This window comes from Platichthys flesus, chromosome 20 (genome assembly GCF_949316205.1).
Source record: "Platichthys flesus chromosome 20, fPlaFle2.1, whole genome shotgun sequence".
Lineage (NCBI taxonomy): Eukaryota > Metazoa > Chordata > Actinopteri > Pleuronectiformes > Pleuronectidae > Platichthys > Platichthys flesus.
In genome coordinates this window covers 17,319,907-17,391,995 of record NC_084964.1, presented here as the reverse complement: position 1 = coordinate 17,391,995, position 72,089 = coordinate 17,319,907, and the positions used below count along the sequence as shown (strand labels likewise).

The 72,089-nt window shown below is 46.1% G+C and overlaps 1 protein-coding gene across 1 annotated transcript; it reads left to right on the top strand.

Annotated features, from left to right (window-relative positions):
- The first annotated feature begins 30,325 nt into the window (after positions 1 to 30,325).
- LOC133931858 (heparan sulfate glucosamine 3-O-sulfotransferase 3A1-like) lies at positions 30,326 to 59,869 on the top strand. The gene is made up of 2 exons (XM_062378803.1): positions 30,326 to 31,143; positions 57,389 to 59,869. Exons 1-2 carry the CDS (start codon positions 30,563 to 30,565, stop codon positions 58,008 to 58,010), a joined length of 1,203 nt encoding a protein of 400 aa, XP_062234787.1. The 5' UTR covers positions 30,326 to 30,562; the 3' UTR covers positions 58,011 to 59,869.
- Positions 59,870 to 72,089: the final 12,220 nt, after the last annotated feature.

The window sequence follows — 72,089 nt, the reverse complement described above, 5'->3', positions numbered from 1 at the left end:
TCCCTCCCACACAGACACTTTGCTTGTACAAAGTGTTATTGGCTTTAGGGAGGAAACTCTGCTTCAAACAATAACACTGAGAAGACCACAGCAGCCGAATGAGGCTTGTGCCAATTAGTTCGGGTTTCCGCAATTTACAGAACATCATCTCTCCGACAGTTTACTCATGTTTTTACGCTCCGTATCAGGAGCTGAACTAAAGTCGACTTTATGCTAGCGAGGGTTAGGCTGAAGACATGATGTCACTTCCTCCTGGCAGGTGGTGTAGTTCCAGCTGGTCGTGCACCTTCCGACTCATCTGTCCTGCTGGGCACGGCCTGTTTATGTTGCAACATGGATTGAGCTGCAGGGCAGGAGTCTATGAAAAGGGCTGTGGTCATCTCTTGAGATTCCCGGATGTTTCTCAGACAGTAAACGTGAGAGAACAGCTTCTGACATTTCTCTCTCCATCTTCTCACGATCCATGCATCGGCCCACGTCTCACATCGATTATGCCCGGCGGACATCACCTGCGTGTTAAACACTCGGCACATCCTCACACTGGTGAGTCTCAAGCACTCGGTTATTCCATCCAGCTCATGAATTACTCAGCCACTCTCTCATGTTTAATTCAGTCCCAGAAAAGCTGTTGACACATGCCGAACGCCAACGACCCATCGCTTTTTATTACACTTTTATCACCACTTAAGGAGAAAATTAAGTTTTTGCTGCATGTTCAAAGTGTGACCGTTAGGAAAGCGCCTCGTCAGCGGCTGGAATCGCTACCTGCTGCTTCTGCAGGGTTATTGCAATCACGCTGTATCAGATCAAATTGGTCTGTGCAGAAGTGGTTTGCCTGTTATTGCAATTCATGCTGTTGTAAATATCACTCCTCCTCCTGTCTCCCCCTTTCCACCGTAAATGTCCCGTGGAAGATGGAGAGTCGTGTGAATCCTACAAAAATGAGTTTTCCAGGCTCCATTCATAAAAAGAAGCATTTTAAGATTAAAAGTCAATGTTAGCATTTGTCTTCATGTGTGCTTGAGTGTGTGCATGTACCGTGTGTGTGTGTGTAAAAGTATGTGTGTGTGTGTGTGTGTTGAGCTGCAGCCATGGAGGCACAGCTAATGTACAGATATTGTTCTGCCTGGGTGGGCTGAAGACCTTGAGGTAATCTCTGTCACGCAGCTGCCACCAGCGGCGAATAAACTAGCGCCGGTTAAACGATGGTTGAACCCCGGCGTGGGGGATTTGTCTGTGACACAGGTGTCATATTTAATACCCTCATATATCAATAATTGCCTGGAAAAAGTGCAGGAAGGAGCCGGTGTGCAGGACGGGCTCAGACAGATCCTCAAAGATAATCTTGTGTACATTTGAAAGCCTGTTTACCATCAATAAAAATAGCCGGCATAGCTTTGCACCACATGGAGCCAGTGAAGTCAACATGAGGGTCAATTATCTGTTTCATTACCGTGTGACCTTTTGCCTAATAAGCAAATGGCAACAATTAAGAACAATGGAAAATAGGATTAGGGTTAGTTATAAATGAAAGTGCAATTCTGGTGAATCCCTGCTCTCATCTTTTCTGACTTTTTGCAGACGCGTTCAGTTACAGATACGAAAAAAAGCGAAAGTGTAAAATAAATAAAACGACTGTAAATCTTTCTGAGCTCTTCGTAAGGTCGACTTCGGAGGAAAGGGAATCGCCTCCTCCTCCTCGTTGTCTTCTGATCTGATAAAACCTGAATTTAGCAGCATGCAACACCAGTAACACCAGTATCTCCCTGAAATGGACCCTGTTTTTGCAATATTCATGGTAATATATGATGGGTTTCTACCGGACTCCGCTTTGCTATCACTCAGAGACTAATTGCGCTTTTGAAACCGACCCCCCCCCCCCTTCTTGTTACTTTTTCTTTTCCTAAACCACACATCCATCTCCTCTCCCACGGGCAGTTTATATGCTCAAGATCACTGACAGATGCACACAGTGTTAAACACGCAGCCTTATTTTCCTTATCTGTCTTCTGAGGCGAACCCGCCGCACCCCCCGAACCATGCTGCAGTCAGATGTCTGGCCGCCTCAGTCCCTAACGCTAATTTAAAGCTACTGTATGGATCCCTCAGTGTCCCCGGGCAGATTTCACTCCTCTCGCTCTCACCAATCAGTCAATCACACTTAATTGCTCAATTAGTCCAGTGAAGAGCTGAGGAAGGAGAGAAGGAGAGGACATTTTGTCAGCTTGGATCGCTTAGTCTCCTCTGGTAAACAGACAGAGGGTGGAATGATAGAGTGTGTCCTCCCAGAGGGCGTCCGGGGATGAGATTCACTAATTAATCCAAACATTAGGCGAGTAGGGGCTTTCCACACGCACCACACTCGCTCCTTCTTTTTACAGCACACTCAAGCACGGCTGTATTTTACAAAGTTATGATGACTTCAAGGCTACGGAGACAATTAAATGAAATTGATGTTATGTTAAAGGGAGATGACTGAACATACAGAGTGTAGTTACTGTGATTTAGTGCCGAGACTTGAGATGAGACGATCGATACTGAATTATGTCTCTACTTTAGGAGATAGGAGCCAGGAGGCAATTAGCTTAGCTTAGCATAAAGACTGTCTGTCACCAGAGTTCAGAAATTACATATTGTATATACGCATTCTGCAAATGAAGCCCCTCAAAAAGCTGTAATAGATTCGATTTATCACTGCCTAGAATTGGATTTTTAACCTTTAAGCCCAGATAAGAAAGCTCGAGGATGATCGTATCATATCTTAAGCTGCTTTCAGATGCTCCTGACATTTTCCTTACATATCCTGCCAGCACCCTGATGTCCAAATGAGCCCAGGAGGAAACAGGAGGAAAATCTGCAGTAGGCAAATAGGTGTGTGGGTGTTGCTTTGACCACGTGATGAACACTAAAGTCAAATAACACACACACAATACATATATCTCTAAGCGTAGAAGACGTAGATGACGTCAAGTTGGAAAAACAACAAGATCTGAGCTGTAAATAAAAAGCACATGCTTATACATATTGCAGTTTATATGTCTTGTTCTGGAGAGTTCTGATCTGGACCATCTCCTGCTGCATTCTTCATGTGAGAAAGGCCAACTCTGCAAAATGAGCCCAATTATCTTGACATTTTCCTGAAGCTCATGTCTGAAAAAAGGCTAAATAGAAACAAGAAAAAGGATCGACTCCCTATTTGAGAAACAGCAGAGCCTCCTCCTCCTCTTCTCCTGGCTCCACTTAACACAAGCTGTCTTCAGGGGGATACAAATATTTTGAAACGGAAACTTGGAAGTGCTGCACTTGAAGTTTGGTGTTTACTCACTCAAACGGTCATCAGATACAAACGCTGTCGAGACCGAATCCAGGAACAGCTGCCGGAGCCGAGCAGCTGCTCCTCCGCCGGGGCTCGGGGCGTCACTGTGGACGTTGGCCCCGGCGTGTCGGGCCGAGTCCTCCCGCGGTTTGATGACCTGGCTCTTGTTCTTGCACATGGCCGCCCCTCGATCTGCCAAGCTGGCACGGGGACGACTGTCCTAATGAGACACCGGCTCTTTGCCTTTATTAATGGCCGCGTCCCCTCCACTCATAAAAGTGGCACTTCCAAGATAAGCACCCCCTGCAGCGGCGAGGTCATTCGACTCATCAGTGACACCGTGTGAGTGTGTGTGTGTGTGTGTTGGCCTGTTTGTCTTGCTGCTCTGTTAAGTGTTATGATGTTCAGCATTGCAGTGCATTACACACGGCTCGGCTTTGCTTGTTTAATCTCTAATTTGCATACAACACCAGCTCATTTGTCATGTTTCCATTAAAATATGAAACATGAGCTTTTCCCAGTAGAACCACCACAGCGAGTAAATCTGAGGGGAAAGCAAATGTCCTTGTCAGTCGCTCTCATCTAGCGACGCCCATATTAATCCGCTGGGTGATATGATTTATCTCCCGTCTGTCCTTCACTCAACAATGAGTGAGAGACACATTGGACTGAGGGGAGAGTTTGAGCTGCCGTTTCCCTCAAACGCCCTTCGCTCCCAGTCCCTCGGCTCGGCGTCTGTCCTCCGGGGCGAAGTCAGAGCCAAGCGAAGAGGAGAGAAGAGACAGTGGGAGGAATGTGAGGGGTTGAAAATGTCAGCTGATGATGAGACAGATGGGGGAAAACATATTAGTGTAGACTACCCTGAAACCTGGTCTACTCAGGACAAGGCACGGGAAACTAAACTATCACGGCCATTGAGTTTAATCAAGCTGCAGCAAATTGCAATCCATGAATCATTTCCCAGATAAATAAGTTTCACGTTAATCAGTCGAGTGGTTTAACGGCCGACAGACTAACGGACAGGGGGTGAAACTATAACCTCCTTGGCCGAGGTAAAAGTAAAACACTTGCCAATAAGCAGAGTGTGATTTTTTTGCCCCTTCAGGAGCTAATTTCGTGTCTTGGCCGCCATCGAGGAGTCTCCCTGCACTCTGCGATTGCAGCTCCGCTAATTGATTTTCAGCCGTGGCAGCCACAACGTCAAGAGACCATTACGCAACAGCGTCGGGGCCAACGAGAGGCCCCGGGGCCTTTGTGGTTGTATGTGAGGAGACCTCCAATTAAATCTTGTTGGGTGCTGCATTTTTTTTTTTTTTCGTTTTTACGACCTTCCTCTCCTCTTCCTCACTTAAAGCTTGTTAAAGAATCACGAGAGGAGGAAGAGCTGCCAGGCCAAGTTAGTGTTTGCTCCTCACGCGTTAGCATTATGAACATATCAGATGTTAGGATGGAAGGGGAGAGAGAGAGGCAAGGAAGGAAGGAAGGAAGGAAGGAGGAGGAGGAGGAGGAGGGAGAGTGAAATTGAGAGGAGGATGAGCTTTGTCTTTCGTCTGGCTGCCATTATCATCATCTGTTCGGGGGTCATTACTGCCCTGGGAGTCTGCTGTCTGGACCGAGCCACTGATGGAAGGCGCCAATGGAGCAGCTGCAGACCGAGCTCATCCCACCTCTGCAAGCTGTCACTTATCAGCAGAATGAGGAAGAGGAGGAGCAGGACGGGAGGAGGAAAGTGAGGAGGTGCAAAATAACAGCGGCGTCAATAAAAGCAGGAGGAGGAGGAAGAGGAGGAAGGTTAAGAGTCAAGAAATAATACGTAAGGACAGAATTTAACGAGGACAATTAAGTGATGGCTCCAGTGTGTCTCATCACAAGCATTTAGTAATGAGCCAGGAGGAGGAGGAGGTGGTGTGGAGGAGGAGGACAAGATGGAAGTGAAAGGAGGACAGTCATGTTTAGCTTAGTGTTCCCGGCTTTTATAAACAGTTGATGACACAAGGACAAGAGAGACACACAGACAAACCACTGGGATCGTTATCTTCCTGTATCTCTGACAGGAAGTCGCCCGATCTGAACAGCGGGGGGGTCGACAACGTGTAAGTTAAACTGGTGCTGCCATAATGACAATGTCCTCATGCTCGGGGGTTTGACAGCAGGGGGTCGAGTACTGTGGGGGGGGGGGGGGGGGGTTTTAAGGTGAAAAGGAAAAAGAGACTGACGTGAGATTTCCTGTCGAGTTAAGCACTCGATGAACAACAGTTTGACAATAGAGGATAAAGGGGGGGAGGAAAGCTGTATCACACGAGGGGCTGAGTTCATGGACTAAAGGCTCAACGTTATTTATGTGTTTATGAAAAAGGAAAATGGTGAGGAGATCTTCTTAGGGAAGAAATTGCAAGTTGTAAAAGTCTGAAGTTGTAAAAGTCGGAGCCTGTAAATGGTTTCCAGTGGGGTGGTGGTGACCAGTCTTCCACGATGAGGGGGGGGGGGGGGGGGGGGGGGTTCCAGGCTCCCTCTGCCACGTTTGAATTCAGCAGGAAGAAGGGGGCGTCCTCCCAAAGTGTTACCACCATGTCCTCGTGTGACTTCTGGGCTGAAAGGTCAGCGGGCGATTGCACGAAGGCTGATGCTAAAACCGAACTATCGCAAAAGGTAACAACTTCAAACTTTCTGCATCATCTCTCAAAGAGTTGAACTCATAACTCATCTGCTTCTAACTAAGGTCACGAGCATTGAGTTAAACCTTGAAGAGCAGATAGAACAGATTTCTAGATCTTCTGGTATCAATTCTTAGTTTTTCCTTCTGAGGTTGCCTGGAAAAGTCAGAGCAGAAAACAATCCTGATTTCATTACCCGCTCTCTTTTCTCTTCTCTTATTGGTCATTTTATGGAAACAGACACAGGCGGTTGTTCAAAGTGCAGAGCCGGGGCCGCTCTGCAGGCGCCACAGCAACTCAACAAGTTCACCGACTTTTATGCATCTCCAAGACACACAGCTCGGAGTTGTTTCCTCGACACGAGCCGGAGGAAAAATCGGAGTCTTGAGTGCTGACGTTGGCAGTGTTCCCGTTGTGGGGTACTCTGTCTCTCTCTCTCTGTCTGCTGCTTCCTCTCCCCCACCAATCTTGTTCAGGGCCTCATATGTTCATGTCTTCCACATTAGCGTTTCCTGTAAGATGTCTGCTTTCCCTGTTGGTCCTCTGGCCAAACACTCAGAGGTGAGTAGCACGATTAATTCCCTCACCTTAGGACAGACGGGAACATTTTCTGTACCGATCATCCGAGGGCTTTTATTCCAAGATGACAGAATAATTTAGCTTCTCCACTTGTCGTGAAATATTATACTTTCCTGCACAGGAACCATTTATCTGTTACTCCGAGCTGTTCGACACAAATTCTGAAAATAGCTGGATCGGAGTTTAGCTCTCGCATGGTTTCCTCCCTCCTGCGCTTCCTCCTGTTTCCCACCGAATCACCGCGTCCCTGTTTGTCTCCATTCACTAGATGGCATCAGCTGGCGTGTTGCATCGAGCCGACAGACACGAACACACTGTCGGTACAACGCTGCGGTCCTCAGGCAGAGCGATGTGGCGGTGGGCCTAATAGAGACATCGCCGAGGCCTATTAGCACAGATGGTTGTCATATGTATGCAAATAGGGAGCAAAGTGAATCACGTAGCACCATCAGCACCACCTGTCTGCCTCACACGGCTACACCAGAAACACACAAACACACACTTATGCACACACTACCTTCCCCTTCAAATCCCTTCAGAGGGACGAGGCTGCTCTCCCCAGTCTACAGCTGTGTATTAATTAGAGTAAAGACATTTATCATCATTTTGTTGTTTTTCAGGAGCTGGCGTGAGGAGGAGGCCCCGGCAGAGCGCGGTGACGGACAGAGACACGCACAGCGGAGAGGACCAGGACACGTCAGTTGTTCTTTGTCTTTGTCGGGGATGTGTCGGGGGTGTGCCGGGTGGGTCGGGGTGTCAAGTGTAGGCTTTGTGGTCGAGGAGCATCGCGCCCCAGGGAGTTGGCATATCGCCCATTTTATCTGTGTGTGGGTGTGTGTTTGTGTGCTATTGGCACATTGAGCTGGACACTTCCATTAGCAGCCAAAGATGGTTAACCTAATATTTGGCAAGTGTCATGTTTAACCATGTGTTCCATCTTAGTTTAGTGTGTTTGCATACAAACACACTAAACTAACTAATCTCTCTCTATATGGTCATTAATCTGAGTATTGGAAAGTTTTGTAGAAAAGTTACAGACTCACCGAAGTCATGAGGATTCGACCTGTGTAGATCGTGACTGAGCAAATACATATTTCACAATCACAGTTTAGAGTTTCCGGGTTATTCCTAATTTCCATCTGCATGTTTTTGGACTTTAGACCAGAGGTCTTCAACAGGGGGTCCGCAGCCCCTGGGGGTCCGCGGAGTGACTGCAGGGGGGTCGCAACATTTTTTGAACCAATTTATTTCAGACAAATTTAAATGTATTTAAATACACATTAACATGCATCCAACATATTGTAGCAAACGCATAAATGGAAGCAGAAGATGTTATCTTTTAGTCAGAAATGCGGACACTGCACATGTTTAAATAAAACCATGAATATATGAACCTGTGTATTATCTGAATAGCTTAGTATTGAATGCACAATAACATAGTAGCTATGTTTATACACGGCACTAGGCCCAGTTTAATATAAATAACAATTTTATACAATATTTCTAGTATGGGGGTCCCAGCTCCATCTCTCCACCAGTTTGGGGGTCCTTGGCCTGAAAAACCCCTGCTTTAGACGAAAGAGGAAGTTTGCTATCCGCAGAAATAACTAACTTTTGTTGGGTGCACAAGGTAACGTGGCTGAAAATAACAACGCAGTGTTCGGTTGAGTAACGTCATCCATCTGGGGAGGATGAGCAAAGACTCGGCAGCACCACGGTTTTGATAACACCACTTTGCTGGCCTTTACGATTAAATGCCAGCGCACCGTCGTCATCCAGCGTCTCAGCAGAACATATGTGGTTTCACATATTCCACTGTCGTCAGGAGAATTCGAGTTGACATTTTGCAGCTTGTTTTTATTTTGGAGCAGCCGGCTCTGTTTTACATTCCTTACATTTCTGATGCTGGTTGTGTGTCGGCTCGGCTGTCAGACCGTGAACAGAGAGAGAAGTCAGAGTGGAGAATAATTACAGGTATCTACAGGAGTGTCTGCTTTCTGAATTTAGACGGTTAAAAAACTCATATCACAGGAATGTATCTTGTGAGAATAAGTTGTGGGAGATCAAACGCAGCCTCCTCCTTGAAACTAACCTCAGCATCTTGACGAGAAAACATCTGGACGAAAATAGCAAAAGAATAACAAAGACTTAAAAGAAAAACATCTAATTTCCGTATCTGTGTATTTATTTGAATTTATTTCACGATGCACCTCTGCATCTTCGCCTCAGTTAGAAGATAAAGAAACAGAAGCGATGTCCAGTGTTGCTTATCACTGTGACTTAAGGCGTAAGTAAACTTTGTAATCTTGTGGGTTTAGTAGCTTCACACTCACGTTAATCCCGTGTTACACTAACAAAGAACTTGTTCTCCTAAACCTCCACAGGCACAAACTAAGCAAGGATTACAGCAGGGAGAAAGAGGCGGATTTAAACACTGCTAATACTGGGCTTAGAATATTTTAAGTTGTGTACTCAGTGCTATCGGCCCCATTTAGGTGCTCAGTGTGAATAAACACTAAATACTTAATGGCACAGATGGATTTCAAACAGGCTTCCATTGACGTTCTGCTGCTGAAGTGCCGTTGATCCCTGGCAGCATCGTTCAATTGGCCCTTTTCTGACGCCTGATGCCCAGAAGCCCCCCCCCCCACGGGTCCTTCGCTTCAACACCCGAGCCACTTTCCAAGGAATCATAGAGAACAAGCATATGGCCCGGAGGAGATTGGGTTAGCCACAACTTTTAAATCTCTTCTTAAAAATGACCGTTTCTCAGCCCATTTCTCTCTCCAACGCTGAGCGCACGCATTAAAACTCAGGAAAGTCTGGTTTAATATTAAGTTAATGTCGTTACAGAGCTATAATGTGTGTGATGAACCCTGGGAAGTCCCCTCACCTCGCCATCTCCACCACATCCAGCCCCTCGAAGACCCCACACAGGGAAGCTCTTTCTTCCCTCGGAGCCCCTGTGGCTCCACATCCGAGTTATTAAACCTCTGCTCTCCCCAAACATTTCATTTCAAACCGTCGTCATTTAAAGTGTCACCAACGGCCCAAACCAAGAAACAACGAGGGCGAGAAGAAGCGGCCACCCGTTGACAAGTCACCACCTCCACACACGGCCTGGAGATCCCATCACCACCCTGCAGGTACAGCTGGAGAGGGCATCAGGCCGCCATGTGTTTTTATTATAACCCAACACTGAAGCGCTGGGACTTATTTATTGCTGCTCATTCTCTTTCTCTCGCATGTGATTCAAGGTTTTTGAGGTTTGTTGTTGATAATTTGTTTTGTTTTTTTCTAATCCTACTCCAGAAGTCGAGAGCTAGAAGATACAGATGAGAGTCAGGGACATTTCATATTTTAAGAATAAAGTTGAAATTTCAAGAGAAGGAGATGAGATGAGATGAGATAAAGTGGAATGTTCAGAATAAACTTTTAAAGGTTTAAAGTTTTATGAAATATCAAACTCCTAATGTTGTCATGTCCCTTGTGTTGAATTGGTGAAGCTGCATTTAAGAAGTGTACACGGCAATAGTTTGATAACTAGTGACTTTGACAAGATTCTCTACTCTAAACATATTAGCTTATTTAATTTCCCTTAATTTAATATTTCCACTTTATTGTTTTTCATTTCCACTTTATTCTCAAAATATATTATCCCCAGCGGCGGTTGTTATCCGCGGTTGCAATGCAACTAATCACAGCGAGTAAAACTTTAAAAAGTCAAGCAGTCATTGTGAGTGGTCTCTCTCTCTCTCTCTCTCTCTCTCTCTCTCTCTCTCTCTCTCTCTCTCTCTCTCTCTCTCTCTCACTCACAGGTGGGATTCCTCTCCACCCAAAGTTTACTTAGGGGAAATACTGTGGACGCCGCAGCTGAGAAAACATATCAAACACATGATAAATTGAGTGTCTTTTGGGCGGTTGACAGCGCTGGATTTGCAAAGCGCACAGAATCCCCTTTGAACGGGTTATCGTGGAGCGCTCAACAGAGTCCAGCTCAGTCCCCGACACTTTCAGAATCAGCCTCCTTTCTGAGGAACATTCGTCATTTTATTAAGTGACCTTGTTTTGACTCGGCGTTCATATCGGTCTCCTGCGCCGGAGACAAAGCGGCACATTGTTGAGATACCTGCGTAATCACGAGAGTCCCCGGCGCCTCTTGCCCTCTGACCCCCGGTGGTATTATCCACTCCGCTCCTCTGTCTTATCCGAGTGTGTCCTGAGGAGGCCTGTCAGCCGAATGTACGGGCACCGCGGTGAACTGAGACCAACGTCATAATGAAACCGTCCAACACCGACCCTGGCAGGGGATTCCTTTCTTACCACGCTAACACCTCCACCGTGCAGCGAGACACATCATATAGCATTTGAGGTCATTTTTTTGAAACCCATGATGCATGGCAGAACACATGTGCTCATTCTATTTCGCTAATTGCCATTCATGATTTCTCCTTCCGCCGTCCAGCCCAAACAAAGCAATAACATAGATACAAAGCAAATCCTGCCCGGGCGCTTTCCAGGGCCGCGTCCTTTAGTTGTCAGAGAGCCGTGGCAGTTGTTTGGCGCTGGGAGCTGGGAGCTGGAGTCCTGTTAGCCTCGTGCCTCCCTCCCCTCTGCAACGCCTCTACGACTTTACAGCAGGAGTTCCACAGACCTATTAAAGGGGCTGGGAGGCTTCATGCAAGGCGGCTATATGGATGTGCGACATCGCGCCCTCAGCATAATGGCGCCTTTGTGAGGCAGCGGCAGCGGTGGTAATACGGAGCCTCATCGCTCTGACGCGTCCGCCGGGGCCAAATTAACTTTGTCATCCAGTCTTTGTAGGGCGCTCGGTGCATTTATCACCGAGCAGCATCGAGCACGTGCGCCAGAAAAACACTGTTTGCATATGGGTGCTTCACTAAAGGGTTTGATTGTGTTTGAGAGAGAGAGAGAGAGAGAGAGAGAGAGAGAGAGAGAGAGAGAGAGAGAGAGAGAGAGAGCAGGGACCACACTCGTTTGTTCAGCTCATCTAAAAACAACAGAGAATCCCCTTGGTGGTTTTTTCTCTGAATGCTCCAATCAGAGCTCAGCGTCGACAGTTAACAGATGAACTCAGCTCTTTACCACAAGACGTTTCATAATGAGTCAGAAGTTCATCAGTGGAAAGTCTCATTTCCTGCTCCTTCACTGTTGCTTTTAAAATCCCTTAAAGTTTAACTTCACACTTAAAGTTTTGGCTGAAGTGTCAAATAGAATTGCCTTTGGAAAGCTGTGCTGGGAGGCGGGGCTAAGACACGCCTACCTAACCACACCCGCCCCACCCCCTGAACAGATATCGTAAACACACACAGATGCGAAACACAGATTAATTTGCCAAAAACAAAGTTATCTAGGTTGTCCAGCTGTGACTCTAGAAGTGGCACAGACACTTTAGCGAGAGAAAGCTTTGGTGCTGCAAGGTGCAAGATGGTTGGAAACACTAGGTGGCGCTATGAGCAGGGATCATCCCATTAATGTATATTTTTTTTTAGACATAACATTTAGTTTTTATTGTGATTTCAATGTGTTTCATCAGAGAACAGTCAAAGCATTTAGTTTACGACTAAGAAAACAAAAAGTGCAGAGTCTCTTATCCTAGAATTGTAATTTGTAGATTAATTTTTCATCTTCCACTCAAATCCCTGCGTGTCACCGCGACCACAGTCACTCACTGAAACGCCATTAACACATATTCCCGCTGTAAAGTCGACAGCCCGTCGTAACCTGTTGTCTTTGTAATGAAGAATGACAGTCGGGCGCGTCCCTTTGATTGATTAGCTCACGTAATTACTGTCTCGGCCACGGAGCTGCATGAGGAACAGCTCCGGCTCCCGCTCGCTCCCGCTCGACGTTTTAATCCAGCGGCAGATTAATGGGACACTAGTGGAGTGGAGAATATTCCACTATTGATTCTTTTCTGATGAATCAAACGCCTCTGTTTTAGTGACAGGTTTACCATCGCTCGGCCAGGGTGTGAGTGTGAGAGAGAGGTGGGGGGGCGAGGGGGGAGGGAGTGTATATATATATATATGTAGAGAGAGAGAGAGAGAGAGAGAGGAGCCACAGTGGGAATGAATGATTGTATGACTGAGTTTTTCAGTTAACGTGTGTGTGTGTCTGTATTTGTGTGTGTGTGTGTATGTGTGTGTTTGTGTGTGTGTGTGTTTCCATGCATGTGTGTGTTGGCATTCCTCACAAAGATAGGACCCCCCCACAGCGGCGTCTGTGCTCTGTAAACAGGCTCATCAGACGCCTCCTGTTCCTACAGCGGGCCGGGGTCCTGCTCACATATTGGTTTGAGGGTCAAGAGGGTCCTACAAGTTTGTCCGAGGTGCCCACTGAGAAGAAGACACAAACACACACACATACACAACAAAAAGAAAAGTAGAGGAACAGAGATGTGTTCCTGGGCAGATTTACTACTCGACTTTAATTGGGTTGTAAAATCAAATCCAGAGTTCAGGAATGCCAAAATGTGATTCCTCGCCTTGTTTACAGGAGGAGGAGCCCGGCAGTCAAGGACACAGGCAGATAGTGGGTGAGACAAAAATAAGATAGCAGGGGAGGAGGAGGAGGAGGAGGAGGAGGAGGCGAAGTGATGGTGGGAAAGCGGGGAAGATAAAGGGCTTGTTAAAAAGAGAGTGAGAGGGCAGAAAGAATGGAGACAGATGGAGAAGAAGGGGAGAGGACGGGAGGGGAGGGGAGTTGGACTAAGTTCGGCCCATCGTCTAAAGACCTGGTCTGCGCTACTTTGCTCTGATTAAGACCGCCTGTGAATTATTCCAAGCATTACGCCATAGCATGGTTCTGATGTGTGTGAGCGGCACGGAGATGAAAACCCAAATGTTTGTGTGCCTTTAACACATCCACAAACACAAACAGTGCATATGTCCCCCCCCCTCGCACAGTGAAAATAAATGACGGTCAGTGAGTCACAGTTTTCCAGCGGCGCTCGGACTCGGAAAAATCGCGTGAACAACTTGGAAAGTCCGAGGAAATGTTGGTTTTAGGAGTTGCCGAGTTGTGAGGCTTCGTATAATACATTTATATATTATAATGTAAATAAAATACATATCACACTTTGTTCACAGTGTCCATGTTTTTTAACACATTCTGACTTTACAGTACGCAAACACACTGAAGCCGGACTTCACATCTCAGCAGACGTCCCTGATTCCCGTTATTGTTCCAGATTGGAGTCTAACTTATGTTAAATATTTATCTCCAGTTAATCCTACAATCATCAAAATGTCATTAGATAGAAACTACAACACTGAAAATCAATAGGAAAGCCATCGTGCATGTGGACTGGGATTTCGCAGAATAAGCACAAACAGACAATTTTCTCTTTCTAATGTTCGTACTGAACTCGTGAACCCTCGGTCTCCGCTTCCACTCGGTCCAAACTATCATTTCTCACTCTGATGATTTACATATGCATCAGAATGTTATTATTTCTATTACGATTATGAGACCCCCGCCTCTCGTCCGTTCGAAAGGAGCCATTAGGGGTAATTAGGTGTAAAGCTTTGCAGGAGAGAGAATAAGCAGTGGAGTGATACCATATGACTCCTCACTGTATTAGCATGGCTTCTCTCTCCGCCCTTCCCCATCACTTGCTGTATCCCTCTCCGTTTCTCCACCGCGTCTTCCCTCGTTATCCCTCCGTCATTAAGGGAGAACAATGTATTTCATGGCGTACGCTCAGTTAACCTGCCTCCAGTGACTCTCCAGGGAGCGATTGAGACAGAAAGACAAAAAAAGAGAGAGAGAAAGTGACAGAGGACAAACATTTCGTCTCTGGGCCTCGGGAAAGACTGGAAATCTACTTAACGCACATTTCTGATGTCTTCTAATCACCCTTTGTAGTTCGATAGAGAAGAGAACAGAACAAAATCTACGGTACAGCACTAATCTGCACACTCAGGGAGAATAGGAGTACACAACTGAAATAAAGCCACAAAGGGCAACAACCTCCCTCGGCTACGAGTGAAAGTAGGCCAGCCGTACGGGGGTCGTCTCTGCCGTTCTGGTAAAGCAAACAGCCGAGGCCCCCCCCGGCACTGACACTGAGGCCCGCTGGCGTGCTACCAAACAGTTTACATTAGAGAACATGGGTGTTTCATTTAGCCAGATAAGCTGAGTTCAGAGGTCTTTGCGTCGGGGCTCAGCCTCCTTCGCTGTCAGTACAAAGCCGAGCTAAGAGGAGCCGTGGAGGAGCTGGGGCAGGGGGGGCGGGTGTGGGGGGGGGAGGCCAAGACAGCCTCTAATTAACTATGCAAATCCCAAGCAGCGCCGGATTGAGTTCTGAAATGAAATTGGTCCTTTGGATCTTCTCAGCGTTTTCTTTTTTTAATCTCATGCCAATGTGACCAGTTAAGCAGTGGGGGGGGGGGGGGCTTGAAATGGTGAGCGCAGAGGATGGAGAGGTTTCTTATTAGAATCTGTCCTTCTGAGTCTGACTACAAGACCCTAGTGTGCAGTTATCCATACGCCTGGTGCACACACACACACAACCCCCCCCCCCGGGCCTTTTTTTACACAACACACGCCTAAACACTGGGCTGTCAGGGAAAGGAGGTTTCATCAGTTTTCTGTCCATTACAGCTCAGTGCTCCCACGGGCCTCCTCACCAGGTCTGAAGCTGTTGCTGCTCGCTCCCTCAAATGAGGAGGTGGAGGTGTGCACGCCGCAGCTCAGCATCATAACCTAAACATACATCATAGAGAGAACACTTTAATATTCTAGATTCTCTATATGCTAATGCTAATCGCAGCTCTGCAGCGGGTTTACTCCTCACGTCGCCAAAAATGCAAAATCCAAAAACCTCAGAAATCGTTCTTGAGCAATTTCAGTTATTCCACAACACAATGCACGACTCCATTATGCAGGCGGCACCTTCACAACTTCAGTTCACAGTCAGAACTCTTCCTGTTCGCCAAGGAATCATTAACCTCAAGCACCATGGTTGAAATCCTAGCAGTGGCTGTGGTGAGTTTTTACTGTCCTCGAGGGCCAACGGGGTTAGAAACCAAAGCACGTAACAAGCGCAAAAAATCTGGCTGGTACGCTAATAAAAAAAAACTGGTCAACTCAATTTTCCACCCTGACGTCTAATCCGTAAGACTTCAGGGTGCTGTCGGAGAGACAAGCCCCATATTGTAATAAAAGAGGGAAAAAAGCTTAAGTCCCGTTGGTTTTGAAAGAACACGTTGTTGCCCTCTCATAAAAGCTCGAATGTAATTGGACCGGTGCGTGTCCTAAACCCGGCAGATCAAGGGTTAGCATAGCAGGTACTCATTTGGCATGTCGGGGGATTAGCTGGCTCGGTGCACTGGTCTGACACGGAATATGTGTTGGGATCAAGGCTCTGTTCTAATACCTGACGCCTGGAGGGGAAGAGGAAGAGGAGTGGAGAGGGAGAGGAAGAGGAGGCCTATCCACTTGACGTTGATGAGTAGGAGCTGTGCATGACACAAGGCAGCCCCGCTGGAGAGCCTTCAGCTTTGTTTAGGGAGAGCTGACATCTTTAGAGGTTGCCATATTGCAGCGTTTGGAGATCCTCCATCTGTCCGCACTGCTGCACACTCATGCAAATAATAAAGATTGATTCAAGTGTAATGTAAACTGTTATAGGGCGCGGGCACAATGTAAACACGGGCTCAAGAGAGAATACACCCCTAGTGTACACAGTGTATCTGAGTCGTAACCCAGAAATGTGCACTAAGACACGTCCTTTGACCTTGAAGATGTTCAACCCCCGGCCCCACGTGACAAGAAACTCCCAACTTCTACTTCTTGTTACACTCTGCGTCAATTCTATTTCCACACGATCGTCAACTGATTTGGACCCGAGTTCGTAAACTGTAAAAACGCCTTGAGAAGCCTTAACATCCACGTTGATGCTTAGCAGGTACAAGGTTTCCCATGTGCACGAATCTTAACTTAGCAGGTTAGCATGCAAGAAGACCAAGCTGAGTCTGAAGGGTTATAATCCAACTTTTGACTTAATTGGTGCTAAGAATACTTCATATTTAGTAGAATCCATCCTCTGAGGACCATGAATGTCTGCTCTGCATGTCATTCCCATCCACCCTGTAGCTGTTGAGATATTTAAGTCTGCACCAAACCTGTAGGCCGACCAAAACCCATAAATCCTGTATGTGTGAATATAGAATATCATGTCTGTACCTAAGTGCTGCAATGTCCAACTGCAAAGTCACAGCGGTTCCACATCTTCGTCTTATCTTCCCCAGCAACGTGGCAAACAACACAAACAACACTCTACTCTCTCACAAGCAAAACACAGCGTTGAGTAATTAAACGTTCCAGAGCAGATACTCAGAGGTGATACACTACCATCCTGAAATGAGAGCCTTACCCTGCCCCTGCCCTGCTCAGTAAGCATACGACTGCCCACGATTTCAAAGGCAAGATGGTAAATCAGTTGTAAAGACCGTGACAGCTGAGGATGTTGTGTGTGTCTGTGTGTGTTTCTGTGTGTGCAATACGCACACTGCATATGTGTGCGTGCATGTGCAAAGGTTCATATGTGCTCATGGGTGTTTGTGCATGTGTCTCCTACCCGGGGGCCCTGGTGCTGGGTGTGGCGTCTGAGGCCTGCAGACGAGACAAGGGATTCATCCTGTCTGACTGCAGCTTATCACCGGACTGGCTGTCACCTAATGAGATATCAGCAACCCGGCATTTAAAAGGTGTAGGACGGGAAAAAAACGTGCATACAAAGCAGAGCGACGGTGGACTAACCGATGGTTTGTCTAGACGAGTCCGTGTCTGAGGTGGAGCTGTCTCACACTGTTTCCTTGTTGATAAGCAGCCTCTAAGTCCTCGTCTACACTTCGGAGGATATCTTTTTTTAACTGATGTATCTAAAATAAAGAATATCCATCCACTCATCCTTAATTTGACAAAATATCTCCACTACAAATGATTCAAACAAGCATCTTGGGCCAGTAGGTGGCAAAGAAACAGAGAAACAGAACTTCTGTACTATGGAAGGAGTTTTAATTTCTGTTTTAAAAAACGTAAAGACAAAAGTGTTATTATATCTGCGTTAGTGAAAGTAAAAACCCATCGACTGGCATTGTTGCCTCTGCACTTCACTGCCTTGTTTACTCTAGCACACTGTATTTTCACATCTCGGCAGTGGACGCATGCAGAAGTTGCCGAGATCCATCGGCGTTCGGGTCATTTCAAAACGGAGGGAAACGGGGCAACAATCGTTTGAGCCGTGTCCTCACACTAATCTTTCTAATGCCGAGAACGCCCAGAACACCGCGACAATGAGCGACAGCCCACATTGAGAGGATCATCCCCATTAGCCCTCACTCCGCCTGCATCCATCTCCACATTCCTTTGTAGGCTGGGTGTCAAGGGGCTCTGCTAAATGTGGTGCATTAGGTGCCAGCGGGTAACCAGAGGCAAAATGTTATTAGTGCCCTCGACATCGGGATCTATCAGGGATCCAAATAAAGAGTAAATGCTGCGGCCTGTGTGTGTCTGTGTGTGTTTGTGTTGCAGTCTTTGCATTACTACATGACGCTGAAGGGCATTCTTTCCAAAGAAGAGGCGACTAAAAGAGGGATGTCGCCAACTGCAGCGAGATCCCACTGGATACAAAAGGCCTAACGGAGTGAAGAGGCCTAATCGCCGTTGCTTAAAGAACGGAAAAAATGCCCGTGTGTGTTTGTGTAGCTGATGTTTTTCCAGCCCATCTGGAGCCGTCATAGTCCCAGCGAGTAGCGGGTGGCCATCTGAAGCCGTGACAGCAGTGACAGCGGGCATTACCGCTGATTGACAGGGTGGCGTGGAGGCCGTGGCATGAAAAAACAAAGTCCTAGACTCTGGATCACACTACCTGGGTCTTTATGAGACGAATACATAAATAGTTCAGTCATTTGTTGGATATTTAACACGAGTCAAACTGTTGTGGAAAGGCGGGGGGGGGGGGGGGGGGTCTTTTGAGAGTAGTGTCAGTCAAATTCAAGCTTTTGCATTATTAATGAACATCGTAGACGAATTCTTTCGGGTCTTTTCTCCTGCTTGATCGCCGGAGCAGTTTGTGCAGGACGGCCGAGAAACGCCTCGTCTAAACAGACCCTGACACAAAGTCCAGGATTTCCCAGGTGTTTGGGAGGCATGACATCACGCCGCCTCCGTCTTCCGAACACAATGAGGACTTTCAGAGGTGCCGGTGAGAACAGTCGGCAAAACAAGCCTGGAGCCGTGCGTCAACAAAAAGGGCCCCCTTCTAAATAATATGGAAAGTGGAGATGAGAGCCAAAGCAGTTTGCAAGCAGCTGAATCCAGTTAACGCCTGGAAAAAATTATAGAAACATTTGGCAGCAAGGGGGGGGGGGGGGGGGGGACGACACACCAATGTCGGACAACCTGGAGGGGTGCGTGTGTGATGACAGCTAATGGGGGGGGTACACCTATTCAGAAACACAATATTGCTTCTCTGTGTAGACACGGACTCCGAGGTTGTGTGTTTTTTTTTCTGGCACCCTGGAAACAACCATGTGTTTGTGTGCCTTCAGCTTTACCTTATTAAAACGTCATCGACTCTTAAACTGCATATTTATGCGGCGCTAACCGGCGCCTGACGGCAGCGCTCGCACACCGCTCCGTCCCGGCTGGCAGGCGGAGTCGGACAGGCTGTGTCACCCGGAGATAAGCTTTATTACACGACGTATGCACAGGGCCCCGTTTGATTGATGCGTCTCCATTATTATTATGTTCTGCCGAAGGTAATGTATTCCCCCGGCTTCCATAAAAAAAGAAGAAGAAGACCAGTTCTAAATTAGTTGTGTCAAATAGTGGCAGCCGAGGTGTTGGCCCTATCTCTCCCTATCTGCACATCGAAATGAGGTTGTGCTGACATTGTGGTTGGGTGGTTGGGTGCGGTTGGGCGGGGAGGGGGGGGGGGGTAGTGCAGCAGCTACAGCAGCAGGACACAGTGTCTGTTCTCAATGTGCTCATTCAATGCATTTCTTCAGGATCGTTAAAATAGCTTTTCTGTAATTTGATTTAATTTTCGTTTCAAGGACCCGGATGTGAGAGGTCTAGCTACTTCTCAACCTGAGGAAAACCTTGCACTCTTTTTTGTGTAATTGGTGCTTTTTACTTCAAGTAGAATTTGGTGACTGCCTCTGCCACTTCTTATCTAGTCTCATCAACACCCTCTTCAAATATAAATCCCTACACACCCTGGGTCACTAATACTTACTTGACCCCCCCCCAACGTCTGTACTCCATCCTGTAACCTATGTTCCTCAGATATGGATCTACTTCACTTTTGAGAAACTCCTCAGACTTTTGATCTTTAGTTTTACGACCTACTATTTGTCCGACTTTGATTTGTTTTAAATTTTTGGTTTAAAACTTTCCTGACTTTGTAATCCTGAATCCTGAAGGTGAGCAACCGCTGCTGATGCACGAAGACCAGATCAGCTGACGACTCCCAGACGCCGCAGCTTCAGATAATAATATCGAAAACATCACACGTCCAAACGGCACCAAATCCGACACTGCTCTTCCTTGGGCCCTGAACAATACACGTGCCAAGTGTGAAGGCGATGAAATGAACGGTGCTCGAGATATTCGAACCACAGACGGAGACATTTCGTGAATTATTAGCTGGATTTAAACAAAAGCTTCTCCAGCCTCTATGTAAAAACGACCTTTTCTCTCCTCTCAGTTTTAGAGTATCGGTTTACTAAAGAGCCGAGTAAACGGTTGGTGCACCGTCTTTATCGGTCTCCCCCCCCCGAGTCCAGGTTGATGTGGTAATGCTAATCTGAACTTGGGGGGGAGAGACATTCTTGGCATCCGTCGAACTCCCCGAGCGACTAAATCATACAAATAATCACTATTTTTCGAGCAATAGGACAGATTCCTCTCATGCATCTGCATTCCCCATCCTCATTACACACGGAGGGGGGGGGGGGGGGGTTGACGCAACCTTGGCCAGACTTTCATTTTATCGCTGTCTCTCATCCCTGGAGTGGTAAAAGTGATATGAAAGGTTGTATTACGACACCATGTTTTATTCTCATTTCCCCTCCTCTGGCAGCTCATCAGAGTGAGAGGGGATCTCTTCTGTGCAGTCGGACGTGAAAGCTTTGTTGGGGGGGGGTGGGGGGGGGGTGAGCGGAATGCAACACGCCGGCCACTTTGAGGATCGGGGGGAATCGAGAAAGCGTTGGCACCTGCAGACTCACACAGGTGCTGCATGTGTAGCCTGTGGTGTGAGGAGGGGAATAAGCTCGAGGTTTCGATGGCAGCACTCCTGGGAGACACACACACACACACACACACACACACACACACACCTACCTAACCGTTAGCCCAGATGTGGCTCTGCCTCGACTGTCACATCTGTCTCAGCTCTGCGATCAGCGTGTGTGGGTGTCTCCAGGAGTATAAATATGTCTCTGTGTGTCCGTTTCCCAGAGTGTGTGGCTGTGTACGTGTGTGTGTTTGTGTGTGTGTGTGTGTGTGCACTGTTTGTCTGCATCCTCACAGGCGCTGATGGATCTGAGTTAATGTTCTGCAGCACTGGGACTCTCATCTCTTAATAGCTTTAGCAGTTTCACCCAGTGACGGGTCCACCTGACTGCAGCGGGGCCCGGTGGTAGTTACAATTGAGCAACGTTTACAGCTTTGATGGCTTTTACTCACTCTGCAGTGATTAACTTTAAGTGACTTTGCTGTAAAGATAGATGTTTAAGAGCCGGGCTCACAGTTGAAGGCTGTGACAACCCGACTCAAAGTGGGAAAAACAGAGGTTCAGACCAAAGAACTTTGTGTTTAGGTTTCTCGTCCAATCGCACATGATGTTTTAAATCCCTTAAAACAGAGATTTGAACAAGCACCTTCCGGCGTTATCTTTTCATTACAGCATTTCTTTAACTTTTATTAATATTGAACGTATCATGTGGCCAAAAACACCTGAAATTCATCTCTGCACTTCCTCAGGCCCTTAATAATACACATGACAAGTGAGAAGCCGATATGAGAAACGCTTTTTCGAGATATGACAAAATGAAACGTGCATTGCAAGGCCACCTTGTGGGTCTGTGCTACGTGCACGTATCTGAAAAACACACGAGGGACACACTCTGCAGTCAGATCACACAGTAACATCAGAGCCCATGATAGCTTCTCTCCCACGGGACACTGGGAACCTGTGAGAACTCCCTGGGGACCTCAAATCATCCTCCTCAACATGTGTACACAACCTTTGTTCAGAATTTGGGTGAAAATTGAAATAACAAAGTTGTCAAGCAACAGATAAGATCCTTGGGTTTTATGTGTACAATCATTTCATCAATCAAATTGGTCTCATAAGGCTCAACCCCTTTAATTACATCGTCAACAGCTCAATTAAAAATATTTCTTCTGGGGGGAGGGTTGGCAGTTACATATAATAATGCAAATATATAATTTATCGTGAATTATGAAAACCACACACAGACCTGGAGGAATGTGAGCTCCCTGAGTGTCGTGCTCCGACACGCAGCTGAAGTCTGAAGGCAGCTAATTGACACCACACAGAAAATACAGCATCAAACCTTTGGGCTCAAACCTGTTTTTAGGTGAATCAGCGGTTGTGATGCGATGCTGAAATTCCATCTGCTTTGAAAGAAGGGAGCAATTAAAGGGTTTTCACACCCGACATAACTGAGGGTCTGAGCTGTTTGAAGTTCAACGAGCTGCGATACGTTATTAATATTCTGACAGGCGATAATTTTCAATTCCTGAACAATCGTTTTTTGAAAGCGGCAGAGAGGTGAGGAAAGGAGGCAAGGTGCTAGCCACGGACTTTTGATTATGCACCGCGGCTAACAAGGTATCATTCACGCTTCGGCTGCTGTTATGAGTCAGAAATTTAAATTAGAATTCAGTAAAAGGAAACAAAAAGGAGTCAACAAACTGTCGTGGACTCTGGTTATTTAAAGAAGCACCCACAAGGTCACACGGCCGACGTTAACAAATTGGCTCCACTACGTATTTCCCATCTGATCACAGAGCCAGATCTCCTCTGATGTAAACGTCCCCGGCGCAGGGTGAGAGGTGAAATCCTCTGCTACGCACGCCGCATGAGGAAAAGCTGCTTCACCGGCAGTGAGAGATGAGAAGTTTATTTTCCCACTGACAGAGAAAAATCACCTCAGAATATTATTTCCTTCTCTGCAGCAGTGATCGCTGATATTCCAACGAGAAACCTGGTTATGTTTTAATGATTGTCGGTTTGTTTGTTTGTTTGTTTGTTTGTAAACAGGATTACGTTAAAAGCTATTGGATGGAATTTCACAAATCGTGGTGGAAGGGTTCAGGAATGTTCCCATTACATTCAGGATCCATGAATTTCTTTTCTTCTTCTTTAATCTTGTGAGATACAGTTTTTTTTCAACATGTTAATTTCTCACACACTAATTTATGGATTTTAATAAAGAAATTTGTATATTGACATATTTAGGGGAGTAATATTTACCAGAGTGTGTAATTTGGTGCCACTCAATTGAATTTAGGGTGACTTTTGGACCTTGGTGGAGGATTGTGCTCTACTCAGTGCTCTTCCAGTTGTTTTAATCAAAACCATGAACATTTCAAACAGACCTTAACTCAGGGAAACACACTGTTACCTGTTGCTTCCAGTTATTAGCGCTGCTGACAAATCGCTCGGTGGATGAATGTGCCTCGCGACATCAGCTGTGATCCGTTAACACATCATCTCAACCAGACACGTTCTCCTCATTACCAGTCCTCCCAGTTCTCACGACCCCTCTGGCTCGGAGGGGCTGCTGGGTTTGTGGTGTCCGGCCTCAATGCATCTGAGAACAAAATAAAAAATACATTTTCAACCAACAGCCATAAAGAGGTTTGAATTAATACCAGGGCACACCTCATAGAGTAGATGCTGCAGGAAGAGGTGGAATGTCTGTGAGCTGAATGTGAGGAGATCAATCTTTTCCCAGTCACTTCAACCGTCCATTTGTCATTAGCAATGGAGCCCTCTCCAGAGGTAAAGCAATATCCGCCATATCCAGCACCACGCTCTTATATATCGCTGCATCTCTGCTCATATACCCTTCAGGGAGGTCATTAATGGGGTGGGGTGGGGGGTGGGGGGGGGGCTGCGATCTCCAAAAACAGTCTGGATCCATACATCACGCCGTGCGCCGTCAGATTTCCTGACTCTGACAGCGGCTGCTACCCCGCCCTCCTCGGCTTTGCTTTGACTGAGAATTATTCTAACTTCCACAATAATCACAGGCACTGAGGCCGGTGTTTGTCTTGGACGGCGTTCAGACCCTCGCACGTCCATCACCGTAGGAGTCGGGGGGGTTTTGACGACCGCACAGAGCCGGGGTTTGGTTTATAGGCAGAGGTCTGAGGTGTCGGGGGCCTGGGGTTTATATATCGCTTTCTAAGAAAATAGGTGAGAGGCGACGAGAGCGGGTCACAGCAGAGCGCCGCCGGTGCAACGTCCCGCTCTGGAGAAGTGGCTTTAAATGAGTCTGATGGCCGTGATGTCATCAAAGAAGTGAGTTTACACCCAGCTGTGGTTTGTGCCTTAAAAACCACAACATCACAGATTCAGCGCTAAAGCCAATAGATATCTCCATATGGTCTGTGATACTGTCGGGCTTTTTTATTGACATGAAACACGGTCCTTTGCCAAAACAAAGATTGTTGCTGCTCTGAAGGTGCCGTGCTACATCAGGCAAAGACTATTCAGCAGAACACAAGCACGAGAGGAACAGAGTCTTCATACCGTCTCTGCAGCCGGGCAGAAAAACACCTGATTCAACAAATCATCGCTTTTAATCGATTCTGCTTCATCTGTGTCTTCACATTACGACAGAGGGGAGAATGGGGGGGTCCTGGCCGGGTGTCAGGCCCTTAACCCTCCATCCCACACAATTTCAGGCACAGTTAATAGCGTAGTTAATTCAAACTCACAGCTGGGAGATCCAGGCTTTATGATTACGCGGCCCGGTGGCGGCTCAAACAACCTGCTGCCTAGCTGCTGTGTTTGGATGTATGAACTGATACTTATCTGCAGGAAATGGCAGATCAGACCTCCACATATTGCTTCTCAATGAGCATGTCGCTGTCCGGACGGAGTCTGATAGGCTCACGTATCAATTCCTTATCATCTCAGGCACCATCTCCACGTTCTGGCCTGGTCACAGAGCGTGACGCAGGGTCAGAAGGTGACATGGTTAGAGGACACTGACCCTGACAAGCACAAAAGAGGTCTGTAATGATACATTCTGAATATAAATGTTGAATAAAACAAGTTTTAAGGTTTTAAAACATTATTTTCTCAGTAGTTTCCTTCAAAGAATGTATTTTTGTCTATTGTTTTCTCACTGGTTTCAAGCAGACATCATTAAAGACTGTAAATCAAGATGGATGACGCATCTCCACTTCCTGTCACTCTCTAATAATGAAGCCAAATGCTGCCATTTTGCCAGAGTCTGAGCGGCAGTTATCAGGGGATGGAGCCACATTGTCGGCGTCCCACTGATACATGCTGTCAACTAATTGTGAGTAAGTCTCTGTTGTCAATATCAATATTTCATGTTTTTTAAAGCCAAAAATTGATAAATAAAACCAAACTTCCACCAAACTTCCCCCAAAAAAGGGAATTTGAACAAACAACACTCTGATAAGAACTAGTTCGGTCTTGGTTTGGTCAGTGTCCAGTCCACTAACATGGAGGAGGAGGGTTCAACGTTTATGGAGCTGTAATGTCGTGACAGTCTTTGGACATCACACAGTTGTAAATGATCTTCTGGCACTGATCAATGTTTAGTTATATCAGACTCAAATTCATTTGACAGTCCTCTGGGCTGTTTGCTTCACTCCTGATGCAACATAATACTTCTCTGGTCTTTAACTGTGATTGTTACGTATTCGGTCATTTATATTTAAGGTCGTGGAGAAATACTTTGACATTTCAGGGGCTTTAAATAAATATCTAATTTTAAAACAATCCAGATTCCTTCAGCTCCTGAGTGAAATTTCCCCTGTGCAGCATTAAAAGCTTGAGTTTCACACGTTGGCTTGACTCGGAGTCACCATCACGTTATTTTCCTAGTGGAGATTAATTTTGACAATCGCTCTCCTGTTTGCGATAGAACACAGAAAGCCATATGTGCCATTAACCTGGTGCCCACAGCAGCTTGTGTAGGAACCTGATTAACTGGCCTGCAGTGATGGATACACAGACACACACACAGCTCCTTCCTCCCCTTCGCTCCTCCTGCTGCCTGGATCCTGATCAGCGGCATCCTGCTGCCTCTCGCAGGAAGGAATGTGACACAAGCTGTAACACACAACACGCAGGCCACAGTGAAAGTGGCATCACACAGACTGTAAATACATGTTCTTTAATCCTCTCTGAATTCATACGCCTCCTCGAATCATCCATGAATTCACTCCTGTCCGTTTGTTGATGGGTTTGTTTGTGAACAGAGTTACACAAAAAACAGCTGGACAGATCTCAATGGAACTTGGAGGAAGGATGAGTTGTGGGTCTGGAAAGAACCCATTAGATGATGGTGTGGATCCAGCAACAGTTCTATAACCAGGCAAGTTCGACTGGTTTTCTTTGACATTTTCACTGATTTGCAAGGAAATTAATTCATGAAAAAATGGATTATTTGTAATGTGCTAATTAAAACACACTTAATTGCAACTGAATCCCATTAGAAATGATAGAAAGCCTCCATCTTGTCCCCCCCCCCCCCTTAGTAAAAAATGGAGATAAAGCGTTATCGGAGCGTAACTCCATGTGTGCTTTTGCTCAAATTGGTTTGTGTGTGGACATTTCGAGTCTATTTGGAGAAACGGCTCCACTTCAGATGAGCATTAATCTGATTAAGAGCAGGATTTATTTGTGTTTCCGTGCTCAATAGAATCGCTTCCTGTTCAGCGCGCCGCCTGCCAATGAGGCTGAAGAGCCACGGCCTGGATGAACGGCCAACAGCTGTGTATATACAGTGAAGACATTTCCTCTCGCCATGACAAAAAAACAGCACCCTGTCCCGGCTCACACATCGTCTACTTATGGACAAGTACAGTAAATATACAGTCTGTTTGAAGGAATATGGGTGGTAGGTATTGTTTTGTGTATTCTTATTTTCTTAAGTTTAGCTTTTAAAAGGGCAGATCCAGTAAGGAGGAGATGGATAGGAGACAAACGCCTGGAGCCAGAGAGATCGGGTCTGTGTGGACATTTGTGATGTGGGAGATAGTTCGAGGAGGGAACATGTCATAAAGTAAAAACATACAACTACCACGTGTAAATCTGTTTCTTTTTTTACAAGCTTCATCTGTTTCTAACCATGTTTGTCGCCCCACGGAGCCTTGTAGGTTTTTCTTAACGTTTCAATATCCTGTGTCCAGTTCAGTTTTGAATTTCATTCGCCGTTAAAACCATGCGAGTTGTCCAAAAATGAGAGGATGAATATATTCCCAGAAAAAAAAGAGAAAAAGGTAGGATTTTATCGCCACAGAATTCAGGTCGAGAAACGTAAAGCCATAATATTGGCAGTAAAGATGTCTCCTCCAAACTGACAGCTCCCAAACCTCAGTTCATAAACCTGTCTGGAGATTATGTGCATGGCTGAGACGCGCCGTCTAAATACTTGGCCAGCGGCTCAGCAGTGGAAACAGTTTGTGCACGACTCTATTCACACAGTTGACGGTGCATCGGAGAGAGAGCTCAATGCACCCGGTCCACGTCGGGTCCATATAGGTTTCCGTGAAGTGCAACAAACCAGACTCAGCTAATTCCTCTGCTCCTTATTTGGCCGCGTCCTGGCTCACGCTCCCTTTCCCATGGCATGCCCCGGAGAATTTATTCAATATGTAAAGTGAATGCAACATTGTGTTCAAACAATAATAAACGGTTTGTGTTCGCGCTCCCTTTAAACTTAAAAACCCTCAACTCCCGCATCCAAGATTCCAAAACGGCTGCGTCAGTGTAACCATAGCGCTGCAATTTGGATAAATAGTGAAGATGAAAGCCGAATTACGTTTTCTACATGCCTCGGAGACTGCTTGCACATTTTTCTTAAAGCACCGATGTCTGGGTGTGTAATTACACACTAAATGCTGTTTTTTCTTCTTTTTTTTTAGGGAAGTATGTGTCGCTGCACAAACATTAAAACCCCGAGTGAAAATGGGCACATTGCACAAACACACGCCCCAGATTGAGAGTCGCTCAGACGCCACAGAGCACAACAGTGCTATTAAACTAATCAATGGTCTTTATCAGCAGTTCCTTAGTTTCTTTTTTTTTTTTTTGGGGGGGGGGGGGGGGCTGACAGTTTGAGTACATTCCCCTGAAAATGAAGCCGTGTCTGACCCTTTCCTCCAGCCCCATATAAATGTGATATATCTATGACTTGTGGGCAGTTGAGCCACAGTGATTTTTTACTTTCTCCCGAAATAAATTTGTTAGGCATTAAAGAGCAAGAGTCAGAAGTGGAAGGTAACTTAATACATTTACTTTAGTTTAGTTTTGACAGACTTGTATTTCACTCAATCGTTTTAGTTTTGTGCTATTTATACATGTCTGAGGTGAATATATTATTATTAGATATCAGTGGGCTGGCTCAGAGGGTAGAGCGGGTTGTCCACCTACGCACTGCTTATACAATAATGGTAATAATAATTGTATATAACTTGTATATAATAAATATAATAACAGTATAACTCACATAAGGGGACTTTTTGCATTATTCTCATATTTCTAGCAGGACTGATAACATATGGAAGTATTGCCAGTTTTACTTTGGGTAATGGATCTCAGTACTTCCTCCACGACCGTGTACATGTTAATGCATCAAATACTCAAAAAAATATATTTATACATAGACAGAGATATTAATAGTTTTACTACAATAAATATTCTGAGTGCTTCTGCCCCTGTCTGTAAAGACATCCATAAAGATTTCACTAAAACATAAAAGCCTGGAGGAGAAAGTAGTTTGAGTGGAGGGAAAGTGTTTTTCACAATCTAATGTTGATCTCCTCAGATTTCTCTTCTAAGGGGCTTCACACCAACAGGTTAGGAACCATTACTTTCACCCTTTCATAGTCGTGTTAATATATAATTTTCAACATTTCAGTTTGCCATTAAAGCATCGCTATGTAGCCGTATCTGAGCTGGAGTGTGAAGCCATCCGACCTTTGTGGGGGGAATCAGTGGGTGTCATCGCGGATGTTTGAGGGGGTTGAGCATCTCTCCAGTGTCGGGGGGGGGGGGGGGCGTGGGGGCAGAGAAAAGACACGGGGAGCGATGTGTTAAATGCAGGACACCCCCTTCCCTCCCTCGTATTGTTTCGACAACATGGGGGACATCTGGCAGCGGCAATACAACCCAGTGTTGAGGTCTCCATCCTCTTTCTAAAGCAGTGAGCTGTGCAGCATTGAAGCACTGCCGGCATATTCTCATGCTAATGCCCACAAGGCTGCAGCAGATGTGAAACATTCGGTTCTGTTCTTGTTCACTTGTAAAGAAATGATGTGGCCCGTTATCTTTCTGTCGCTCTTTTTTTTTGTGTTGTTGTTCTTCTTCGTGTTGTAAAGATGAGTTCATGGCGGAGGCCATCGTCCTTGGTGGCCCCGACTTAAAGCCGCTCGCTTGTGGATTCTCTGGGCGATAGAAAAAAAAATGGTCACGCTCATGTTTTAAAGATCTGATGAATAATTCGTGGAAACATGCAGCTACAGTGGAAAGTTGTGGGGACGGTGCGCAGAACAAACATCTCTAAACTAACTCACCCCTGTGACCACAACAGCAGCTTCTACATGCTGGTCTGCATAGTTTGTGTGTGGGTCATTCTTCGAGTGTAACACTTTTATGCCCTATTGTGTGTCATAATGTGAAAGTCAGCTGTTTAGCATTGCTTATAATTAAAATGTGCATTCCTATGCTCTGGTAATGGTCGACAAAGAGATGTAAATTATGTCTTGTGCCAGTTTTTACTTTATTTAAGTGTATTTATTAACACTTATAATTAATAGTTACATTCCTGAGCACATGGAAATAAGATGTAAGCGATGTCAAATAAAACAAATGAATTAAAATGTGAGTATTCAACTTTTATTTTTCATACTTGGCAATATGTAAGTGTCACTTTATTTGTGCATGTTCAAGTTTGTGTGTTAGTTAGTTTTAAATAAAGTGTATTTGTTGGTGCTTATAATTAATGTGTCTAATCCTTTGCACAGGAAAAATACCCTGAATTGAAATAGATGCATTGAAATGTGAATACTTTATAATACTGAATACTGAATAACGTGAAGACTGTTTTTTGCATACTCACATCAAATTTGTCTGAGTATCACTGGCTCATGTGTGCGTTGTGTGAGTTGTATACTTTTATTAGCTGTGACGTGTGATATTGTGTGTTTTTGTGTATTTCTGTGCCCTGGCTTAAAGAGATGTCGATGAAATGTGGAGATTTTTGCAGGACTGCACATTTCAGCCTCAGTCGTTTTTCATTCTACATTATTTAATCACAACTTTATTTATTGCACGAAGATTCGATCTTAATTTGGCCGGGATGCTCCACGTGACCCCGCCTACCTGGCTCACCATTGGCTCCCGTGTTCCTCTCTCCCTCGTCCCATTGGCCGGGGACCTGTCCGTCCAGCATCCTGACATGTGAGACAAGTTTACAACTGTGCACACGTGCAGCTCGTGCATCAGGCTGACGGTGGTGTGATCAGGGAGGAGGAAGAGGAGACGTATGCACCGAGTCCACACAAGCACCTGTGCGCTCTTATTCTGAAGGTTTGCCCCCCCTCACCTGTGCGCAGCAGGTACCACAGAGCTTCACTTTTATTCTGGAGCCTGAGGAGACAGACGTGGGTTCCATCCCCCGCTCAGCCGTGGATCGAGTCTCCCTCCTCGGTGTCTTCATGGAGAGGAGGCTGAGCAATGCGCGCCCAGCATGGCTGTGGCTCCAGCAGCGACCACCCAGGGACCGGTATGGCTTTTAGCCGCATCCGAAAACTGGACGCCCCGTCCCGCGGCATCTTCCGGAGAGCGGCGGTCATGCTCGGCTCGCTCCTCGCCTCCCTCTTCCTCCTGCACTGCCTCACCGACCGCTGCTGCACCATCACCCCCGCGGCCGCCTCCGCCTCCCCGGGCCAAGCCTCCTCCTCCGGGCGGCTCTTCGAGGACCTGAGGTCGCTGAGGACCAAGCGGCTGGTGTACGAATGGACCCCCGGGTCCGCGCGCTCCTCGCCGTGGCTCGCGGACCCGCCGGCCGGGGAGTCGCTCCTCCTGCCGCCTCCGGATCTAGTCGCCTCCAGGAAAGTGTCTCCGAGGTTCGCAGGTAAACTCAGCCCGCTCGGGGAGGGGAGCAAGAAGCTGCCGCAGGCTCTCATCATCGGGGTGAAGAAAGGAGGCACCCGGGCTCTGCTGGAGTTTCTCCGGGTTCATCCGGACATCAGGGCCGTGGGAGCGGAGCCGCACTTCTTCGACCGCAACTATGAGAACGGGCTGGAGTGGTACAGGTGAGGGAACACGTGGAAACACATGAAAACATATGAAACACATGGAAACACATAAAAACACGGAGAGGAAAACACATGAATCATTATTTCCATGAACTTAAATCCACATGTTCAAATTGAGGCTGTGCACGGAATTAATTACATCTATTTTATAATCTTGATCATGATGATAAATTATGTTTTTCCAAATTTCCACGACTGCATCACTGATAAAGGTTCGTCCACAGAAACCAGCAAATCTTTATTTAACGTCTCACTCGCTGCTGGTCTGATGATTTATTAAGTTTCATCCACTGTGCTTTCTTTAGATGATATCAGGCTGCGGGGCTTTTTGAAAAAGAGGAAACAGCCTGAGTCATCTGAGGAATAAAATATAAAGCAGAGTATTTGAATAATATCCATGCATTGTAATTTCGAAGAATTAATGACTCATTAGTTAATCTGCTTGTGAAACTTCTGAAAACTATTTTTAAATGTAACCTAATTTCCTGTCTTGCACTTTGTCTGTTCCTCAGTAAACATACATATCACTTCATAACTTTAGTGTTAGAAGATTTGAATGAAATTTGCTGTTAATAATTAATAATTAGTTTACTAACAGATATTTTAACACATTTATCCTTTACATTAAATCATAATTATTTTAATTATCTAATTAATAAACAGTAAAACTGACTTTTTATATATTTTCTGACATGTCAAACTTAAAAGTTTTAGATTTCACTATTTAGAAAGTAAAAAACAATAAATAACAACAAGTTGAAAGAGGAATAATAATTACACCAGAGTAGATTTAAAATAAAGTTTATTATATAAAAAAGTGAATTGTGCAAAGTTCATCAAAACTTTGTATTGTTTTTTTTAATTAATTTTGTTCACAGCCTTAAATATTCAAAAGTGTCGGGGATTTGTTTTCATGTTTTTCGCGACAGAAGAGAAACTTTTGAGAAACTTTGGTCCTCGTGGAGGAGTGGGTTCAGTCCCCCCCCATCCAAGTTGAATTTGTGATTGATTTCATGTGTCACTGTGTGTGTGTGTGAGTGTGTGTGTGTTCACATTTCCACAGGCCGGTGGGGACTAAGCTCCCCGTCTCCGAGGCTTCTCTGTCTAATGGGGCATCGCCAACATGCAGCTCTGTTATTAAGACGGATTAGAGCCGTGATGAAAGGTTACCTGAGTGTCTCAGGAGGTGTAATTCACCTTCTGATTGAGTTAACACAGCACACAGCACCCACTCAAAGCCCACGGACAAAACTTTTACTCTCGCTCACCGACAACCCCCCCCCGGGGCAGCCTCGACTAACTCACCCCCTCTCCTCCCTCGCCCCCTTAAACCACTCTGGCTCTCTCCCATCTCCCACTCACACACCTCCCTCTTTGTGCCTCTCTGAGAGTGAACACTCTCTTTTCGCCATCACTCTTTCACACCCCTCTGTTTACCTATTCATCCATTGTGGGGGGTTTATATCCATGAGGATCCCATCTATCCCGAGGAGTTGCCAAGATTCCCTGGAATTTGGACCGTGCCTCCGAGGACGGGCCCCAGTGCCGCTTTCCCCCCGTAACGCTGTCCATTTAAAACAGAGGCCGCTCTGAATTTGCGAGGAAGAGGAATAAATAAGTGTTAGAACCGGAGAGCGGCTCCCTCTGCAGGAGTCCATCTTGTCAGCTCTCCTCCCCGACGTCTCAGAGTCCTGCCGCTCGTAGCCTCTGTGTGTGTGTTTGGTGGAGAAGCTATTGATTGTTGGCCTGCGTGGAGACATTCGTCAAAACCAGGAGGAGGTCGGTCTGATTGCACCGCAGAGAACCTGACGGGCTCTTCGTCAAACTCGTCACTTGGGTTTCAAGGCTGTGACAGCTTCAAGGCTGCGAGGACGTGAGACATGTTGAGAAACAATCACCAAGTCCTGCAGCCACGTTTAATTCTCCTTCAAACTAAAATGAAATATAAAGAACAACCTGTCGGTGTTTGTGCAAAACAAGGATTCCTGTGTCTAATCGCTGTGTCCAATTCCCCTGAATTATGCCCTTCCCTCCATTAGCAACAGTGAATAAAACGTGGAAGCTTCCGTCTCGGGAGACTCTTTGTTTATTGTCGTTTGGGGGGGGGGGGGTGATATGTGTGTCCTCAGCGTGAATCACTCGTCTCCGTCCCCGATGGGAATGTGCGGAACATACTTTTAACACCTCTAAGCTCCTAAATGTGACGTGGCAACATCTAGGACTCGTCTTTTTCCAGCTTTCCCAGGAATTATACTTGTCTGGCTCGCTGTGGGAATTTTCCATCAAGTCAGTCACACACCCGAGCCGGTGATGAAGAAAGAAATCTGTAATTTATAGAGACGTGGCTGACAGAGCAAGAAACACTCTGAAGGTTTTAAATGTTTCACTTCACTTGTAATTTGCCCAAATCTGCATTTATTTACTTATAAATAGGACCTTTATTTATCTAATGTTAGTAAATCTGCTCATGTGAGATGTGATTAGTTTTGCTGAATGCCAAAAAGGTTATGTTGTCACCCCTGTTCCTATTGTTTGTAAGATAACACAAAATCCACAGCACAGATTTCCATGAAACTTGGTGGAAGGATGTGGGAGGGGTCAGGGAAGAAGCTATTAAAGTTAAGTGTGGATCCGGATCATAGGTCAAGCTCAGGAATTATTTTACCATCTTCAACATTGCGCGATAGGACGTTTTTCAAATTTGTAAGAATTTTAATTTATAGACTTATTTAGAAGACACATTTTTATAGGCTAAGTGTGTTTGTGCTCTACTGAGTGACACTCTAGATTACTTAATTAATATATTGTCCATTTTCCAGAAGTCCCAGTTGTGTACTCTTGGTAAAAATCCGGCCTTTTGTCGAACGTGCCCGGTTCCGCCTGCTCAGCTCAGCCAGTGTTCCGTTTCACTACACATTTCTCAGTTGTGTATCCTTACAACCACACACAACCTGTTGGGCTTTTGTAGGGGAAATGGACACTCGGAGTGAACAAGGAGGTCAAGCACAAACAGTGTAAACCGAAGGGGAGGTCCAGGCTTTGGAGTAGTGGCGATTATGTTTAAGGTCTACTTGGGTTACTGAACGCCCAGTTTCTACTTGTCTAGACCCGGCCAGCCCAGTCCCTGTTTGATGTCTGCAGCCCGGTTGGATCAGGCTTCAGCAGATAGATCCCTTAATGGGTTAATTATCCTTCAAAAAACACGTGTGACCCATTAGAGACGAGGACAAGGTGTCTCCAGATCGGCCACACGTATATTTAACTAGGTACAAACAAACATTCAATACACACTCATTAAAAACCAAGATTCTCACACACACCTCTCTGAACTTGGTAAGGAAATAAACAGGATATCAGCAAAAACCTCTTTGTAAAGTTGATCAGAGTTGTTGTTTCCCTCGTCTGCTTCTATTCTAAAGTCTCCCTCATGTGTTTCACTTGTTTGAAACCATGAGAAACCCAAATGAAAAGATCATGCCCGGCTAGAAACTCTGAAAAAGTCACGTTGAATTAGGGGTTCCCCTGTTCATAAAGCTGGCCTCGTTTGAAAGGATGCTCTGTAATGGTAATAAAAACAAAAAGGGTCTTAATCATACAGTCAAAGCAGTGGTCCAGTGTGTAGCCGGGTGTGTGTGTTTGTGTGGACTGGGAGGCACGGCAGCTTCAGATGAGGATGCACACGGAAGAAATAAAAGACTTCAGGCCAGTTTGTCCGAATACAAATCGAGGCAAAATCCACAAATGTAAAGATTCGTATTTATTTATTCATTTGTGATTCGAATTTTTCCTTTTATTGTACAACAGATTTGTCAAGTTGTGTTGAATGTGTAAAGAAATGAGGCCGGTGTCCAAGTTTTTTTCATAAATGCTGGCTTGGTTTTACAGTGGGTGTCAGTTAATTGGGTGGCAGAGTTTAAACTGTGGCCTTGTTCGCTGCTGCCTGACGCTCTCATGGTGACGTGCGGGGGGGGGGGGGACCAGTGGAAACCATGACACAACTCTAACTGGGAGAGGCTCGATGTTAACGGTCAAAAAGGAGAAAAGTGTTACTGACGACTTCTTCAGCTGGTGGACTTACAGGATAATGAAGTTGTTGTGTAGCAGTCACTTTGTAACAGCGGGGCCTATAAACGTCCAAACCGAGAATCGTACGACACACGACACAAGTTCTGAAGTCTGTGCACATGTTTATTGTGTATCTGCACCAGGTGGTCATAACAAAACCACACAGCCGCTGAAACACAAGGCCAAATTTAACTGTGTGTGTGTCTGTGTGTGTGTACTATAATTCCATATTTATGTCAGCACACAAACTGCAAGCACCTCCTGTTGCCCTTGGTTGTAATCTGGCTAAGGAAACAGGAATGACATGTTCCTCAAAGTGTCAAATAGAGCAAGTGGGTTCAAAATAGTTTTCACCCACTCTATAACCTGACTCTAACATCTCTCTCTCACCTATCTGGATTTATGTAACAGTATGAGCCAGAATCATAAGAAACATCCTGGAATGTATTTTTTTCTGGTGTTATTTATCTGAGAGTGCAGAACCCTTAAAAAGCTGCATCTCCACGGCCTCTTTAGAAGAGACTTTGAAGGGAGATATTTGTTTTAGAATTTCTCCACCGCACAGTCGAGATTTTAAAAACAGATTTAACTCATTTCCCCCTGATTCACCCCCCGTTTGATTTATCCTGTTTTTGCCTCTACGTTGGAAAATACCAGGCTGTAATGGAATATACTTAGAGATCCCTCAAACTGGTTATGGGTTGGTAATGGTTTTTAATTTAATTCAACATGTTCGAGCATGAAACAGGATGTTGGAATTAGACTTAGTTTTAGAAGGGAGAGTGTTTTTTTTAAATATTGGGACATTAAATCCGGCAGGTTTACCTTCAAGTCCTTTTCAAAATAAAGCGTTCAACTCTCTGTACTTAGAAAACTTAATAAACGTTTACCAAAATGCTGTTTTCTTGATGATAATAAGAGGAGCACAACTCCATGTGCTGACACAAGGGCAGGTCTGTGGATGGCAGGTGGAGCAGGGGAGGCCTGGTGGAGGTGGGGGGGGGGGTCAGGGTGTGGGTTGCAGAGGGCGCGCACACAGCGGACGTAACGTGATCACCAGAGACCTCCTGAACATTAGCTCCGAGCTGCCTTTGGATCGGGAAAGTGATTATCGTGGGGTATAATTGTAAAACCGAGAAGGCCACCCCCCTTGCTGAAGGAACGCAACCCCGCTAACGACTGCAGTCCCCCCCCCACACACACACACACCCACACTCACTCGCCAACTCCTTGACCTCCGCCACCCTTTCCGACATCTTCGCGTGCCCTTAGCAGCTGACCCCAGGAGGCCCCATGCAGGGGGGAGGTAGATAGAAGCCAGGGAGACTATCCACAGAAGTGCCTGTCAGCAGCTGCCCTCTGGCATCCGGGGAATCTGCCCCCCTGATGGTTGGGTGAGGACAGGCAGCAGGTGCAGGGTCCTCCGCCGACACCACCTGGATCTCCACCAGATGCTAACACCTGATGAGTTCACCTGACACACCTAAAATAAGTTAGTTGGAAAGTTTAAGGCGGTTGGTGCGGTGCAAATATCTCAGGTGTCAGGGATCAGGAACTCCGGGGGGCTTTGATGAGCACGTGAAGAAATGGAGTGTGATTGATGGCGGTCAGCAGGGGTCGTGTCGAGGCCCGCCGCAGAACGTGCCACCCTCGCAGTTCACAATGCCAACAGATGGTTCCGCAACATTGAGATCAGGTTGCGATGTTTCTAGGTTTCGAGTTGTTTATTCACTTTTGGGTTTGTGTGTACACACTCGTCAGAAACCTGTTTGACCCCGTCGGGTTTCCGAGGCCCCCGCTCAGCTTAGCAGCTGTCGGCCCTTTTATGAGGCATTAGCCCCCAAACATTATGAAGCATTTATTCTGGGATTCATATTTCAAATGCAGCACGGGGGGTCACTTTTTATTGTGCTTTGGAAAATGGAAATACGTTGCTCTGGAAAGCTGAAATACACAGTAATCATTTCAGTCGTATCGAATTTGATCAACTGTGACGTTAACGTTTTCTGAAGCTGAGAGTTTTGACCTTTTTCCAGACGTTGAGTTTCACGTGCTCAGTTTTCTGCTTTCGGCCGTGATACCTGAAGAGCTCTACTAGTTTAGCGTTTTTCAAGCAATGCCCACGAACCTCAGTGATTTATTTCCCTGAACTTCATGGAAACCTGCCAGGTAATGTTTTCTAATATCACAGCAGTTTGTGCCCCTCAGGCTCTTTATACAAGCAGCACGACTGAAATAGGAGAAAAAGGAAGAATCATGTTAGCAATTTTCTTCCTGTTCTAGATTTCTGTTCCTCTTGTGTTTCATTCTTTTCCTTCTTGGCAGTCCGAGGTTGATGGAAGTTAAGTGTTATCCTTCCACAAACAAAGAGAGACTGTAACCCTATCATTTGACACCGGGCGAGTCAGGGGGCTTCATACCGAGCGGCTGCAGCTCTCCTCGCAGCAGCGAACTAAACAAAACCGCAGAAAACAAACCACCAGAATTCAAGCACATCAAGACTTTCAGAGGATTTGCCAGAGTGCTTTAGGATTTTCAGAATTAAGCAGCCAAACCCATGTTATTTGGGCACAGAGGGGCTTTGGTAAATGATGCATGGACGGAGCATATACGTGTTACAGCCCTCAGTGGTGCGGATTGGCAGGGGCAGACCAACGCCTCAGCGTGATGGATCTCTCTTTCCCATCTCACAGGCAACAGCTTTATCACAGGACAGGGAGCCCCTCCGTATTTTCCACCAGAGACAGAGACAGACCCGGCGTGAGGGAGAAGCCGAGCTGTGGAAAGCCTGGGAACCAATAAAAAGAAGGAAGCCCTCTCTCCTCCTGGGTCCTCCATTTTCCGTTCCAACTGTAGTGTTTTCTTTACCACATTTTTTTTTCCCCTCTGGCACACATCTCATTCCTATATTTCAAGTCCCCCCGTAAAAATTAAAAAACATTCAAGTGTTTACTACTCGAGGAAGCTCGTCTTTCCAGCCCCTTGACTTCCATTCACTTAGCAGGGAAGTCTTTTACCCCTTTCAAGGGTCTTTTAAAGGTTTACTGACCAAACATGGAATTGTTTTCCTTTAATGCTTGTGTGCTCAAAGGCACAAGGGCTGCGACACGCTTGCCATGTGTGCTATCTGCAGCTGCCTGTGTGGCGATAGGATGGCACCGAGCATCCTGTTTTCTGTGGCTCCAGCAGGGCAGGGCCGGTGCCAGTCGCCTTGGCAGAGTCCAGCCCTGCAGACATGGACAGAGGCAATGCCAGACAGCACCTCAGGCACAACCTCTATGTGACTGCCCAACCTCTGTCTCCATGCAAAACACGGAATTATACCGGAGCCAAGACCGAGACATTTGTGTGTGTGTGGCTCTATCGAAAATTAGGGATTGGCATTGGCCGACAAAGAGGCCAACGCGTTATTTCCTCAGATGTTATTTTCAAGCTTTCAGCACCAGTGCTCTGATGTGTTCTGTATATTCCTGCTAGATGGGGAAACAAAGAGTCGCGTGGTGGCGATGACTGAAATAAAACATGCTGCAGATTAGGGTTTGGCAGCGCCGCACGCCACCATCCAGAAATCCTGCACAATTTTTTGAAACAGCTCATAAGGGAGGTGGTGAATGGAGTGGGAATGACAGAGTGGCATTAAATCTGCCCTGAGAGATGTTTCATTCAAACACGAGTGCTGCGGATCCTCCACCTGGTTCCTCGAGTTGAAATCCAGCTGTTCAAACAAACACTCAAAAGTCTATTGTGTTTCGAATGAAGCGAGATTGTGTTGCACAAAAGAGACGTGCACGGCGCCATGCAGCCTGTTTTCTCTTTACACAGCATCGATTAAAACGTATTAGAGATATTTTTTGAACTCACTCAGAGCAGTTTCTCTCTTTCATCGAGTCATTACAACTCCAGCTGCTCTATTTTTAATTTCCACCTCCGTTTTTATGAAAAGAAGGTGTACGGCTTTTTTCTAACTACCCCCCCCCCCAAGTGTCAGGCTGCTTGATTAAGGAGAGGAATGTGTTAGAAAATGAGTTTGCCAACCCCAGACCCGTTTATTGATAGATGGAGTGCAACAGCACAGTCTGCGTCTTTCTGCATAAAGATGGAGGAGGGTGATAAAGGGTGTGTGTGGCGCGGAGGCCGTGATTGATATGCCCACAGAGGAGGGCAGGGAAGCCACCCAGTAATTCAATTAATCTTAACCTGCACACCAGTAATTGCTACTGTAACTAGCTCCGACTGTACATTAGACAGGAGGGAAATTGCTGTCGAAAGGAACGCGTCCGGCTAATAGAAGCAGGAAGCTCTGGAGTTGCACAAAGGGGCTTCTTCTTCTTTACTGTTATCCTTTTTCCCAGAGATTAGTATTTGCATGTTAATGAGAGGAGCAAGGGAAGGGGGGGGGGGGAGTTGAGGTTGAACTATGCCAGAAAAACTCTGGGGCCAAACAATTCACTGTCTTCTCAGCAGCAACATTCAAAGAAATAGTTCAACATGAACACAGACCAAATCTAGAGTAGTCTTACATTTGTTGAAATATTCTTTATTTTCTTTCTTGCTAGTGCTTAAGATGCAAGAAGCTTCTCCACTTCCTCCCAACTATCCCGAATTTGAAATTTCTCAGATAAGAACGCTGCCATCTTGTGTCAGTTGGAGCCAGAGTCTGTGCAGCAGCCATCAGGGACAAACTGGAAAGACAGCATGGGCACATTTTGCACAAAGGGGCTTCTCCTTCTTTACTATTATCCTCTCTATCCAGAGATGAGTTTTAGCATGTTAATGAGGGGGGGAGGGGGAGTACGAGAAAAGTTGGAGATGAACTATGACAGAAAAACTGTGGGGCCAAACTATTCACTGTCTTCTCAGCAGCAACGTTCAAAGAAACAGTTCAACATGAATAAAAAACAAATCTAGAGTAGACTTACTTTTGTTGAAATATGCTTATTTTCTTTCTTGCTAGTTCTTAGCTCGCGTCATTTGGAGCCAGAGTCTGTGCAGCAGCGATCAGGGAACTGTTGATACATCGGGCAAACTGGAAAGACACAATGGGCACATTTTGTAATCCTAAACTTCCTGAAGGGAAATTGAAATGCAGGCTTGAAACATTCTCTATCGGCTCCACTGATCCCACCGGGTCTTTGTTTCTCTGCTCCTTTGTGTCCAGCTCATGTTGAACTCACGTAACAAAAAGCCGACGTATTGTCAGAAATCCTTTGAACACACCCTTGGGAAATTGATCCTGTTGTTTTCCTGCAGGGGCAAGGCGGCGGTTTGAAGGTGTTGACCTGTAGAGAAAAGAAGACACGACTTCTTTATGAGCTGATTTTATGCATTCTCTGGAAACTGGACACCTCGAGAACAGCGCTTAAATCAAGTTTACAGTAAAAATCTATTTTCCTTTGTTTCTTTGTCGTCAAACTCCGTCTCGGCCGCCCTCTGAGAAGTGTGAGTTCCCGTGCGTTCAAGCTCCCGATCCACTGCCAAACATTTGTAGAAACCTGACCCAGTTATATCAATGCCTTATGTTTCATTTCTGCATTATTTCAGTGCGGTGTATTTATGCAGCTGGCTGGTTCTGGGTCAGCCTCGGTCAGCTTGCAGGGTGCAGGGTGCATCAACACTGTGGAGAACTTGACGTGAGCCCGAGTCATTTTAAGCGTTAAACATGTGGTGTGGCTGCGGCTCATTATGTCATTATGTTGTCAGAGCGATTGTTAATTCTGACATCTTTGATTCAAGCAGTCACATCCTCCTCTGCGGTCACATCGGGAGGAGGAGGAGGAGGAGGAGGAGGAGGAGGAGGAGGAGGAGGAGGAGGAAGCTGGTTATTAAGAGCCAATCACCAGCATGGACAGATGTGCGAGATAGGAGCTGGAGAGTCTTCACTGTGAAGTCGGTTTCGTGTGCAGCCGCCTCCTCTGACACACCCCCACATCAATTATTAATCCAGCCAATTAGCAGGGCTGCATTATTCACCAGGAAGCTGTGATCACATCCATTAACAGCGCCGCCTCGCCTCACTGTGGCGCTTCCCATGAAGCCCTCCCACAGTCTCCCCCCCCCACCCGGTGGAAGTATTTGACCACCGAATTCTGTTTCCAGCATTTTCATTCATTCATTCCTCCATCACCACTGTGCCAGCTCTGGCTCCAAATTATGTCAAAATGTCCAGAAGGCAGAAACGTGTATACAGATTATTTTGGCTTTGTTTTTACACAACAGGAAGAAGTGGAAACTCTTTTTCTATTTTCACACCACAGCACCTGTTACTGTGTGAAATGTAAACATTAAAGACAACAGGAGCAAAATCTGAATTTCACTAAACTGGTTTTCATTATTTATTGGTTCAACTAAATGAATAGAACTTCCATCCATCTTCATCTGATCTAACATGATTAGCACTGTAGCCTGTCGCTGTTTACAAACGAGAACGTTGTTATTGTTCCATCTTTAGCTCTGAGGAGGAAGAGGAAGTCATATTCTTTTCTCCGGCTGTTTCCCACAGAGCTGTGATTGCTTGTCACTGGGATTCATGGCCCCACAAATCGCTGAAAAGAATCACTTCCTGTTATTCCTTGTGTTTACCGGAACACACAGGCCGGTAAACACACGAACCGCGCATTGGATAAATAGTGATTTATTCTCATTTGCTTATCTGCTTAATTGATGTCCCCCAGGTCCCCCCCCCCCCCCGACAGCCATGATTTCATTACACAAACAATTTAGAGAAGTTTGATTAACACAAATGAGAGTTCAGGGCCCCCACTTGTTTACATGATGCTCCTACACGTTGACTCCGGCTCCACCCTTGTTCCACAGTCATTAATAAGCACTCAATAGACAGTAGCAAAACATTTTTTTTTAATTATTACTCAATTAATCACAATGAACGCTGTTCTGCTCTTTTGCTTTGATTAGATTTGTTTTGTTTTGTTGTGATCACCTCGCTGTGATTCAACATGCGTCTCCCACCTTGCTGAGCTCCAGTCCACTGGGACGAGCAGATATGAAGCTGGTTTTAAAATCCTCACGCTCAACCTGATTCTCATTGTGGCCGTGGAGATGCCATCATATTGATTTTGTAGTTTCAGATTCACAGCGAGCACTTGATTCACGGCCCCTCTGAGACAACTGAGTGTAATTAGGCTCATATGGTCGAGGGTTCACGCCACCGTCACCTCGGCTGTGGTTCTGTGCTTTGTTCCTCCCACCCAATGTAGTGTGAGCACTTAAACACACGTGCACATGCACTGGAGAGCACACATGCATGCACACGCAAGTCTCACACACACACACACACAGACACACACACAGACTCTGTGGCTGTCGCGGGCAGGTCTGTTTCTGACATACCATTTATTACATCATGTTATTTTCCACTCAGCCCAGCAGCAGCAGCAGCAGCAGTGAATATTCCCTTTCACCGCGCGGCTCCTGCTCTTATGTTTCATTTCTCTTTCTCGTATCCAACTGGCTTTTAAAGCAGGGGTCGGTCCTGGCAAGGCGTAAATCCAGCACGAGGGATTCACCCCCCCCCCATCTCCCACAAAGCTTTCTACTCCTGGCAATCGAGTGCCAGGGAGCGTTTCTAGCTCTCGGTCTCTCTGATGAACTCTTGGATGCACATGACAACAGAATTGCACTTTAGAGGAGCGTGTTTGAACAAATGGGTGAATGTACGAACACGCACACGCAGACACGTACAGGGACACGCACCGTCACACAACCATAGTGTGTTTGCACTCACACATATCACAACATTTTGCAGCGGGAGATTCTGTAAATTAAATGATGTATTATGATATATATATATATATATATATATATATATATATATATATATATATATATATTTGTTTACAGCACATCGACGTCTGTCCTTATCATCAAAAGGCTCTTTAATCTTCTTATTCTCTTTTTCATCCTGAGATATTAGGTTTTTCAGTTTCCTCCAACTCCTGCTCTATTCTCACATTGTCTCACTCGGCTCATTTATCCAGAGTTTTTATTCGGAGGCTGGCCCGAGAGATTCTGCAGACCATCCACAGCATCTGACTCGGAACATTCACGTTCTCACATGCAGCTCCTCCAGATAGTGTCAGGGGATCACCCGGAGTTCAGTGTTTGAGAGCAGCTACACAAATATAGATGCTGCAGCAGTTGTTTGCGACACTTTCACTTTTGCGTCACCCCCATTTATCCTGCAGGTTTTTCTATTGCATTACAGCCCCATAATGTAAATGCAAATGTGATTGAAAGTGGTTCATAATAGCCTCCATTCCACTGTCATGAATATGAATGGAATTAATATGCATTTCGTTTTGCTTAGCTTCTCTTCTCCGCCGCTGTGTGTTCTGGTGAAGGATGGTGCACACCCGGCCCCTCCTCGCCATTGTCTTTGCACTCTATTCATTTGTTTTCTAATTGTGATTTGGATGGACCACATTTATTCACGCCGCGGCCTCCCTCTGCATGTGCGGCACATCCGTCATTCAAGCCTGGCGGAGTTTGACTCAATAACAGCGCAAATATCCAGCCATTATCTCTCCGTGGAGTACTCCCTCAATGTTAATGTGTTCTTAGGACGATTAGATCAGTGTGAAATAGTGAAAGAGAACCCCCTGATTGATAACACGTGTCCCCTCCCCCTTGAACACCTCATTTACCAGATCCACGGCGGAGAAGCCGGGGAGCCCGGGTACATGAATCCACCGGCTCACATGAGATTGGGTTACAGCTCCGGCTCGGTAATCAGACAGGCCTCGGTGAGAATTAGAACATTCGTTATTGGAACGATACGGGAAGAGAGCTACGTGGGCCTCGCCACTGTAATGGCGTAGATAAATACACCGCAGACCTGCTCACAGAGGAATGAAGTGCAACATCCCTCAAGGAGATAACTGTTAATCTATAGCCTGTTCAAGTGTAAGAGCCAGTCAGTCTTCTGGCTCAGCTCCAAGGCTTAACCACACGAGCACTGGAGGTAAAGTCTTAAAGTGAAGTGTACGTTCTGCAGAAGAACCCGATCATCTGGATCCCGTGGCAGCAGGCTTAGAACTGTTCCTGTGCATTACGGCGCCGCTCTCTTTTGCTCTGTCACTCACGATTAGCACTGAGCGATACGCTTGGAATCCCAGTCATGGTCTTAGTAAGGATATTTCTCATATGAATACGAGTACAGCGTTCCCAGTATGATTGTTGTTGGGAAAGAATACTTGGTGATAAAGTTGTTTGACCAGAAACAGGTAATTAATCGATGAATCACATTATTTTTTCAATCAGGGAATACAGTGCTTCCTCGTTACAGCATCTTACTTTGAAAGGTTTAATATAAAGAGACAAACCACTTAGAAACAGGCACCTCGAGCAACGACCTGTTTTCTTCCGTGATACAAGTAAAAGTAGATTTTGACAGAATGCACTTTGGCTGTTTGCTTGGATTGTGACGAATCCATCGTACAAATTCGGGAGCGGAACATGAAAGTGAAATAACAGATTCCTTGGACATGGCATCCAAACCGAAACTGATCAGATTTTTCATCACTTGCCTTCCCAGTTTTGTGTCATTCTTTTTTTCTTCTCAATGTCCAGATCCAGCAGAACGTCCTTTTAAACTGGGAGAAACCATCACTCTACCACGTGCATGGTCCTAATCCCAACAACTGTTATATTCCATTTCTAAAACCATCCATCTCAGCTCACAGAGAGCTGACAGACTCAAACATTAGCACGTTGTCAGCAGCTCGTCACTTCTCCATCGCGCTTGGTATTATCTTGCCCCCTCAGTCGGACTTCCCCGGATGGAGTTACCTCTCGACGGTCTCTGGAGGAAGAGTAGGTGTTTTCCTGTTGTGTGACCAGTTTAGCTCGACCGCGATGGGGCCTCCTGGTCTCTCACCGGGGGTCTGTTGAATTCTGGGTCACAGCCCCGGGCGACGGCTGGCCCCCACGTTAGCTTCTTTTATGTCGTCTCAGCCTCTCTGACATTCCACAGTAGGTATTTCTTTACTTTTCCGATAATGCTGCGACCTCGCACACCTCGACATCCCCTGCTCGTTATGCACGGCCCTGCTGCCTCAACAGAAACGAGCTGCACGAAACCTCCATTTTCCCCGGGCTATTTATTTAATGGATAATGCAAGGGACGCAAAAATGGAAATCATGCATTCGACCATGTCTTTAACCCCAGCTCCGCCCCCTGGCTGCCTTCCACTGCTGCACACATTCTCATCTCCGGCGAGCATAAATCACTTCGGTAACTTGTTATTACCAAACTCATTATTTATTCTCCAGGAGGGTTTAAGGTGACGCAAAGAAAAATCCCTATCAAATATTTAAAAGCTCCGAGAAGTGAGTAAGAGAACATCATCTTCATCGGCCTCTGTCTGTTCCAACGAGCTGCTACGAGCTAGGAAATAAAAAGCCGGAGAGATTTTGCCGAGCCGGTTTGTAATGAGTTTATGTCAAAAGGAAGCGATAAGAGGGAGCATCCATATATTCTAATCTCTGCCTCCTCTGTGGTGGTGGGTCGGTGCAGAGGGTGCAAGCTCGCCGGGGCGCTCTGGCACCGAGGGGGGGGAGATGTGACGGTGCCAGGCGCTTTGTATTCCCAGCCTTGGGTTGTAGAAGGATGCAAGGAGGAAAGCAGGAGGAGGGAGAAATAAGAAATGAAACGGGGGCTGAGGAGGAGGAGACAGTGAGGAAGAGAGCTCGGAGACAGTGTAATCACTTCTACTCTACCGCCCCCCCCCCCCCCCCCACCCCGATACTGCTGTCTGCCTGATGCTTGACTCTTATCCCCGTGCATTCTCCACGCTGCCCTCACCCAGTGTCTAACAATGTCTCTTCTTCACTCTCTCTCTCTCTCTCTCTCTCTCTCCCTCTCTCTCTCTCTCTCTCTCTCTCGCTCTCGGCTCAAACAGAAACTAGAGCCTGCAGGTTTGTATATGTGAAGCTGCATCATCTTGTTAACTTTATTCGTTAAGCTAGGTAAGCTTAGACTCTTGATTCCGCGTGCACCTAAAAAACTGTTTAAAAAGTTAACTGTCAAATATGTTTGGCTTTCATTGCGTTACAGCTCTCGGGTTTCGGGGTTGGGAACTACGTGTTACCGACTCCTGCCCTCTGCCGCCTGCAGGTCCCCGAGACAGAGTGAAAAAAAAAAACTGAAACACCATTCGGCACGACGGCAGTTTTAAACCGACACCAGCGTGGACTCGCTGCTGGGAGGCGGGGCTTGCTGCTGGGAGGCGGTCCGCGGCGCCCTGAGAGCTAAACAGAAAAGATGGTCTGAGTTCACAGCGAGACGATCTGCCAGCCCCCGTCTCCTCCAGCTCCGTTGGCTGAGATACTACCTGACTAATTTTGGCTTCTCTATACGCACAGAACAATGACTCCTTTTCAGAAGTTGTTCTATTTTAGAAAATCCCAGGCGGTTTACAGTCAGAGCTCTCAGAAGTACGCCAACAAGACTCCGGCTCGGGCTTTCAACCTGTCAAGTTCTTATTTGAATTGTGTGTGTGTGTGTGTGTGTGTGTGGTACAGTATGATTTGGAAAGCAGCTGTATTATTATTAGTGCATTGATATACTCACCTGTCTGGTGGCTATGAGATAGAAATACAGTTTGAGATTAAAGCACACGTTCTGAATGAGATTCTGGTTTTGAGGACACACATGACACCGTCGCTACGCGCTCTTCATCTTGTATAAATATGCATCTGTGTGGTTAAAGTGACAAACATCTTCTGATTTACAGTGTAGTAACAATGACACACTCACTCACACACACACACATTGCTCTGAGCTTTTCTTTTCTCAATTTATTGATAAATCCTTAAAATCTTTTGTCAGATTTTTACAGATTGACCTCTGTAAAGCTAGAACTAATTCCCTCTTTTTCTATTCATGAAAAGCAACAATAAGTTGATCATATTAATACATATTTTGTATTCTCTATTTAAATCTATTAAAATACACATTTAGTGACATGTTACTCCATTAAAATGAAAGCAGGGAATGTAGTTTATCCTTGATGTGCAGTCCGATCTGAACCTACCAGAGAGAACTAGCTGAGTTCGATCCGAACCCGACTCAAGTTCCCATGTTTTCCATGTTCTCCATGATGTGCAGTGTAAGAAATCAAAGAGATCCCGGCCATCATGACCGAGCTCAACCTGAATCCCAGCTCCACCGAGCAGCTCCCTCTACCACCTCAGGCTTTTTAACTTTGCAGAACTTTTTACATTTACGAGAAAACTGAAACATCATACATCTCCTTTAAGATGTTCCTCCTCTAGGAACCAGTCACAGATGGGTCAGCGATCCCTCACTGCACTTTTTGGTTTTAAAATGGGATTTGAATATTCGATATTGGCAGCTTCGTCTTTTACTGTAAACGCTCCATAACAATGAAACCTTCTCAAAGCCTCCTCCCTGAATCTTAACCATGACCCTACGTCACTGGTCTTTACAGGAGCTCCCCACTGGATGTTAATCAACTGTTCTGGTGAAACACAAACCGAAGCGAGTCCCGCCTCTACAGTGAAATGAAAAACAGATGAGAGTGAAAGCAGCTCAGGGTGAAAGAGGAGCTGAGCAGTGCATCATCGTTCCCTCGGTCTCAGGGTGTTTACAGCAGGTTAGTGGAGGAATGCTTGATAAGGATAAACGCCACATTGCTAATAAGAATATAATCTCTTTTAAGTGATTCACACGTTGCAGATGAATTTTTAGCTGAGGTCATATTTTGAAGAGATACCAACGGTTTAAGCACATTCAGACGACCATCAGATGTTCTCCAGTTCGTCAGCGTTTCTTCGCCCTGATCATGATAATGAAACTATTGTCCGGGATTAAATAAAAATGTGTTTATATCATAAAAACCTGCAGCACGTTCTCTCCCTCAAGTCTTTAATGGAAAACAGAGACACTCCAGTTGAGCACCAGGTGAAAACCACTGAACATCTGCTGAGTTCTAACCCCGATAAAAAGAGCCAATGTCAAATGGCTGAAGTGTTTGTTGGTGAAATCAATAACGTTGCACTGAAGAGGAGGATTTCTTTTTTTCGTGCACGCTTGTCTACAAAGAAAGAAGAGGGAACTGGAGGAAGGGGGGGGTTGGGGGGGGGGGGGGATTGTTGTTGGGTTTTTTTCGCCAGCCCATCATTTTACAGCTCTGCTCGCAGAATGATCTGAAACCGGGCTTACGTTATCAGACTTCAGCCTTTTAGCCACATTCTTGAATCACGAGCTAAAGCTTTCATGTCTTCCCTTCTCAACGAGGCCAGTAGCAGCAGCAGCAGCAGCAGTAGCAGTGGTGGCGTGAGGAGGAGGAGGAGGAGGAGGAGGAGGAGGAGGAGCTGCACACACAAGCGAGGCTCGTAGCGGATATCTTTTTAGTGACAGTCTGTGCGGCGTATTGAAATGTTTATATTGAATGTTTCAGCAGCTTGAAAATCACCATGGTAATGGTCCCAAAGACAAAAGCCCTAGCCTTTTGTCACGGGTAATTATTGCCGAGCGGTTCCCCTCAAAGCCGTCCATTTGGCTCTGAACAATTTCACATTTCATTTTGCTCTCGTGCATTTGACACAGAGATTTTTTTCTTAATTTTTTTGTATTCAAATCAGCCTTGAATGTAGAATTTAAATACCCATTGAAATGGTTTTTCCGATTGAGGCGAGTGGTCTTCTGTGATTTGTCTCCGCCCGCCTCAGATTATTCCATTGGAAGAAACTATGGGATGAAGAGGGACCACTTGAAACTCCCCGATGAAGCCACCTTCACTGTGGAGCTGAACATTCAAGAGACACAATACCTTTTAAAAATGAGCTTCCGGTATTAAGCCCGAGTTTAGGAGTCTTATTTCCCCCCCGAGCTGATGAGACCTCAAAGACTGACTTGGCAGAAAGCGAAATGGAAGTGAGCCGCTGCCAAAGCTGATCCCCGCTGAAGAGTCGTCTCACACGCCGTGTAACTCCGAGCAAGTGGGTCAGGGAAATATGAAAAAGTAATGTGAGCTCCGCGTCTGAGAAGGAGACACGTACACGCCGTGTGATGACATGAGATACAATACAGAGCTCGTCCTTGGGTTATATTCGGTGGTATAGCTCTTTATAGTCATTTGTTTCAAAGGGACATAAATCGCTAATATCAAAATTATATGGCTCCTCCGGCTGCTCTCAAACTCTCCAGGCCTTTTCAAGTGGTCACACGTACCTTGCACCTGAGCATCTGGAGATCCGAGGAATGCAGGTACCGACTAGCAACAACTGTGAACGGATTCAAAATCAAGTGTTCAAAAGCACCGGGGGGGGCGTACGTTCATAATTCACCAGAATCAGTGCATCGCTAACAATGTCTCAGATGTTTTGAGACTTGAGCTGAGCAGCGCTGAGTGAAAATAAACAGCTCCAGGCTACAGGAGAAGAAAATAATAAATATACAAACTGGGAACATCTACAATATTTGAGCAGTAGCCTACATAGCACCAGCAGCTTCACCATTAACCAGCACTGGCTTTGGATAGTGATTTGACTCCAGTGCTTTGTTCCAGGCTCAAATGTGTTGCCTTGAAAGAAAGCACAGAGAGAACAGTGGGTCGTGGTCTCCAGAGGATGAACCCCTTTGGTGGCACTGTGACTTTTTCCTCTGAGACCATCATGAAGTTATCGACATCATCACTGCATTGAAGATACTGATACATAAGCCAATATATATATATGAAAATGGGAATTATTCCTAAAATAACAAACCTGTATGAATAGAAATATAATTAAGGCCCTGATAATTTACAGTTTAAACAAAAACGTAATCATTAATAACTATGAATAATAAGAAAACACAGATACAACATTATTCCTCACACATAATAACAAACTTATATGATAATTTGTTAAGGACAAACTATATAAAGACATGATTTAAAACATCCAAAGGTTTTTTCTGTATTGTTTAATCTGCAGACCTAGAGTCAGATAACGATACTACACTGGAATACAATTATGAAGGAGGTTATAAATGGGGTATTTCTATCCTCTTCTGTTTTCTGTCTCATTTCTATATTTGCTCACTGCTCCTCATCCATCTGACCCCCCCCCCCACCCTCACCTCTGATCCTCTCCTCCCTCCTGATACGCAGCCGGAGCGTAGACGGGAGCTCACCTTGCTCCTCGGCCTCTTAAAAAGCTTCCAATGGCTTCAACCTGCTTCCCCATTTTACTGCCCTCACTCACTCTTCCTCCCTCCACTGTTCGAGAGGGTGAATTATTCACAAGCTAGTTGCCGTAAAGATAAAGCATATTTTTCCCTCCCTTACGCAATCAGCTGGGGACTTGCACTCGGGCACAGAGGAAGAGAGAAAAAAATAAGGATTCTGTTCAAAACACTTCTGATAAATTTATAAGAACATCCTGCAAAGCTAACTCTATAAATGTTTTACCGAATCGCATATAGGAAAAGAAAAGAGCACGAGAGGTTCAGTGGTGTCCAGCAGGGAGATTTATTTACACGAGATTTTTATGTAAAAGATGTTTTCACCACAGTGGATGATACACTATTATTCTTGTACTCCATTTATAATGAAGTTCAACCAGTCACAAATCACAAAGGTCTGATTATTTTTTTCTGTCCAGACATTATTTATGAGGGTCGCTAATATTTGAGTGCGTATAAAAAATAGAAATGTTCCGAGTGGAGCCAGACGTTCGACTCAGATAAATTCTAATGGCAACAAGCCAGCGCCGTCTGAGGCTGCGAGGAGTGTGTGTCTGAATGTTGTTACCAGCCGCTTATCTTACGACAAATGAATACACAACACAACTTTGTGAGGGTTCGTACATTTACCAAGTCGACTGTCTCCAGTGTGCCGTCGTGTTATTGACTCGTTCTCCTGTGTTGTTCTTCCTCTCCGTCTCGGCCTGCAAGGGGAGGACAGGCGGCTTCATCCTCCTCTTCTCCGTCCCTGGGAAGTTTTTTAACAAAGTCGTTTATATTAATGACGCCAACGTTTAACTTTTAGAACCATCATCCTCCATCTTCAATCTTAATTTGCAGCTCTCCTCCCTCACGAACATGTGTCATCGTCAATCTGACAATTCATTTTCCGTTTAAATAAAAACACAGACGCTTTTTTTTCCGAAACGTTTTTCATCCGCGGTGACGTTGTTATCTTGTTTGTCCCCGGTGTCATGCAGGGTTTCCTTCTTACTCTTTATCACGAGCTTGTCATTTCCCCCGAGGAAAACAGTGGACCCTGTCCTCCCATGGCGCTTTCCAAGAATAGACGCCTCTTATCTAGTAATTGTATGACTCTCAAAATTGCTTCCTACCCCCTACAGTTCCCATGTACCGCTCCAGTTTCCCTCCGTGTTTCCAGGAGCCCACCCTGGATTCTTTCTTCTCAACTCAAAGAGCAAATTTCCCGTTTTGATTCACGAATAAGATAATTCGGTTCTGTATTCTTAACCAAGCATGACTCCCATTTTTTTATTTCTAGCTAATTCCCTCGTATTCTTCAAACCGAATGATTCTGGTTGGGGTAAATCAACGGGAAACACAAACAGGGGCCAAGGTTGTATGAAAACCATGTGAGAAACCCACTGTGTTTTTTTTAGCAATAGCGACTGGTTGGAAAACAAGCTGCTTTTAAGTTTAATTCGTTGTAAGTGTCCTCTGAAGCAATTAGCCACACATGAACCGAGTTGTGCAAAATGTCAGAACCGAGTCACAATCGATCAGTGTGATGAGAAACAATTTCCAAAAAGAAAGGCAGAATTCAGTTTGAGGTTTTTCTTTAGAAGGGGAAACAGCGAGCACGCAAACTTTCATCAGAATCCAATTCAACAACAATGTTACTGACTCACACAGAAATTGTTTCATAGCTGACATTTCATGGGAAAAATATCACGACATATTCGAAAATCTGATAAAAAAAAAAAACATCTTTGAAGTGTTGAAACTTTGCGTTCGAAAGCCTGAAATATCGAATTAAATAAGTTTTGGTGTTATTTGAACCGAGTTTTGAAGTCCTTGCAAAAACTGTTTTGAAAAGAAATCAAAATTTGAATCTCTGCCGAACATTATTTTGGTAGGAAAAGCACAGAAACAGGAAATGTGCATTTGTATTTACATTTTTCTTTTAAATTATTGATATTGGCATCTGTCCCCAAAGATCCAGTTTGGCTCAAGAAGCATCCAACTGTTTTTCATTGAGTTGAGCTGGTTCCAGTCTATTCACCCTCTCAGGCTCACTGGTAACGGCCCGCTTGATTGATCTTGTTTAGGAAGCTGTGTGATTTAGACAACTGTAATCCTGTGTAGTCTTGTCAGATGATTTAAAGCTGTACGGTTCAGGTGTGCAGGCGAAGGGGACATGAGGCTTATAAATCCTGTGGAGGGAGAGGAGGGTCAGGTGAGCTGATCCTGGAGGACTGGGACTGTCCGGGTCACGGAATGGACGATTATCCTGATCTGGGAAGCTCACATCTGTAATCCTGGAATTATAAATAGTTGGACCTCTCGCTGTCCAACCAGCACATTGCTCCACTCCCTGCCCCTAAACATGTGATTGTTCCTGAGGGAGGTGAATTAGAGTTTATGGCAATCGTGTCATTTTGTCATTCATTAGCGTTTCTATGGGGAGTCATGCGCTGCCGGCGATTACAGGTGAGGATCCGGGCTGTTGCACAACGTTGACGGAGCAGTAAAGCTCCCAGTTCATCAGCCACTGCTCTAAATCACCCCCTCCCAAACACTCCTCCTCCTCCTCCTCCTCCTCCTCCTCCTCCTCCTCCTCCTCCTCCTCCTCCTGTCTCTGTGACCTCCGCCAGCAGCCGCTGACCTGGAAAACATCCGGTAAGTCGGAGCCCTCGCCGGCCCTTCTCTTCGCCTGAAAGCAGCAGAAATATTGAGCCAATTACAAGATGATTATCTGGCGGCCGGGGCGAGGGAACACTGTGGGTGTGTATTTATGCCGGCCAGGCCTCCCCTGCTGGAGGAGGACGAATGAATCAAAGCCTTTGCGTGGGGGGGGGGGGGGGACAGAACTCATGCCCACTTGCCTCTACGTCTTTACAACTCCCGTCAATCGACAGACGTTGGCCCGGATCCAAGGCGACTCCTGAAAGGTCCGGAGGAAACGGGCCCCCCTGTTTTCAGAACCGAGCGCTTGTTAGCTTCCTGCTCCTCCCTAATTCACGTGTCATGCTGTCATCTCGTGTGTGTGCACCCGATTCACAGTAAATTAGACCTTATGGCGCGTTCATACTTTTTTTTGGGGGGGGGGGGGCATTTATATAACAGGCAGACATGAGTCACAGCCGGTATATGAGGGCAGAGTTGCGAGTCGAATCTGTTCCGCGGGGGGAAACGAAAGCAGCCGTTGCATCGGGCCCTTTTTATTCCGACGTGGTTTCTTTATAGACGAGTCTACAAAGGAGGTATTGAGTGATGTGCTGCACTTCACTGTGTACATTGGCTTTTTATTATTAGGGAATAGAGCTGCCTGCACAAGTCCTGGCATCTCTCTCCAAGCTAGTTAGTTCCATATGAGCAGAATGACGTACAATTACAGCGTGTGCTATGTTTTGTCATGTACACAAGCTGTTTGTGATGTTCTTAGTCATCCTGAATGTATATTTGATTCAAAGGTCAGGCCGGGGTCCATGTGTGATGTTTCTTATTTGGTGCTCGGGCCTGTGTCTTGTTTCGGGAGTGGATCCCGCTGCCTGTGTTTCATGCTCGGTTGAGTTCAGGGACTCGTATTTTAGCAGCACGATGAAGACATCAAAGCGGAATCTGGAGCCGCAGTAAATCTCAAAGCACTTGGACGGTTTGTCATCTGTTACATCACCTACCCCACCAATAAAGTTTCATTAGAAAGCAGCCGTATGCTTTTTGCTGTAGAATGGAAAGAAATAGCTTTAGTGTAGTTCACTGACTTTGAAACCCAGCGGCTCTGGTTCCAAACTGAAACTCAAGAGCTGAGAATGTGTGTTCCTCTCTCGTATAACACTGGTGTGTGTCAGTGACTTATATGTGACTCAAGGAAAATGAATTAGAGCTGAGACTGCAACTAATGTTTATGTTCATTCATCAGTTTATTGTTTTTTTGATTAATCACTTAGTCCAGAAAAAGTTTCAAATAACTTTCAAACAGGGTGACGTGTGCAAAAAGTCTGGTCCAGTCAAAAAGCACCAGGGAACTTTAAATGTAAATATTTCACAAATCCTGAAGACAATGGATTTGAAAACTTAAAAAATAAATAGGTGTGGAGCTGTTGTCAGTCCAGTTGCATTCTGGGTCATGTAGTAGCCAGATAGAGACACTGGGGGACATTTGTAAAAAAAAGGGGGAAATCCGTGGTACTAAACCAAAACACTTAATCAAGGATAAAAAGTAAAGTATGTGGGGGGGGGAGTGCAGCCAGCATCTTTTTCATATGACTGCACAGACGCACCTGAAACCATTCTTCCAATAACTATAAAATGTACATCAACCTGAATATGTGAGTCCTTCCCAACATGCCCGTCCTCGTGTTGCACACCGTACAACACACGTTGACCCTGAAACCCGCTGCCCCCCCCCAACGAGTGCCCTCACCCCGCCACCGCTGTGAGTGCATCGACCGCAGAACAAGCTCCACACACGCCATCAAATATGGATGCGTTCCTTTGCTACGGGCTCATTTCTTTTTCATAACACAATAATGTTCCCCTTTGCATCGTAAAGTTGTTGCACTGCAGAGGCCGTTTCAGACGTCTGGTGGTTTCCCCAATCAGCACGATGCCACTCTGCTCAGGAAGTCGTACAGGAAGTCTACCTGCATGCCTGACTCAGAGATCCCCGTCTATCAATAATTAGTCTCCGACGAGTTCTGTTATCGACTGAGCCGAGTGGCTATTGTCTTCCCTGATGACATTGGGTTTGTTTTGAAGAACCGCTACACAGTGCAGCTCCACCCGGGACTCCTGGGGCGGTGAGGCTGATGTGGTGTTGTCCATGACTGTCGGAAAGGTCACAGAAACCGAGAGGACTTTAGTGTGTGTGTGTGTGGGGGGGGGGGGGGGGGGGGGGGGGACGTAGAGACATTGGTGGACTCGTGTTGCTGCTGTTGCTCTTATCGACCACTTCCTGCATGTCTCTACCCCCCCCCCCCCCCCACCCCCCCCCTTGTGCTGACCCTGTCATCTGTTCCTCTCAGAGAAAAAATCCACTCAGGCTTCTCAACCACATAAACTGGATGTGTTTTGACACTGGCCCTGAGGTATCGACTTATGGCTTTTAGATCTGTTTCATCTCTTCGTGCTGAGCTCGACCGGAAGCTGCTTCAAATCCGGCTGCACACACTCACTGTGTGCTGTAGCCTCAGTGAATAGTTCTATACCTTTCCTGGAACTGGTGTCGTCCAATTGTTTTGTACATAAACCTGAATCCAGTCTTTGTAAAAAACAAAAACTCAACATTCTGTAGGGAAAGTAACCGTGCTCACTTTAATTATGACTCATATCTATTGAGAGAAAAGGCGGAAAGATGTGTGAAGTGGTTAAAGAGCGACAAAATGCACAGAAGGACGAGGTCAGGAGGTTTGATGGGTCAAGAAGTTATTGGACTTTGGCACAAGAGATGATTGTTTGATGTTGTTTTCTATGAACCTTCACCCTAGACCCAAGTAATGTCTATGCCTAAACCTTACCCAACCTAAATCAGAGCTGTGTCGGATCAGGGAACACTTGAATTTATCCAAAAGGTTGTTTATCTGATGTATGAATGTTGTGTTTTGCTGTTTGGTTGTCTCGGATCATGCCGGAGAAACCAGTTATCACAAAGATCACGACACCTGAAGTCATTTCCAACATGCACTCTGTTTGTAAAGCTCGGCCTCAGCTCACATCCTGGTGCCCTCTGTCTCATTTCGTTCTGCGTATGTTAAACGGAGCATGATTGTTTACCAGCCTCTCACATCAGAGGCAGAAGCTGCAGGTTGATTGTATTCGCGGGCGCTCGACACCGAACAACATGAACAGCAGATAGAAGTCTGGAGCAGCCTCCAGTTCCCGAAGTCAGGACATGTCAGACGACCTCCCGCCTTCAGGGTCTCGGTAGTTCTGTCACGGGCAGCGAAACTGCCCTGGGACCAGCCCGGGCCACTTTGTCAGCGCCGGTACTCGATTTAAACAGCAGCAGCCCGGCAGATGAATTATTGACGCCTGCATTCTGTACTTTGGTGAATTTTAAAGCTGTATTCTGTAGAGGCTCTAAATGGCACGGGGAGGGCGCGTTAAACATTCATGAGCTGCTTTTACCCGCTTTGCTTAGATTCACTGTCCCGAAGAAGAAGGGTGGACGGAGGGGAGGTGGAGAAAGAGGGGCGGGGGGGCACGGACGAATGGATCCGCTTGTTACCCATCTTGTTTGTGAGTTCACGACGAAGAAAGACCCGGTCAGAGAAGAAGCTAAATAAAAATCAACCCACAAATGTTGTGACCTCTGGGTTCAACACTAATATTTAATTTCATGAGGTGGATGAAAAAGGATTTATTGAGTATCAATGATTATAACAGAGAAACACAATTTTAAACCACAACTACTGGAAAGCCGCAGTATCGAAGTAGCTTCTGGATGATTGTGGAAATCCCGGAAAGACAGGAAGGTGATCAATTATGCTGAGAGGGGTCCTTTTGGCTCAAGTATCAATATTTCATAGCCGGCACTACCATAGCATGGGTATAGAGATTGATATTCTTCCTGCTGAGCCATACGAGTATGAAGAATACCTCCTTTCAAATGCACCCAGGGGAGTCCCATGCTTGATTCCATGAACCCTCCTGGTACATTAAGGATCTTACTCGAGGCAGCATCTGCATACCATCACCGCAAGAATGTCTTTATATCGAGGGGCGAGCACGAGTCTGGTGCTGAGCCAAAGCTGCAAATCAACATTCGGTCACACCTGATAGAGATCAAATAAATACACTGCTGCACTCGCGCTGTGAGCCGTGTTATTCTGGGTTGATTGGATTCAGAGTATTTGATGACTTAGCCCGGGTTCATCCAGTTGTAATGTTTATTGTAGTAGCAGAGGTTGTACAAGTGGGTCAGTGGGTTGGTGCGCTTCAGCCAAGAGGTTCAGTTCCCCAAAGAAATTTCTCACTTTCCTTTTTTCTTCTTTGGTGTTTCTCCAGGGAGCTGATGCCCAAGACCCTGGAGGGCCAGATCACCATGGAGAAGACCCCCAGCTACTTTGTGACTAGAGAGGTCCCCGCCCGGATCGCCGCCATGTCCCGGGACACCAAGCTGATCGTGGTGGTGAGGGACCCGGTCACCAGGGCTATCTCCGACTACACACAGACACTGTCCAAGAAGCCCGACATTCCCTCCTTCGAGAGCCTCACCTTCAAAAACAGGACTACGGGGCTCATCGACACCTCGTGGAGCGCCGTCCAGATCGGCATCTACGCCAAGCACCTGGACAACTGGCTGCAGTACTTCCCCATGGGCCAGATCCTGTTCGTGAGCGGCGAGCGGCTGATCAGCGACCCGGCCGGAGAGCTGGGCCGCGTGCAGGACTTCCTGGGCCTCAAGCGCATCATCACGGACAAACACTTTTACTTCAACCAGACCAAGGGCTTCCCGTGCCTCAAGAAGGCCGAGGGCAGCAGCAAGCCCCACTGCCTGGGGAAAACCAAAGGGAGGACCCACCCGAACATTGACCCCGAGGTGGTGCAGAGGCTGCGGGACTTCTACCGGCCCTTCAACATGAAGTTCTACCAGATGACGGGACGCTTCTTCGGCTGGGAGGACTGAGTGGGACACTGAGGACTGTCTGGAAATACCACGATGGACGAGTGAGGACCACTTTCAAAGGGAAAACACTTTTGGGTACAAATTCGTGACATTTCAAGGAATAGCACAGATATTATTTCTAAAAGTTTTAGTTTTAGTACATTTTGTAAATATCGGGAAAATAGAAGCAAAGCTAAACCTTGGAGATTTAATCTGATATAACTGATCAAATTCTATTATTTGGATTTATTCTCGAAAATAAGAATCAATCTCAAAATACTTTCTCATAGATTTATATTTAATTTAATACTCATGTTAACATGGAGGCTTTACTTTTGTGCATTTATTCTTTGAATTTTTATTATTATTTAAAAACAAATATATATATATATATGATTCATATAATAAAATCATAATCATATATTGAAATTATTTATTCCTACAAATTATGAATGTAGTAATTGTAAAAGAAAACAAGATCTTATATAACAGCCAATGGAAATTATAGGACTTTTTTCCAGAAATATTTGTTTTTTTCCTAACACCATTATTTTTGTAATATTATAAACTTTTCTCAAACTTTTGGACTTTGCTCTGTGAACTTCCAGAGATGTCTCGACTTGGTTGTCAAAACGTTTGCTCCCCCGACGGTGTCCTCGCCGCTCACCCTAAGCAATATGTGGCTGTTCCAGGAGAGAGGAGGGTCCCCCCTCTCCTCGGCGGCAGCCCTGATATGCAATCTTTCACCGTTACATCATTCATCATCAGCGCTGCCTCTAATCCACAATCATGGAGATGTTTTCATCCGAGAAAAAGACGATTGAGCTGTTGAGGGATTTTCGTCACGTCTCCCTGCACTATCTGAAGAAACTCCTCTTTCTTTGACTTTTTTATTTTTGAACTCCGAAGTCCTCGCCTGCGAGAGGGAGACTGTGATCTGCAGTGCTTCTTTAAGAAGATGTGTTCAGGGGCTTTTGATAAAAGCTCTTGCTGAGTGATTCAATGCCATATTTTAAACATACATAGCTGCTTTCAAAAAATTTCTAGCAAAAAGAATATAAAGAAAAAGATAAAAATATATATGTATTTTTGAAATGTATTTATTCAAGAGGTACACACGCAGTATGTTTGTATTTTGAATAACTCCTCAGTGATTATTTGCTCTTGTATTATTACGCTCCCCATGCCTTTTAGAGTATTGTTTGTTTTATACTGAACGCTTAAAAAAAACGTGTGTTAATTTCAGGTCATCCGTTCTAACATGTATCTGCCGCACAGTGCGTGGACACGTGTGGTCTGAGCCTCCGGCTTCAGAGCTGTGTTATTTCAGGGGTTTGTTCCCCCACCTTCAGTTAATGAAGTTAAAGGCAAAGATAGCACTCGCGATTATTCAAGCACCGGCGACTGCGGTGGAGGTGAGGGACCTCCGCCTCGCCTGCCCCGACCGCGACTCCAGTTTCCTCAACATGCCTCCTTGTGAATTGAATACACTTGATGTCACTGGCCTTCCTTGCCTCGAGGCTATGTGTGTATGTGTGTGAATACAAGTGTGTGTGTGTGTGTGTGTGAGCGAATGTGTGGAAGTCTTCTCAAACCCAGGGGTGCATGAGAACAATGGCTGAGTTGTGTTCCTAATTTCTCTCTACTTGTATTGTGAGCCACTTTCTGAAAGCAGATGTTCTTCAAAGGCACAAAAATCAACAGTGTGTTTTTTTTGGGGGGGGGGCGGGGAGCATCAGAAAACAACCTAATATACATTCTGTCTTTTGGGCGATTATATTACCAATCTAACTGTGCTGACTGTTGTTTACTCCGAGTTGTAGGGATTTTTAAGGCACTCATTGAATAAAAGATGTTATATGTAAACGTTTTAATTATAACCCGTCTCTCTGTTGTGTTTTTCCCACCTCTCAAATGTATGCATGAGTGAGTGCAACAGGAGAGTGAAGCCACAGAGCTGTGGAGAAACATTAAAGTCATCACAGTGCTGATCACGCATCTGATAAACTCGGCTTCCTGCAGAATCATAAAAGCACTGCATTGCTCCTTCTCCATCTTTACACCTTCACTCTTCTCCTTCGCTGATCTCCAGCCAGCCTTCGGGGCAGGTACTCAAAAGATGCATTGAGATTTTAACAGACACTTAGGAATCTGAAAGCCTCATTCAGGATGTCCTGACGGCTCCGGTACTTGGGGGACAATGTCAAGGAGGTCGGAGAACAACGAGAACTGGTTATTCTGGCTTCTAAACCTCAGCCCCTGCTCATATTTGTATTTAGACGATGTAAAGCTAATTTTGGGAAACAGACACTGTTATTGAATCAGACTTCACGTCTTAATCACATGTCCATGGCCAAAATATAAGACTAATGCTCAAACTATGGCCTTGATGTAGGTGTTTAGCACAGAACTCCTACAGAGTGTTGTGAAAAATGTTGTGTTCAACAATAGCCATGATCAGATAAGTGATCATTTGGGCTTAATCACGAACTTTGATCACATCAAACTAAATGTCAAATGAAATCGAGTTTGTTTTTTAGTGCCAATAATACAGTAATCTCCTGAGTATCAGTCAAAAAGCCTCAAAAGGAATGCAGTGGTGAAAGTGGTGATATTTATCATAGAAATCACCTAATTTTAGGCCTGTGAATTTATTTTCCTAATTAATGCAACTAGTAATCATACTTTTCCTCCTCACCACTGCTTACTCACAGTAATAAACAGAGCCAGTTCTCATCCTCCCACTGGATTCTCTGAAGGGCAGCTGACTATGAAAGGGGGGGGGGTGCCTCTGCTGTCAGGGAGCGTCGGCTCGGGGTCGGTGGCACGGACCCGGGGAAAACCTCCAGTCCATCGATTTGAAAAACAGCTTCCAGCGTGTGGTAGGTTGTGTTTTTTTTAGGGGGGGGGGGGGGGGGAGCCGCTGGAGAACGACAAGCATTCCTGGTCGCCTTGGCAATCTCTCTGATGTGCTTTTTCCCTTTCTTCTTAAATTCTTCTGCTCATTCCATCAATGTGGCATCACTCAGCCTCACACACACACACACAGAGAGAGAGAGAGAGAGAGAGAGAGAGAGACGCTGGAGCACCTGTGGTAAGCCACATGAACACAATTAGCTGGCCTGCACCCGCCTTAACACTAACTAAGCTCCCAAAACCTGCTCTCATGCACACCCCCCATCTCCAGACACGCAACTCTGTTTTTCTGCACACGTGGACGTTACAGAGGGGCAGCGAAGGATGGGTGGGCTGCACGATAACCGCCTTTAGAAAAACACAGTTCTGAGGGTGTGTGTGTGTGTGTGTCTGTGTGTGTGAGTGCACGTCTGCTTGCATGTGAGGTGCCACAGGCTTCATAAAGGCCATGTAAAGTGATGAAGTCAAGGGATCAGGGACATCGCTTTGAAGAGGCAGGCGGCAGCGAGAGCAGAATCGTTTGCACATCTCTTCCTGAAGTGCACGCCATCACACATACACTTGCTTAGTATCTGTCATTTAATGCAAGTGCAAACACATACACACACACACACACACACACACACACGTGCTGACTTGCTGGTTTCCACACACAAACACGGCCGCCACCCACTCCCGCCCTGCGCAGGGACACGGAGGAGATCAGACCTGTGTTTTCTCTGGATCCCAGAAGAGAAGCCCTTAATCCCCGGCCTAGTCTGGGCAAATATCACCGGCAGGCACACTCCACACACAACCTCAATCAAAACAGCCAGGGGGGGGGGGACTGAGTCGCACTTTCAATTTCAACTTTGCTTCATCCACCGTGTTCTCGTGCATCTTAGCGAGAGATCTTCAAACTTCAAAGCGGCATTTCAAGTCTTATCTGGAGCACTACGTCCAGATGGAGCCCAGATACCTGTGTTTTATTCTCCTGGCTCCAGGCAGGAAAACACATATGCATTGAACACACCCACAGCAGAAGGCAGCAGCACATTCATTCTGTCATTACACTGATTCAAATGAGGATTGAAAGCCTTATTATTCTCTGCAGAGGCTTCGTGTCCTGGGTGTTTTCTCTTTTCAAACCACAGAGCAGATTCTTTTCTCATTGTGACAGAGCGGAGAGAGCAGAGGACCCTGTGGCCGGCCGAAAGCATGAAGAGAGAAATGTTCTGCTGCGATGCGGCAATTGTTGGTTTTAAGTTTTAAAAGACGTTCCCATGAAAGTGACCAATTATTCCTTCGTAATGACAAGACGTTTCACCATAGGATCGCCTGCAGGGAATAAAAAAAAAACGCCGGACATGCTCTTTGAACTGTCGCTTCTGTGCCCGGCGCTCGGCAGACAACACACAAAATTAGCAATTAACATCGTCTGGGAGCCGGACTCTTTCCAGACATGTGTGTTTTGACTTTTCGGAGTTTTCACGCATCTTTCCCCTCCCCAACAAAAAGTTCTTCAAAGGAGCTGCTGCTTCTCAAAGGGCCGATAATTGATCCTGACACGTGATGAAAGATGTGTTCATGTTAAGCTCAGATTTTCCTTCCCCTGGATGAAAAGCAGGGTGACAGAAATCTAAACAAGACGGCCAAGAGTCCAAATCCGTCCTGGAGGGAGGAGGACGTTTGTCCCGTGAGTGGACGTCTCTGGAAGCTCTGCCACTCGGAGCTGGAACCTTTTAGTCACAGAAAAAAATCCCTGAGTACGGATCAGGTTTTCGGAGAATTGTGTAAATGTGCACGTAAACACAACGGCCATTATTCTGGTTATGTGAAACCATGTCGGGGAAGATTCTTTCTAAATGAATTAAGATACGATGGCATTTAAAAAAGAGGAAATAACCAGATTCTGAGTCGACTCAGAGACAAAAGCAAAAATGTGTAGTATTCTGCAGTTATAGCTTCTCCGATTTAGAAACTAGATTTTTTTAAATGAAAAATCCACCTGCCAACATGTCTGAACCACAATCATTTAAAGTGTGGTTGTCTATTTGCCTTCTTAGCGCTCATACAAAGATTTAGACCGGAGCATTGATACCACTCTCATGCCGTGTATGAAGCCGGAGCTTGGAGGTCATTAAACTTGTCCTCCCATGAAGGCTGCATTAAGTTAGCAGGAAACACTCTGGCTGTCTAAAGTCTAAAGAGAAAAGGCCACTGACCAGCAGCTCGTGTTAGTTTAATCACACATAATCTGCTGTTTGTTAAGAAATAGTGACAGAACACAGACCCCCCCCCCCCCCCCCGTGAAACCACAAACCGTCATCTTCACTGTAATTTGTGGTTTCGGGGAGAACGAGCTTGTAATGTTGCATTTGCCAAAATGTCTATTCACTTAATATTTCCCTCTTTTTGCGCTGTGGTAGATTGTGGATTTTTTTTGCACTTTCTTCCCCCTCATGTAGTTAATGTGTTATTTAGCAGCAGATGAGTGGGAGAGGACAAACTGCTCTGTTTATTGTTTGCACTTAGTAGAGGAGGAGTAGAGGAGGAGTAGAGGAGGAGTTCAGGAAAAGAGAGCGAGCGGCAGAGCTGGATTAAAGCTGCGTCTCAATTCATCGTCTCGTCCTCCAACTGCTGCTTTAGCCCCGAAAAAGTTTGGTTGGCTCACTTTTTGTCTGATTACTTGAAAACCAGTTTGTCACCAAAGCGCAATGAATCATGGGATATTAAGGATCCACCCGTTGGAGCCTCCGCTGCTCTGGTGTGGAAGGACACGTTTTGTCGGAGCCTTCGAATTGGGACGCTCTAGTCGGTCACTTCAAATCCGACCTGAGGCACAGCTCAAGAGTAGAGGTTGTTTTGGAGGGAAATTAGCCTGCGTGGCCTGAAACAAATAGCTGTAAATAAATCATCGCACACCTATTCCCATTCACTGCACAGTGTCTGTTTGCCTCATGAATGATTGAGGAGTCGCCCCTGTTTACCTCCTCCTCATTACAGACATCGGCCCGTCACACTCAGAGGTCCAAGACACACAAACTGCTGAAAAAACTCACAAACTTCCTCAAAACAAAGCTGCAAACGCAAAGACCCACAAAAAACTCACATGCTTCATACAAAGAAGCAGCAACATATCCAGCGTGTGTGTCAGCTCACATTCACACGTGCGATGTAAAGTTTTTTCTAGTGTTATTCGCACACAGAAACAACACTGTCTCCCGAACACACAACGCACACACAACAGAGCACAAGGAGCTGGTTAATAATTGACGCTGTCGGAGTGCCGCGGTGCCGAGTGAAGGGACAGCATGCAAACACCACCGAGGAAAAAGTCAAGGCTGGGCCCAGGAATTATTTATCACCCAGGGCTGAAGCAGTGTGACTGGAGAAAAACCACCGTGATGAACTGGGCTGGAGGAGCCGAGCACGGTGAGGTGTTGCAGACCAGTTCAATATTTCTCCTGGCACTGTGTATCTTGGTGGAGCAGCTCGTGGAACACTCGGGATTGATGGAGAGATAGAGAGGAAATCTGAGCCGTGGGTCTCGGCTGCAGCGGCGGAGGCGAGTCCGTCCCTTCGGTCCGATGAATTAGATTCAGCCGGTCGCTTTCCAACCTGTTCTGGGAGTGTTGGAGTTGTGTTCATACCGAGGAGCCTATGACACACAACACTGTGTGTGTTTATCCAGCGTCACTCCCCATTCTGTCACTCCCCTCGGCTTCGTTTTGCTGTTTAGTTGAGCTTTGTCTTGCTCTGACAAATGAGAGCAGCACAGGGGTCAGTGTGTGAAGTATGTGCGAGCTCGGGGCCCGCTACACACAGTGGCCCTCGCGCTCATAAATACGACAGCTATGGCAGTTTGTTGCTCTTTTCCAGAGGAGTTGTGTTGCTGTAGAGGCTCGGGGTATAATCAGGTGATGGATTCGTTTCTGGGGACGCAAAGTAATCACCCAGGTTGCAGAAGCAGAATCGGCCTCAGGGCGTCAGGGAGCCAAGCGCCGGCTCAGGCCCCCCCCCCCACCCCACCCACCCCCCCCCCCACCCGGCCCTGGGGCGCTTGATTTGTCACATTTCACGTCAATTGTAATCATAGAAAAATGCAACATTATGTTAACAACACTACTGGTTTAATCAAGACCAGCTGCCCCTCTGCAACACAGCGGAAAACCAGTGTAGATCATACTGGGTGTTAGATTTACAGTAGGTGTAGAAATGATCAGGCCCTGGTAATAGTCAATAGCATTGGTGGCGCCAGGCTCCCCCCCCACACCCAAATCAAATTGTGCAAAGGGCCCCACAAAGGTGCGGGCAGGCCCTGGTGTGAAGGATCACATGAGCCCTCACAGTATGTCCCCACACACACACACACTGATTGTGGTGAGGTGTGTTGGAGTGTGATGTATCGCTGCACATAACATCGCCGGCCCTTCGAGAAACAGTCATAAACCATCGTGGACGTCTCCGGACTCGCCGCTCTGTTTCCCAGCATGCATTGAGGTCATGCTGGTGTTTGGTATTTATTTAACAAGCACAAAACCTCAATGGGATTAAAACGCCCAGTTTTCTAAAGCACTTCCCGGCCAAGACACAAAATACAGTCTGGAATATTCTAAACAACAAATTTGACTGGTGCCTCAGTTTCCTTCAACAAGGTTGGGCCGGTCACTGATATTAGTTTAACCAATTTCCTCCATGTTATGCTACAACCAACTGTTTTTGCTGTATTATGAGATTTGAGAAGGTAAACATCTAGAAACCTCTAGTTATTGTCAGAGGCCTTTCGTGAGATCAGAGATACGTAGGAGCCCCAGTGAGGGAGTTGTGCTGTCAGGCATCCACAAAGCGTGACCTCCTGGTGAAGCCCACCACTGACAGGTGAAGGGGGGGGCAGCTAGCAGCAACATGTAGCCGCCCCCGGGGCAACAGTAGGGTAAACTGTGAGAAGGACTGCTCTGAGAACAGCCTTCAAGCAGGTTAAACCACCTTAAAGATAGAAAACCCTGCACTGGGACTCCACAACTAGTTATGTCCCTTGAAATGGAGCAATGGTTTCAGGCCTGTAGTCAACAAAACAGAGTAGTAAGGATATCGTTGTCATTTGCATCTGTATCCATTTGTATGCTGCATAGTTAATGAGTGTGTCAGGTAAGTGATCCCGGTTGAGGGGCTCAGGTGTCCAGTTGCAGGCGGCAGCTGGTGAGCGGAGCCTGGTCCGAGGTCAGCCACGGGGACCCGGCCCCCTCGTGGCCTCCTCCCGGGCTCCGCTCCACGCTCGCCCTGTCCTCGTCATCCGATCTCAGCCACGCACCACAATGGAGCTCTTTTAATTATCGGGGGGACGGTGTTCTCGCTCAAGTGATGGCCTTCGGTCAGGAGAGGAGCAGTTCAGGCATTCAGGCGTGAGGCCGCGGTGATAATTGATCACATTGTCGAGGCATGTTTGCAGCACAGAGGCCGTGTAGGTGAGTTGTGTTACCTTTAGCCCACGTTACCGCACTGCCACAGTCAGCAGAGGTAGAATAACAACAGACATAGTGCATCATCAGACCTGAGCACAGACATTGGAAATATTATCTTGTATTGATCTTCTTTGTGTTTTTAAATCAGTTAATTAAAGAGACGTATTCTCCTTCCTCACGACTCTTTAATGAAGAATTTAGTTTCTGGTGTTTTAGACTTTCCTGCCCTTGATCAGTTCAAACGTTGGTTTAAAATGGCCGGCTACAGGTCAATGGTGCAAATCCATGCAAATAATCTGGGAGGCTTAACTTCAGTATTCCTCTACTGGGATTTATTTATTCAGTTTTCTTATTTTTGTTCCATCTTCTGACTTCTCTAACGTTATATTACAAATAAGCAGGGTGCACCACAGAGAACCCGTCAGAACCGTTAAGTGCTGTCGTACAGAACATTCAGGGACATGTTGTAATAATGTCACTAATAGAGAGAATCAGGGTTAATTTGTTTGGCCTCATTTCCTTCGCTAACAAGATAACAACAGAAAGACGCTACGACAAAAAGGCGCATGAAACATCACACACCACTCGGACGGACGTTCTCGTTCCTGCTGGATCCTCCACCCACACAATCAGGATTTGGTCCCAGAGGATCAGCATGAGACTGTGTGGCACAAATTAAACAGGCTTTATGCTCCGGGTCTTAAAGCATGGCCTCTTCAGCTCACCACGGAAATTGAGTTTGTGACCGAAAAAATGCACTTTCCTCTTAACCCCCTGACCGGCCGTCACAGACACAAACTTTCTCTTTGAAGGCTAAACGGGCAGAAACGAGGGAGGATTGGCTGTTCTGGGGAGTTATGGAAGCTCTGATCCTATTACCCGCCCCCCCACCCCACTGCTGAAAAATGTGTCTGCAGGGCCCAGGAGCTTTTAACCTTTCGCTGCTCCGCGGCTTTGATTCAAGGGGGGGGGGGGGGGCGGCGGGGCTCTTGTGTGAGTGTTGCCCTTTTTTTTTTTTAACAGTCAATATACTGCACTGGCCACTGGAAGATGGGGAGCCTGTGCCCTTTTGGCCCGGGAGGTAAGTCTGACGCTCTGGTCCCGTAAGTGGAGGAATTCCCTTTGTCCAGAGGAGGAGGAAGGAGGCATGAATCAGGGAGTCCCTTCTCACAGGGAGTAGATTGAAAAGCAAGAGCCTGCGGAGTCAGAGCTGCAGAGTTGGAGCCACAGTGTGTGTCAACAGCAGAGACGGGGGAGAGGAAGGAGGTTCGGAGAAGAAGCGTCCAACGAGACAAAGACGTCAGGAAGCTCGGCCCCGATGAATTCATGGCTGCTGCACCTGCACAACATGTTTTATAATGACAGGGTTGAGGAATTACAGAGGCAAATATTCATGAGCCTGTGAGTGAACGTCTGGCTGCTGGTTCGGCGACAGAAAACAGACAGAAGACGTCGCACTGGGATTCGGTGACGTCTCCAACAATCAGGAGACAAAGAGACGCTCAAGTGTAAAACGCAGACAAACTCGCAAACATGTTTATTTGATAAGATTTCACTCCGGTTCATTTCAACCCGGCGCTTGCAAGAGTAGAAGCCTGTGTTTCCAAACAAAGACGACTCCCCTCGGAAACGGGACGCGGCCGTTTGAAATGATTATTATTTTATCGAGCATGTAAACAACAACGCTTTGGAATAAACACTTCAAATGAGGGAAGATGGAGAGAATGCTTAACAGTGTGTGGATGTTTTAATTCAGGGAATGAATAAGTAATGAACAGTGACTGATTAAGATCAAACTTAAACACGGATTTCCATAAAACTTGGAGAAAGGCTGGGATAGGGGTCAAGGAAGAAGCTTTTAAACTGTGGTGTGATATCTTTGTGTGTGAAATCTGGTGATTGAATTTAAGGATTCTGCCGAGCCCTGGCTCCAGATACCTGCTCCACCGAAAAGCCATCATGGTTTAAATGTGTGATACCTGCAAGCTGCTTAAAATTTAAGAAGTGGAATACGCTGCACCTGTGAAGCTTTAACTGAAACACTGTCAGTCCACAGCACGGATTCCAACACCATCGAAATTAAAAACTGCTGACAGAAGAGAGACGCGTCGCTTTGTTGTCACACGCAAAAAAGTCGAGCCGGTATTTCATACCAATCCCACACGGGTCGACGCCTGTGATATCTACTTGTGTGGCGGCTCAGAACTCGCCGTGCACCTCGGCTAACGTGTCGGCTCACATACCACAGAGAAGCTCCGAAAACAGGCATTAAAGTGGCCTCAATCCCCCGAGTAGCTGTGTGCTTAGCGTGGTCTCTGAAAGGGATCCAGGCATTTATGTGAAACCTAAGCACTTCTTGATCAAAGGCTTTCACAGGACTGCAAGGTGAACGAGGAGCCTTGTAGAATTCTCACTTGATTAGTTTTTTTTTATTCCGAGAGAGTGCGTGTGTGTGTGTGCGTTCCTGTGTGTGTGTTTTTGTGTGTGTGTGTGTGTTTAGTGTCTCCGAAGACAGGAGTCTTTCACCAGGGAGAGCGGATTAACACATCAAATCCAGCCCTTCAATCAATAGGGAGGTAATGGAGCGGCGGACACCGCTGCACACTTGCAGCCCACACTGCTAATAATGAAACACATTCTCTGCTGCATGGGCAAATTCACACACTGTGTTACGAACGCACAAAAACACACAACTTAGGACTTATTGATCATAAACGGGACAAGATCAAGAGGACAGAGCTGTTTGTAAAAAGCAAGCATACGTATTTTTGGGTGGGATTTATACCTTGAACAAGTTATGTTATCGTTTGCATTTGTTTGTGTCGTTTTTACAAATTCCCAAAAGAATAATAAATGAATCTTGATGGGAAAAAAAATCTGCCACACTTAAATAACTGATTATAGAAATACAAGCTAAAAGCTGTTCTATAGAAAATGAGTCACCCCTGTTTATCCTGAGCGGAGAGCCGAGCCCCCGACAGTAGCTGCCACACGTTGGGCTGGTGTTTGCTCAAACTTGACCTCCTGACCTCCTCCTGCAGGCTCGCGACCTCTCTCACTGACCCATCAACAAACTAATTTGTCAACAGTGACCTTTTCCAGGTCTGGACAAGTGGCTACACACGTCTCCCTCTGCAGACAGCTCCCTCCTCACAATCAATACCAGAACTTTGTAAATACTTTAACAAGAAAAAAAAAGAGCAGAGCCCTCCGTGCCGACCCATAAATATTAATGCACGCTGCTGCCTCTGTTTTATGCATGTTTGGTCCCAAAAGTTAATGTGGTGTTTAACAGCTTGTGCTAAACTCAGCACTTTAGCAGGCTGTCATATCGGCTGTACGTCTCCGCCACAGCCGGAGTCACATCATTTTCATAAAGTGGATAATGAGGACGATGTGTACTGGTGAGCAGTTTGTGTGTGTGTGTAGGGATCTTCATACATTAGGGTTCAGAGTATAGTGGTGGGTCATATTTTACACCAGTTTCCATATGTGACACGGGTAGTTTAAATCTGACTCCCAGTCCCGATGGCATGTGTGTGATCCCTCGTCACAGACTGCATGTGTCTCTACGAACTGTGACCAGATCAGCCCGGGCCTGTTTCAGTTTAATGATTCTACAGGCCTGGTGAGGTAGCACTTTATTCTAACCCCCTCTCAATTTAGCAATTTAAAAGTAAAACAAGCTGCTGGGTGGGTACCCTTACTTTGAAATAGTTTTGAAAGTGCTTTTTACCAAAAATAATGCAGTGATCTGAAAAGAAAGGAATGAGGAGAGGAAAGCAAGTCCATGATTTGCACGTGCAGTTAATGGCTGATTATGGATTCTGTAGCTCGGCCAGAACCCCCCCCCCCGACGAGTCGCAGCCTGTGACCAGTGGTTGAAACAGCTGGCTCCACAATCTTTACCGTATTAGCATCATCCTCCTTGCGAATCTGTGTAATGCTTTAAAGCAAGAAAAATAAAGTCTAAGAATTTCTGTTAAGGTAGCGCGAGGGAGCCATCATTTAATGTTCCTTCTCTTCACCCCCCCCCCCCCCCCCCGTCATCATCCCTCGTTCCGTGCTTTTTTCTCTTTCCAATTTCCCCTCACTCTCCCTCCGTCGGCCTCCCTCCTGTGCCTCGATCACAGAATCCTGCCAGTAGAGACACAAATCACACCAATTCATCTTGCTCCTCTCACTTCTCTCACAAAGAGCAGGAGCCGGTAACAGGTTGAATCGTGGTGATCACACAGGATGACCAGGATGAAGGTCATTCATGGTCCACTGAGGATAAGATGCTTCAATCCAGTGACTGTCACACGCTGACTCCACTGGTCTGCTCCTGGTCAAGCTGAATCTCATTTTTACAAAGTGTAGAAACGCTGTGGCTCTCATCAAAAGCAGAATACCTACACGAACGTGCACACGCATACACACATCTGCATTTAACTTTCCCTGTTCCTGTGCCTCCTTGGCATTCGCCTCAGCTCTCCGCAGCAGATGGAGAGCGCCTGCATTAACGCTGATGGCGCTGCGACTCTCTGAGGCCTCGTTCCTCTCATTCTCTCTTTTCAAGCTCTGCGAACAAAAGCAGCATTTTGAATTTGTCAGAGCTGCGGAGGGGACTGTGTGAAAATGTGATAAGACACAACAACTGCAGCCGGCACCAGGGCACAGAGGAGATTGTGGAAGGTGGAGACACGGACCTCTCCGGGCGCGACTCCTGACAGATTGTGTTTTATGAACTGTTGCAGGAACTAAATTGCACCAAATGTGATTTATTATCTTTAATTAAACACTTTCTCTAACAAATCTTGCGAAGGGTGTAGCAGCGTCTTGAACTGATCATATTACGAAAATTGATTGTATTAGAAACAGGATCAAGGTGAATATAAACATGATATTGGATCAATTAGGGAAAATCCATTATTGTCCTAGAACATTTTTATTTTGACGCACGGTTCTATAAACAGTCTTGTTTTCACATTAAATACAAAAAGAAATCAATTTAAATGTCAATCATATATAATTTCAGCATTTCGGATTTCACTCTGTCCCTATCTCAAGCTGAGGACTTGCAGTGCGTCACCCACTGACCAGAGAACAGCTCAACTGCTCGATCAGACACTTGGATGCAGAGGGAAGGCATGAGAACATTAAGAGGCATTAAAAAGGTGCAGCCCTGCCTGTGTCACTGGACGGAGGAGGGGGGGGAGCAGGCGGAGAGAGGCCGGGCTCTGGCACCAGCACACAATCCATTTGTTCATGGCACAGGCGTTAATGGCTGAGCAGGTCGGAGCCAGAACACATAAGGGAGAGCTTTAATCAGAACGTGCATGCATTACCTCCCCAGATCTAGGCAAACATTTGCAGAGGGTGGGCGGGAGGTGAGCGTAAGCCAGTTGGGTCCCTGAAGCTCGAGGATGATGGGGGGGGGGGGGGGGGTGGGGGTGGCGGGGAGACTCTAAAAACAACTCGGGTCCCTGTGTTCGGACCACATGTTGGGGGAAACGAGGAGCGGGTGCAGTATCAGGATGGTGGCAGGCGATGGAGGCTCGTACACGGAGGTAGGATTAGGGTCTGTCAATAGACCACAGTGTGGCTGATCCTGTCAGAGCTGTGCCGGGGGTTAAAGACCAGGAAATCAGTCTCGCTGCACACCCACTCATGGACACACACACACACACACAGACACACACACACCAACTCAGTGCTGTGTGGGTGCGGGCTCTTGCAGGCCTTCCTCTGGTGGCTT

Coding starts and splice junctions, on each gene's coding strand:
- LOC133931858 (XM_062378803.1), top strand. CDS start 30,563: ATGCGCGCCCAGCATGGCTGTGGCTCCAGCAGCGACCACCCAGGGACC. Junction 31,144..57,388: donor AACGGGCTGGAGTGGTACAG/GTGAGGGAACAC, acceptor GTGTTTCTCCAG/GGAGCTGATGCCCAAGACCC.